Source organism: Silurus aristotelis (genome assembly GCF_946808225.1).
Source record: "Silurus aristotelis genome assembly, chromosome: 6".
NCBI lineage: Eukaryota > Metazoa > Chordata > Actinopteri > Siluriformes > Siluridae > Silurus > Silurus aristotelis.
Window position 1 is genome coordinate 92,501 of NC_139579.1, and position 60,000 is coordinate 152,500.

The window sequence follows — 60,000 nt, forward strand, 5'->3', positions numbered from 1 at the left end:
CACACACACACACACACACACACACACACACACACACACACACACTAACCAAGAGAACTCTGGGTTCTAGATCAGGTTCCTCCAATGTGACTGTTTCCATAAAGACATCACCATTAAATCTGCTGCATAAAATCTGTTTCTTTACATAATAAACCACAGATGAACCTCATTCCATCCACCACAACCTAGTAATAAACCTCCAACCTTCAGCATGGAAGCCTGGGTTGTGAGGTTTAATTAATACTGGAGAGAAAAATATGATGAAATTATTTTCCTCAGAATAAATCACTTGGAGTCATTAAGCTGCTAAATATCACATCATGGACTAAAGCAGTGCTGAAGTTTACCAAACACATAACTGAACACGTAGGAGACCTGCTCTCAGAGACGTGATACACTGATCCTGGTCATGTGTTACAGTCTAACACTGCCATCAGGTGGCCACACACACACACACACACACACACACACACACACACACACACACACACACACACACACACACAGGATAACTTTAGATAAATGTCCTACACTGACTAGCAGTAACGTCTTCCCAGACTTGGAAGATGTTTGGTGAGATCAGTAAAACCCAGTCAATTGCTGAAGCAGAAACTCTAATGTTGTTTTTTTCAGGCTTGTTTTTTTATCTTTATCAAAGTATCAGCTAAATCATTGAGAAGCATGACACATTCTTCCACAGAAACCGGCTCCTGATGGATGGAGTGGTGGAGATCGCTTGGTACTACCCAGCTGGGAAGAAAACTGATTATTTCACCGAGTGTGTTGCCTTCTGAATGCCATGTTTGGACTGCAGTTTGCTGTCAGTGCTGAAAGGTGCACCAGAAAAGCCTTCATGCAGCTGGTCAGAGTTTCAGAGGAGATGAAGGAAGAGCTGTTTGACTACTTACTAGTTGTTGGCACTGAAGGTCTTCGAGGTTTAGAGCTGGCTGAGAAGACCACAATACACCATGACAATGAACTGGCTACATTTGTTGTTGGTCTTGGAAACCTGACCTTGATCAACATCTTTGGAGAGAACCCTGCTGAGATGCAGGACATCCTTCAGATTGTTGTTCAGACTTTTCTGAGAATGAAGAAGGTCAGACTGAATCGCAGCTGTTTATTTGTCCAAAAGAATGTTGGAGACGTCACTGCTGGAGAGAAAAACATGGAGGGAGGAAGACGCTTACAGGAAAAACTGGATGGAATGACAAAGCTGGCATCTAAAGAAGAAGATGGTAATGCTCAGTGCTTTAGTGATATCATTGCATTTGATGTACAAGGTGATGTTAAGTACTTTGCACAGCTCTGGGAGAGAAGCCCACCCATGGCACCACCAAACCCATCATACTGTAAAAATATTGAGGAGCTAAGAAGAGATATCTTTTTAAATATTGTACTTTTTTTTATTTTAATTTTTAAAACTATACTTTCGCTGTTTAAATCCCACTTAAGCAATTTGTGGAACGCACTGCTGAATTCAAACTTTGTGTTTAGTTTTAAAAACACTTTAGAGATCGCAGTGGACAGAAAACTCGAGAATGAATATTGTAAATGGACCTGGAGCCTTCGCAGTGCCATGCTGGGAGCTGAGAACAAACTGCTGAACAGAGTCAACAATGAGAAATACCCAAATATTGATGAAAAGGAAATCGTGGCACATGTGAATGACACAAAGCTGGCTGTGTAAGGATTAATCAATAAGTTCTTCGATGAAGACAAATAATTTTTTATTCAATATTGAGAAAGATTTAAAAGAAAGATTTTGGATCTTAACAAAGATCTTATTAAAGGAACTAAGAGAAAGTTAGATAAAGTTGCATGTTTGAAAATTGCAAGAGAACAGATAAATCAGCGAAGATTCTGAGGGGAAATAAGCTTTAGACACAGAGCAAAGACCTACACTTTACTTTACTACACTCAAAACAGAATTTTAAAATGTCTGGGACAAGTGGGTCACTGAGGTGATGGAAGATGTAGCTTTAATTAACAGCAATGATATTAGGAGAGATGTAACACAGAGACTGTCAGAAAGTTATGAGCTAACTCTTGTCTGTGAGAGACGGAATAGCGAAGCATGCACAAGGTTTGAGTTTTTTGGAGATTATTCAGATTATATTTTTTACAACAAACAACAAGAGACTGTGACTGTAGATCATGAAGATCTACAGTCACAGGAACATGTGGAAGAAAAAGATACAAGCCCTGGTGCACTGGTTCATGGACAAACTCCATCAGAGGAGAACAGCAGAACCTTTACTCTGACTCTGAGGAAAACAACTCCATCCATGCACTGATTGGAAAAAATTATCAAAGACACTGAAGACGAAATGCAGAAGAAGCCCATCGCAGAACAGGGATACAGTCAGATCTACATCCCAGAAATGATAACTTCTGTCAAAAACCAAGAAAGAGAACACCAAACTCAGACCTCTAAATACACAATAAAGAAGGACTTCACAGTGGATCTCTATCTCTATATATATTTGAATAATCAGAAGCCTCATTACTTTAATATCTTCAAGAACTACTCCAATGGTGCCACCTCAGCTGCAGGGTTTGGTGAATTCTTTGTGGACAAACTTAAGCCGTCTATACTGCAGTCAGCGTTCGACCAAACTGCCATCGATGTAGGAGAGAAAATGAAACGTGACGTTCCAGCATTCAGTGGAAACAGGTCTAACCTGGAGAAACACATTCTGACATCACTAGCAGAAGAAAAAACTTTGAAAACTACACTAAATACCTTCACAAACCCAAAGAACATTTTAATAACTTTATTACCAAGGAAGTAGATAAATACCTACTCAAAGACAAGAGTCAAGAGGTTCTGAAAACGATCAAAGCTAACATAAAGTCCAAAGGAAAGCGTGTGATAGATGCGGTGAATAAATAAACAGAAGACGTCAATAAAATAAACGGAAACATCGACATGTGGCTGGAGTACTTCTCCAAGGAGCTGAAGGATGAGCTTTAGTTTAAAGAAGAATCATGTCTTGAGCAGAAAGCAGAATGTAGATGATCCTGCTGTCAGGGTTTTTCTCATTTCCAAAGCTGACTGCATTTCCCATCGCCTTTTGTCTTATCTTGTTCCTTTGCCTCTTTGTGGTTCTGTGTTTGCCGTAAAATAAAGAAATTCTGCAATGCATCTGCCTTCACCTCTGTTTCATACCATGTTGAAAGACATTGCATGGATGCAGCATATAAAGACCCCAAGAGAGAAGACCAGAAGAAACAGAGGTAGCTTGACCAGATCAGGGCAATCCTGTATCCACTCTTGTCTGGACCCCATGTTAAGCATCTTCTCAAGGCAGTTATTAGGGATATTACTCCTGCATCTTCCTATGGGTATCTCCCTCTTCTCCTTTCCTGATTGGTTGAGGGATGTTGCTTCTGTTTCTGGCCTTGTTGAGAACGAGCCTTGTTTTAATTCCTATATTCCATCTGAGACGTAATGCTACTGGAGGGAGTATGTTGCACCTCCTTCTGGCTCTGTAAAGGGCAGCACACACATGGGCCCATATCTAACTAGCATTATCTCTCAGACTGCATCAGCACGGTCCCCTGAATTCAGCACAGGGCTGTTTCCCATCAGCCACTGAGCTCCTCTGATTCCTGTTTTTGCTGCCTCTGTGCTCATGTGCTGTCTCACCTTATCCTCACAAGGGTTTTCTTATCACTGCTATGCAGATGACACTCAACTAATCTTTTCTTTCCCTCCACCAGATACCACAGCCTCCGCTCAGATCTCGGCATGCTTGACAGACATATCTTCATGGATAAGTGCTCACCAACTAAAACTCAACCCCAGCAAAACAGAACTGCTGGTCATCACAGGTGATTCATCTCCAGGTCAAGATCTCCAAATAACACTTCATGACTTCAGCCACTGCTCGTAACCTTGGGGTAACTATGGACAATGAACTGTCTTTTTCCCCACGTGTCGCTAATGTTGCTCGTTCCTGTTGATGTATTCTCTAAAAGATCCGAAGGATTCGACCATTTCTGTCCACACAGGCTGCCCAGGTGCTTGCTCAGTCTCTTGTGATTTTAAGACTGGACTACTGCAGCTCTCTGCTGGCAGGTCTTCCCCTGAACGCTATTTGTCCACTGCAAATGATCCAAAACGCAGCTGCACGACTTGTGTTCAATCAGCCCAAGTTTTCCCACACCACCCCACTTCTGCTCCTCCACTGGCTTCCAGTAGCTGCACGTATCAGATTCAAAACACTGATGATGCCTACAAGGCTAAAAATGGACCAGCACTATCTTACCTCAGAGACCTCATCACACCTCGCACTGCACCACGCTGTCTGAGATCCTCCAGCACTGCTCCACTGGTACCACCTTCTCTTTCAGAATGAGAGGTAAGTACACTTCAAGGCTCTTCTCTGTTCTGGCACCGAGGTGGTGGAATGAACTTCCCCTAGATGTCTGTACAGCAGAGTCCCTGATTATCTTCAAGCGACGACTGAAGACCTACCTCTTCCTGAAACACTTAAATTAGCACTTTCCAATTTTGTAGAATTTGAGTTATATTTATATTAAGTGTGTAATCTGGTGTACAGTGTAGATTTATTCATTACTAGAGACTCAAAGCACTTTTGTACGTCGCTCTGGATAAGGGCATCTGATAAATGCCGCAAATTTAAATGTAAATGTGTTTAATTAATAGAAATGCTGAGTTTTCACACTTTTCCAAACATCTGTGTTGAACCAGTTCTTTCTACAACGCTCTGAAAAAGTACCTGCAGGAAATGATGGGAAAGTAAAATGCACATCTTACGCACGTCTTCAGGAGGAGCAGCCGAGTCTTGTTATTGCATTAATCCTGAGCTCAAAACCTGATTTCACTTTGTCACATTATTACATCTGTTCTGAAATGATTTTAGCTCAGGATCAGGATCAGGATCAGGACCAGGACCAGGATCAGGACCAGGACCAGGATCAGGATCAGGCTCCTGGCAGAACTTGATGGAGAAACGAAGGGAAATCCACAGCGTGTGGTTGAAAATTTTATGATGAGTGTTTTAAAGAAATGAGGTTGAACAGAATGATGAAAAAAGCAGATCAGTGAAGGTTACAGCAGACGGTATTCAGTAGCGCCATCTACAGGTGACGTCATGCCTCTTCAGTAAAGCGTTCATGGGTAAATAAATAATTCTCACCAATCTTACATTCGTTTCTAAACTAAACTAAACTAAACTAAACTAAACTAAACTCAACTGAAAAGGGAAGTGTATACCCTATACAGTTGAATTCCATCAGGAATGGATTTAATATTTCGCTATATTTGAAAGTAGATTCGTTTTAGATCAGAAAAGCAGGTTATAAATCCTTCATCTGTTCACTATGTTTCTGTAGAGAATGTAAAATAAAACAGTCGTGTATAATATTTATATGGGGGGGGGGGGGGGGCGTCCTGGTGGGCGGTCACGTGATTTTAAAGAAGCGCTTCTCTCCTGGAAATAAAACTGTTTACTTTCGATTTTCAAGCTGAATCCGGAGAAACTTCACTACTCAGGTCTGAGTTCCTTTTATTCATGGTCATGTTCACCTTTTCCTGTTCTGGAAAGCGGAAGTTTGATAATAAATCCAGGTGAAGTTTAGAGCTGTGTTTGTGTTTGATAATAAAACTAATGGATCAGATGAATCATGTAAGTGTGATGAATCCACAGGAAGGCTTCATGCTTACAGTCACTTTCTCTTTCTGGAATCTTCCCACTGCTCAGGCTGGAAACGAGCTCCAGATAAAGAACTTCCAGCTGCACACTCACTTCCAGTCATCTGCTGTTGAAGCAGGACCAAAGTAGAAGTTAAAAATTGCTTAGGAGCCTGAAATCATGACGGATCAAGATCCAGAAGATGAAATGGCGATCCAGTCAGGCGCTGAGATCTTCTCTGACGCAGAAGTCGTAAGCAGTAAGTTCACAGTAGGAGCTTAGATCATAATAACAGCCGCAGTGTGAACTGTACAGTACATATATGTTCTATATAGTATAGAATGTTCCAGTGTCAGTCAGAACAGAGGAACAGGACTAAGACCAGTCATAATAAACTTTAGTGTAAAATTGTGTAGATCTCATTACTGTCCAAACAGAACCCGAATCAGTTCATGTGCTCCTGGTGCAGTAATTCTCTCCTGTTCAGTGTAGTGGGATGGAGTGAATGTAACGTTGTGAGACAGGATGGGAAGTGAGTCAGGAAAGTCAGCTTGGCTTTAGAAATGTATTTATTTGCTGGATAATAACAGAAGATCTGCCTCCTGCTCAGTGTGATAAAACACTGATCAATATTTTAATACTGCTCTTGTTAAACTTCTCTGGTATCCAACTATTAAGGAACTCAAAAAAAAACCTTCGCTGGAGACATCAAGTCGTTTCTGAAGTTTATAATTCAGCTGTGAAAAGACACTGCATCTAACAGAAGCAAAGAAAGATGATTTTTCAGAACAGCTACAACTTTTTATTGACACTCTGCAGGTAAACTTCCTGTTATTGGAGCTCTGGGCTGCGTTTCGAAAGGATAGTCATCACTCGAGTAGAAATATACAAAATAATTAATTCAATTAAAAATGTTCTACCATTAATAATAATAATAATAATAATATTAATAATGTACTCAGTACATGTAGAGAGTATCTGCTTTGTTTAGGACACATTAGTTCACTTGGACTGAAGTATGAAATGTTTGCATGTAAATATGGTCAGAGTCTCACTCACACACACACACACACACACACACACACACACACACACACACACACACCTACATCAGACTCATATTAGGCATATTTAAGCCCATTCATGTGGATCACATCAGCGTGTAGATTGTGTACACATTATATAGAAAATGTTTTTTTTTTTTCTTTAGTAAATTCCAAAACGTGTTCTGTAAAACATGTGACTTTCCAAATTCTCAGATAAACTAACATTACTTACTACTTAAAGTTTTATTCTTCAATAAAATGGATTAAATGCAACATTGACATTTCTGTCACAGTTAGATGATCTCCTGGACCATAGAGCTCTTCGGATAGAGTCTAAATGATCACTCCTGATAAATGGTTCCTCTTGAGAAAAGTTCTAACTGTAAACAAACATCTGCTTCTTGTGTTATATTAAGGTTTGAGTAGATGTGAACACACTGATGAGACCTTTACACGTGTGAAAACTCGAGTAACCTCAGGACACAACAAGGTGAGTACAGATGATGGAGAATTGCTCTCGTTGTTATTACAGACCGTATAATGTGGGAATGTAGTGAGAGAAAAGGAAGAAAAAGGATGATCTTCTATAAAGATCTGGTTAAAGCACATTACTGAGATTCATTGATGATTATAATTTATTTAGTTATTGATGATATCTGTGATAATAATCATTACTTTTGCTTAAGGATAACGAAGGCACTAAGAAAAACAAAGCAATAACCCAAGCCGGAATAACTAGTCCCACAACATCCAGATGTTCTCAAGCTGATGAGCAAGACAATTCCAAGCAGCTATTAGAAACAGACATAAAGAATAGGTTTGTGGTTCATGATCTGGAAATGTTCAGAAATTCTCCTGAACACAGCCAAGCTGATGGTAGTGTAGAAAATATAAACAGTGAAGCAATTCAAACAGCTGAAGCATCACAAGAAGGTGGAAATGATGAAATGCCTGAAGGAGGATCTGATTTCTCCAGTTTTACACTTGTGATGTTTGGAAACACCTCTGCAGTCCAGCTTGGAGATAAAAACCTACTATTTGGAGCAGAACCTGTTCCTCCAGATCAGGCCCACATCTCCAGAAAAGTTAAAGTGTCAGGATGTGAGTTGTCAGTGCTCAATATTCTGGACTTGCATGAGGGGGATCTGTACCTGGACCATGTGGACCACATCACTAGTCAGTTAGTCACTGAGAACAACATTCACTGCTTCATCTTTGTCCTGAAACTGGGACACTTTACAGATTACGATAAAATGGGACTGGAATGGCTGGAAAGAACATTTGGAGAACATGCTCTTTCCTTTGTGATGATTCTGTTCACGTATGAGAGAGAGGAGGAGTGTGACACCATCATAGACGACCTTAAGTACAACACTGTCCTAGAGCAACTGATGAAGAAGTGTGGAGACAGATACTGCACATGTAGCAAAAGCATGAACAACCAATCAGAAATCAGAACACTGCTGGAGAAGATCAAACATCTCGTCTCTGAGAACAATCAGTGCTGCTACACTGCTCAGATCAACAACCAACTACCATCTACTACCAACTTTAAACACCAGCAGGACATGGAGAGGAACACGCATGGTGAGCGAATCATTCCTTCAGTTTTATCTGATATTAAATCTAATGTACAATAGATTCTTTTCTACATGCAGTTTGATCTTCAACTCAAGTTTCTTCAGCGATGAAATTTTTAATGAATATCTGATTCTGTTATTTATAAATATTTATGAGTTCAGTTTTTATGATTTGCAGGTTGGTTTCTAAACAGGGTACAGCTCCACACATCACTTTTACATTACTAATGTGTGATTGAAACAGGTTATATATATATACACACACACACACACACACACACACACACACACACACACACACACACACACACACACACAAACGAGAAAGGCAGCTTCACATGGTCTGTGACTTCCTGACAGACTTCCAGTGTGTAGTGTGAGTGTATTAACTCTACTTCTCTCTCTACACACACCAGATATTTGTACAGTTTGTTCATGTTCTCAGCACTGTGTGTGGGAGGAGAACATACATGACCATACCTGTAATTAAACACCATTGTTAAAACCCAGATCATCATCATCATCATCATTAACAACAAGAATAAAAACAACATTCTCCATGTTGACCTTGTGCTCTTACAGGACCCCAGACTGAGTCATCAAATAATTCTATTGTAGTAAAATGATTAAATAATAAAATTAAGTCAATGTTCATATCGTTGTTTTTTTGGCACAAACACTGTAACAGAATCCTGGTATTATTAAACACCATAGCAGCAGAAGCTCAGTGTAATATTCCTGTGAGTATTTGATTGGGCAACATTTTTACTTTCATCATTATTGTATTTGTAGAATATAAGCGGCAGTTCCCAGGTGAGGATGAAGAAACTTTAGGCACCACAAAGGTAAGTGAAGTTATTTTAGCTGCTTCCTGTCACATGTAGAATCACATTCAAAACTCTGATCATCTTCTCAGTGTGATGAACTGCTGTTAGAAATGATCTACACACCACTGTTTAAAGGTCAAACCCTGAATCTAAATCAGAGCTTAAATCTCAGTGTGATGAAATCTTCCTGTGAATCTTCTGTTCTACCACAGAGGTGCTGTTGGATTCAGATACAGAAGTTCAGTGTCACCCAGTGTCATGTTCATGGCTTATAACACGCAGATAAAAATATATAATTTTATATATGTTAATAGAAATTCCAATATTATTTGTCACGTACACATAATACAGAATACATCATGCAGTCAAATGCTTTTTACGACTGTGCCACGTTTAAACATGAAAAAAGAAATCGAATATAAGAATAAAAAAATTAAGTAAATAAATAAAAAAAGTATAAAAAATTGAAAATTATATGTATATACATGAATGTTTGTGGCAGATATTGACAGTACAAAAGAAAGTGATTAAGTGTGAAGTGTCCATGTGCAGTATAGTGTGGTTACATCATCAGATCACCAACACTCGTGTAAACTGATGACACAGGGCAGGCATGGATTCATTCTGATTCATATATAGATGTGGAATTAAAGCCAAATTCCTCCATCTTCATCTCAGAGCAGAAATCAGACTCAGATTCAAGTTTTAACTGTCCAGTGGTACTGATTCTTTGCCCACACATATGGATGTCGAGTGTCCGGATATTTTTGGCTGCAATGTAAATGCAGTTCATTTAGAAAAATGGATACGATTTTATATTAAAATATACCCTAAGCATAACCGTTTACATTCCAGTATTCCTGAACGTTTTATTAACGTCAGTTTCTATCAACATAAACACATGATGTGGGTGTAGATGTGTTTATTTAGTGCTGATTATTGCAAAAATATTTTACGGTCTTTAAAAAAGACAGTGTCACACAGAAGAACATATTTATTGAATATTATTGACTTTGCAGGAACAAGCACTGGTGACTGGAGACGTGTCAAGAGAAGGACAAAATAAAAACAAGGGTGAATATCAGCTTGGAGATGAAAACATACGGCGGCTGTTCAGCAGACTCAATCTTAATCCACAACATACACTGAAGACTGAAGAATTTTTGGAGATCACGGCATCCTTACTGAACTGTCATGAGCCGTGTACTGAAAAGGATTTGGTTTATACTTTCCTGCACAGGCTGTTCATGATGGACTACACTGCAAGATATATCCCACTCAGACACGTCACTAAACCCAGCAGTTCACAAAAAGCCACAGCATCGAAAGATATATTTAGTGTCCTCTTTGACAGTAACTCGGTGGAGTGCAGTGCAGCCGAAGAGCAGTTCCAGGTTCACCCAATGGATATTCAGATGGCTGCTTTTCACCATGCAGACAACTTTCTTCAACAGTTAATGGTAACGAAGCTCTCTCAATGTCAGTATGCCGTACCTCTGCTTGTGCCCAGCCCCATCACAGGGCAAATTGAGTTTCCTCTCTGGACTTTTCGGCAAATAAAAAAAAGTTGGAAGTCTACTGATGATGATGGTAATAAAACAAGCAAATGCAAATCCATAGTTGGAGAAGAAATGCCAATGGTGGCCTTCCTTAGGTTGGGATCTGTGTCCTCATCCAAATCACAGCTGATGAACAACTTGATCAATGATCGATATCATACATTTTTTGACAGGAACTGCCCCCAGGACAGCAAAACTAGACTCCTGATGAATGGAGTTGTTGAAATTGCCTGGTATTGCCCCTCTGGTAAGAACTCTGATTGGCTTTCTGATTGTGTTGCCTTCTGTAATTTTCATGGAGATGCAGGAACCAACACAACCCAGCGTGAGATTGTGACACTAATGTCCACAGTAAATATTCTACTTCTGTCTTCACTTGGTAAAGATGAAAGTACCAGGACAATTATTGAGAAGCTCTACAATTCCACAAAGCCTCTAATTTTCCTTCTTACTGACAGTGACTCAGTTGCAGAGGAACTGTGTGAAGGCAAATACAGAATGGGTTTGAAAGAACGAAGTCAGTCTGATGTGACTGAGGAATTAAGGAGGACAATCAGAGAATGCTTAAAACACTCATCTACTTTCAAACTTGAGAATGTTGCCAACCAACTGAACATAATTGTAGATGAAGCGAAAGGAGAATGCCAAAGAGCAAAGGAAGCAGCAAACCAGCTCATGAAGCTGTTCAACAATGAAAATCTGCCAAGCATTAAAGAAAAATACTTGCCCTGTCAAGGAAAACTGTGGCATGACTGGTGTCATGAGAACAAAAAACTCTACCGCTTGACTGGACACCTAGAAAACCACAAAATGGCTATAAAACAGGAAATGAATAAAATACGCACTCGGCAGAGTGAGTTAGCGTTCAGCTGTCTTATAAAACGTTTTCTTGAGAGTTTAAATTCATTAAAAGGAAATGAAAGAGTTTATTTTCTCAAGTGGGTTGGGATGCTCCTGGACAGTCAAACTTCACAATGTCTCTCCTCACTTCATCATCAATTCGATGAACAATGGTCTAAGGTACTGGATTTGAAGAAGAAATCCAACATGTCACCATCATTCAGTGAGCAACAAGCAAAACTGGGCAGAATTTCCAGAGACCTAAATGCTGTCACCTTTGGAGTAGAACACATCCTTAGAGAAATGGGACAGGTTTTTGAAGCCTGGATGTCTGTACAAAGCACACAATTAACAAATAGGGCAAAAGTAAACATCTCCACTCTTCCTCTGATAGCTGCAGAAATTATAGTGACTGGATATCCACTGGAGATAATGGATGGAGATGCCAGTCATGTTCCTCTGATGTGGGTTTCAGCAGTTCTAGATGAACTTGTGAAGATACTGGGAGATCAGAGGGTGTTTGTTCTGTCAGTTTTGGGGATTCAGAGCTCTGGGAAATCCACCATGCTGAATGCAATGTTTGGACTGCAGTTTGCTGTCAGTGCTGGAAGGTGCACCAGAGGAGCATTAATGCAGCTGGTCAGAGTTTCAAAGGAGATGAAGGAAAAGCTGAAGTTTGACTACTTACTAGTTGTTGACACTGAAGGTCTTCGAGGTTTAGAGCTGGCTGAGAAGACCACAATACACCATGACAATGAACTGGCTACATTTGTTGTTGGTCTTGGAAACCTGACCTTGATCAACATCTTTGGAGAGAACCCTGCTGAGATGCAGGACATTCTTCAGATTGTTGTTCAGGCTTTTCTGAGAATGAAGAAGGTCAGACTGAATCCCAGCTGTTTGTTTGTCCACCAGAATGTTGGAGACGTCACTGCTGGAGAGAAAAACATGGAGGGAAGAAGACGCTTACAGGAAAAACTGGATGGAATGACCAAGCTGGCATCTAAAGAAGAAGATGGTGATGCTCAGTGCTTTAGTGATATCATTGCTTTTGATGTACAAGGTGATGTTAAGTACTTTGCACAGCTCTGGGAGGGAAGCCCACCCATGGCACCACCAAACCCATCATACAGTGAAAATATTGAGGAGCTAAGGAGAGATATTATGTCAAAGATATCCACAAACCGCGGTGTAACACTTTCTCAATTTAAATCCAGCATCAGTGATTTGTGGAATGCACTTCTAAATGAAAATTTTGTGTTCAGCTTCAGAAACACTCTGGAGATCACAGTGTACAGGAAACTAGAGCATGAATACACCAGATGGACCTGGAGCCTTCGCAGTGCCATGCTGGGAGCTGAGAACAAACTGCTGAACAGAGTCAACAATGAAAGATCTTTGAGGATTGAGGAAAAAGATCTTGTGGCACAAATTGCAGTGTTGAAAAAAAGTGTAGATAAGAAAGTAGTTGACTTTTTCAGGGATGACCGTGATAAAGATATTTTAATCCAGTGGCAGGAGAGGTTTGAAAGAAAAATTCTGGATCTTTACAATGAACTTGTGGAGGCAGCAAAAAGAAAATTAGATCATGTTTATCAACAGAAAATTGCAAGAGAAAAGGTTGATGAGGAAAAGACAAGGTATGAAAATAAACTATTTAAACTGAGTAAAGAACTTGCTTTCAATTTGAAAAACAAACAAACTGCGCTGACAAGCCATTTTGATGATGTTTGGTCCACTTGGCTCTCTGAACTGTCCCAGGATGCACCCATGGTTGGTGACATTGATGTTTTTGGAGATGTAACAAAGATTTTGTCTGAAACATTCGAGCTGTCGTTAGTCTGTGATCGACAGAACCTGGGCAGTTACAAAGACATTGATGCTTTTGGAGATTATTCCGATTATGTCATTTTCAAAAAGTCTCAAGTGTCCGTTCCACAAAAGGAGCATCCCACAGATGTAAACATGGAACAGTCTGGTCGATGTAGTCAGGCACGCAGCCTTATTACTACAGTTGGTTCAGTAATACATCTACCAATTACACAAAAAGAAAATAAGTCCACAACAAACATGTTATCATCAAAGGAAAATGATGAATTCAGGGCCATGATAAAAAATGTTTTCCAAAATAGTAAGAATGAAATTCAGAGAATGTCCAGTGCAGAGCTCGGCTATAATCACAGCTACATTCAACAAATAATTCAATTTGTCAAAACCAATATTAATGAACATCAACAGAAGACATATTTCTATACACTCAAGAAGGAATTCACAGTAGACCTCTGCCTTTTTATCTGTAAGTTTGCTGCTGAGCAATTTACTAAACTTCACATGGAATTTAAGGAAGTTAATGATGTCAGGCTCTACCTCAGTAATCAGAAGCCTCATTACTTCAATATCTTCAAGAACTACTCCAATGGTGCCACCTCAGCTGCAGTGTTTGGTGAATTCATTGTGGACAAACTTGAGCCGTCTATACTGCAGTCAGCGTTCGACCAAACTGCCATCGATGTAGGAGAGAAAATGAAACGTGACGTTCCAGCATTCAGTGGAAACAGGTCTAACCTGGAGAAACACATTCTGACATCACTAGCAGAAGAAGAAAACTTTGAGAACTACACTAAATACCTTCACAAACCCAAAGAACATTTTAATAACTTTATTACCAAGGAAGTAGATAAATACCTACTCGAAGACAAGAGTCAAGAGGTTCTGAAAACGATCAAAGCTAACATAAAGTCCAAAGGAAAGCGTGTGATGAACGCGGTGAATAAATCAACAGAAGATGTCAATAAAATAAACGGAAACATCAACATGTGGCTTGAGTACTTCTCCAAGGAGCTGAAGGATGAGCTTCAGTTTAAAGAAGAATCATGTCTTGAGCAGAAAGAGATTACAGACCTTGGGTTTCTTCAGGAGATCGTAAATAAGGGCCTGAATGACATGGTGACAAAGTTACAAAATACATTTAAAACTATTTCTGATGTTAAACAGGAAATGTTTAAAAACAAACCACACAAAGTTCTGCTGGATCACCTATGTCAGTGCTGCTGGGCTCAGTGTCCATTCTGTAACGCCATCTGCACCAACACGATGGAGGATCATGATGGAGATCACTGTGTCCGTTTTCATCGAAACTGTGGGATTAATGGATGGTCCTTCATGTTTTCAGAAAACCTTGGAGTTGATTTCTGTACCACGGCTGTATCAAGTAACGACTTGTTCTTTCGAACATCTGCTGGTGTGTTTTCTTTTAAAGAGTACAGAAAAGCAGGTGAAAAATACACCAGGTGGAACATCAGCCCTGACAACTCTGAGATGCCCTACTGGAAGTGGTTTGTGTGCAGGTTCCAGGAAGACCTGGAAAAGCACTACAAGAGGAAATTCACAGGGAACGGAGAGATTCCTCAAGAATGGCAGGAGATCACTAAAGACAGAGCCGTTGAAAGTTTAAGTGAGTTATAAAAGTTAGAATCAGTGATGTGACACTGAGATGTTTGAGTGGAAAACTGGAAAATCTACATACTGTGTGAGAGAATAATGATAATAACCCAAAAAACTTAAATCTCGCATGCAGAGTCACAATCTGACTCTAATACAACTCGGACTCTGTATCTTACAATATTTTCTTTCATTTTATAGACTTTCATATATTTGATCACTTTTTCCTTTTGATGTGTTTAATGGCAATTACTACTCTGTGCTGTGTGCATTAAGGTTCCAACATCCTGAACTGATGGATCAAAAATGAGACAGTGTTTAACTTGATGGCTTTTTCCACTTTTTCCACACAGTATAAATAATAAAAGAGTAAACCAATGTTTTCATTTTGTTCTAGGTGATTCTTTTCTTTTTGTAAACTTTATAAACATTACTTTTCCAACCATGTTTACAGGAGAATGTTTGTAAGTTTGTAAAGATAATACAATATTATAAATACATCACTTCTGTACCATAAGACACCTGACCATCATGCCCCTAACCATCACACCTCTGACCATCATGCCCCTAACCATCACACCTCTGACTATCATGCCCCTAACCATCACACCTCTGACTATCATGCCCCTGACCATCACACCTCTGACTATCACACCCCTGACCATCATGCCCCTGGCCATCACACCTCTGACTATCACACCCCTAACCATCATGCCACTGACCATCAAACCCCTAACCATCATGCCCCTGACCATCACACCTCTGACTATCAAACCCCTAACCATCATGCCCCTGACCATCACACCTCTGACTATCAAACCCCTAACCATCACGCCCCTGACCATCACACCTCTCACGCAGATCCCAGGGTGACCAGGAATCTTCTGACTTCTTTGTGGAGGATGGGCACCACCAAGGGATCTGATCCTTCCTTACTGCTGATTATTCAGACATTAACAATATTGCGCTCCCACACGGAGCTCTACTCTTATAACTACGATCAAGAACACAACAGTAAACATCAGACACCTAATGGTTGCTCCAGGATACTACATCCACATATTTTAATATTTTAGAATGTCCTATTTTTCTCGTTTCCCGCCTGTACAGAAACCCTGGTGTATGTTTACACTGATAAAGGTGAAAGCATGTCCTTGTTCTGTGTCTGGTTGTGGATATGAGCAGAAGGTAAAATGTCGGAGATGGCTTACATGTAATGCTCTGAGAAAAACACAACGACACCTAGAGGAAAAGACCGGGAATAACAATTCACTACATCCTGTAGATTTTCTGTTAAACATTTTTGGAAATAATCACAGAAAAAATATCGATCACATTTAAGTGAGTGATTAATCGAAAGCTGTGATTTGGTTAAGCTCTCTCGGGCTGGTGGAGGATTTTAGAATGAAATTAAAGTGATGGTACAATAAGTGAATTATTTCTATATATAACTGTTTGTGTGAAAAAGGTTGATTTGGGGAGATTCTGGTCTCTTCGATTCGGAAAAGTTCATCTAGTAAAACGCTATAAAGTTTATTCACTGGAGGAAATGAAACTCGGACAAATGATGCACGAAGAAATATAGTGCACTTATAGCCGAGTTACCATGACGACAAAAGATGTTTCCGGTGAGCCGCCGGAAGTGACGCAGTCAGCAAGTCCACATCACACAGAGAGATGGAACAGCTGGGAGTGTTTCAGATCCCTGGATTTACAAATAATCCGAATTAAACGCGTTCACTGCCGAAACGGGTATATCAGTTTCAGTCCGCCGTCACTTTCGGTTCAGAGGAGTACATCCGGTAAATGTATGTTTAGGTTGCGTTGCAGAGTAAAGACGTCGGAGCTTAAGCTAACAATGTAGTGTACAGTGTTGTGTGCAGTGTTGAATACAGTGCAGTGTGTTGTTGAGTGCAGTATTGTGTACAGTGTGGTGTAGTGTGGAGTACAGTGTGGTGATGAGTACAGTGGTGTGTGGAGTACAGTGTGGTGATGAGTACAGTGGTGTGTGGAGTACAGTGTGGTGGTGAGTACAGTGTAGTGTGGAGTACAGTGTGGTGGTGTGTATAGTGGTGTGTGGAGTACAGTGTGATGGTGAGTAAAGTGTTATGTGGAGACAGTGTTGTGTGGAGTACAGTGTGGTGGTGAGTACAGTGTAGTGTGGAGTAGAGTGGTGGTGACTACAGTTTAGTGTGGAGTACAGTGTTGTGTGGAGTACAGTGTGGTGATGAGTACAGTGGTGTGTGGAGTACAGTGTGGTGGTGTGTATAGTGGTGTGTGGAGTACAGTGTGATGGTGAGTTAAGTGTTATGTGGAGACAGTGTTGTGTGGAGTACAGTGTGGTGGTGAGTACAGTGTAGTGTGGAGTAGAGTGTGGTGGTGACTACAGTTTAGTGTGGAGTACAGTGTTGTGTGGAGTACAGTGTAGTGTGGAGTACTGTATGGTGGTGAGTACAGTGTAGTGTGGAGTAGAGAGTGGTGGTAAGTAAAGTGTTGTGTGGAGTACAGTGTAGTGTGGAGTACAGTGTGGTGGTGAGTACAGTGTAGTGTGGAGTACAGTGTGGTGGCAAATGAGTACAGTGTAGTGTGGAGTAGAGTGTAGTGTGGAGTACAGTGTGGTGGTGAGTATAGTGTTCTGTGGAGTACAGTGTGGTGGTAAGTACAGTGTAGTGTGGAGTAAAGTGTGGTGGTGAGTACAGTGTTGTGTGAAGTACAGTGTGATGGTGAGTACAGTTTAGTGTGGAGTACAGTGTGCTGGTGAGTACAGTGTTGTGTGGAGTACAGTGTGGTGGTGAGTATAGTATTGTGTGGAGTACAGTGTGGTGGTGAGTACAGTGTAGTGTGGAGTACTGTGTGGTGGTGAGTACAGTGTAGTGTGGAGTTCAGTGTGGTGGTGGTGAGTAAAGTGTTGTGTGGAGTACAGTGTAGTGGTGTGGTGGTGAGTACAGTGTAGTGTGAAGTACAGTGTGGTTGTGAGTACAGTGTGGTGGTGAGTACAGTGTTGTGTGGAGTACAGTGTGGTGGTAAATACAGTGTAGTGTGGAGTACGGTGTAGAGATAAATACAGTGTAGTGGGGAGTACAGTGTGGTGGTGAGTACAGTTTAGTGTGGAGTACTCTGTGGTGGTTAGTCCAGTTTAGTGTGGAGTACAGTGTGATGGTGAGTACAGTGTTGTATGGAGTACAGCGTGGTGGTGAGTACAGTGTAGTGTGGAGTACAGTGTGGTGTGGAGTACAGTGTAGTGTGGAGTACAGTGTGGTGTGGAGTACAGTGTGGTGGTGAGTACAGTTTTGTGTGGAGTACAGTGGTGGTGAGTACAGTGTAGTGTGGAGTTCAGTGTGGTGTGGAGTACAGTGTAGTGTGGAGTAGTGTGGTGGTGAGTATAGTTTTGTGTGGAGTACAGTGGTGGTGAGTACAGTGTAGTGTGGAGTACAGTGTGGTGTGAAGTACAGTGTGGTGTGGAGTACAGTGTTGTGTGGAGTTCAGTGTGGTGGTGAGTACAGTGTTTTGTGGAGTACAGTGTGGTGGTGAGTACAGTGTAGTGTGGAGTCCAGTGTAGTGGTGTGGTGGTGAGTACAGTGTAGTGTGGAGTACAGTGTGGTGGTGAGTACAATGTAGTGTGGAGTACTGTGTGGTGGTGAGTAGAGTAGTGTGGAGTACAGTGTAGTGTGGAGTACAGTGTAGTGTGGAGTACAGTGTGGTGGTGAGTACAGTGTTGTGTGGAGTATATTGTGTAAATATAGTGTTGTGTGGAGTACAGTGTGGTGGTGAGTACAGTGTAGTGTTGAGTACTGTGTGGTGGTGAGTACAGTGTAGTGTGGAATACTGTGTGGTGGTGAGTAAAGTGTTGTGTGGATTACAGTGTGGTTGTGAGTACAGTGTGGTGGTGAGTACAGTGTGGTGGTGAGTACAGTGTGGTGTGGAGTACAGTGTAGTGTGGAGTGCAGTGTGGTGGTGAGTACAGTGTTGTGTGGAGTACTGTGTGGTGGTGAGTACAGAGTAGTGTGGAGTACTGTGTGGTGGTGAGTACAGTGTAGTGTGGAGTACTGTGTGGTGGTGAGTACAGTGTTGTGTGGAGTACAGTGTTGTGTGGAGTACAGTGTTGTGTGGAGTACAGTGTTGTGTGGAGTACAGTGTGGTGGTGAGTACAGTGTGGTGGTGAGTACAATGTGGTGGTGAGTATAGTGTTGTGTGGAGTACATTGTAATGGTGAATACAGTGTAGTGTGAAGTACAGTGTGGTGGTGAGTACAGTGTTGTGTGGAGTACAGTGTAATGGTGAGTACAGTGTAGTGTGGAGTGCAGTGTGGTGGTGAGTACAGTGCAGTGTGAAGTACAGTGTGGTGGTGAGTACAGTTTTGTGTGGAGTACAGTGTAATGGTGAGTACAGTGTAGTGTGGAGTACAGTGTGGTGGTGAGTACAGTGTAGTGTGGAGTACAGTGTGGTGGTGAGTACAGTGTTGTGTGGAGTACAGTGTGGTCTCTTACTGACTATGTTTATGATGTGCTGATGCAGGTTTGGGACACGATTTTAAACCCTGGCATGTTTTCAGACATCATGGACTACGAGCTAGAAGAAGATAAGCTGTGAGTTAAGCTCACACACACACACACACACACACACACACACACACACACACACACACACACACACACACACACACACACACACACACACACACACACACCCACTTGCTTCTGTACTGATTAAGGTTATGTGCTTGATGAAGGTTGTGTGTTTGATGAAGGCTGAATTATATTCAAATTTGATTAACCTGACATGGTTTCTGAGAGAACGTTGCTATAGAGTTATGTTACTTCAGAGTTTTATCAGGTCTCAGAGACACGTTTACACCCAGTAACCCCCCCCCCCCCCCCTTTATTATCAGCTTTATCTATCAGCCCATTAATTACAAACTAATAACCACAGATGACCCCGCATTTCTCCCCGTGCTTACTGTGTGTGTGTGTGTGTGTGTGTGTGTGTGTGTGTGTGTGTGTGTTCAGTGGGATTCCCACAGTTCCTGGAACAGTGACACTAAAGAAGGATGCACAGAACCTGATTGGGATCAGTATAGGGGGCGGGGCTCAGTACTGCCCATGTCTCTACATTGTACAGGTCAGTTTCCACACAGACCCACCTGTCAGATTTACCGTCACAGAGTCGCAAATCGCTACGCCGTCACAGAGTCACGAGTTGCGTACACCGTCACAGAAAACATATAAAGAACATCTTATTTATTTTTATCACCACATTATCTGTGTAAAGCTGCTTTGAGTCAATGTTTATTATTAAAAGCTCAATACAAATAAACATAAAATGAATTACATTTTGAGAAAGCTGAAAATGATAGACAGGTGGAGCTTTTTGTGAAACAAGTATAAACTGTAAAGCTCTCTCTTTCTGTGTGTGTGTGTGTGTGCGTGTGCGTGTGCGTGTGCGTGTGTGTGTGCCTGTGCTAGGTGTTTGATAACACTCCAGCAGCACTGGATGGGACTTTGGCTGCAGGTGATGAGATCACAGGTGTAAACGGTAAAGCAGTAAAGGGCAAGACCAAAGTGGAAGTGGCCAAGATGATTCAGGCTGTACAGGTGTGTGTGTGTGTGTGTGTGTGTGTGTGTGTGTGTGTGTGTGTGTGTGTGTGTGTGTGTGTGTGTGTGTGTTTATCAGTATGTAAAACTGCAGTGTACACACTATTGTAAACCTTAATGTACATTATCAACACATTAAATTATTTTATGTGTGTGTGTGTGTGTGTGTGTGTGCAGGGTGAAGCAGTGATACACTATAATAAACTACAGGCTGACCCCAAACAGGGCAAATCCCTAGATATTGGTAACACACACACACACACACACACACACACACACACACACACACACACACACACACACACACACACACACAGAAACATGCTGTAACACTAATCACTTCAGGAGTAAAATACACATTAAGGTGGGTGGGGCTTAAACAATGCTGACCAATCATATAACTGGTGATATATATATATTATACACACAGTGGAACCTCGACACTCGCAACCTCAATAGTTGTCGACTGTTCATTTGTAACTCGCGAGGGGCTCAGAAGTTTAGAATAACATTTCAAAACAGAGTTCGTTTCAATAAATTACACAAAAATGTTTGAAAAACTACTTTATTATTGTATTATTAATTTACAGTAGTTAATAAAACATTTATGACAGTAATTCACTATATTTGTTGAGTTTACAGTACATGTACAATTTTCCTTGAAAAAGGAAACATCAAAAGGAGTCAAATCCTCACGACTTTGTTACTAATGAGGGTCATAGAACGAAACCCCTGCGAGTATTCAGGTTGCACTGTGTGTGTGTGTGTGTGTGTGTGTGTGTGTTTAGTGTTGAAGAAAGTGAAGCACCGGTTGGTGGAGAACATGAGCTCAGGAACAGCAGATGCACTCGGACTGAGCAGAGCCATCCTCTGCAACGGTAACACACAAACACAAAAACAAACAAACACACACACAGAGAGGCACCATTAAAATTTTATTTTGTTATTGATAACTTTGTAACCAAGTGTTTTTACAATAATTGTGTGTGTGTGTGTGTGTGTGTGTGTGTGTGTTTAGATGGACTTGTAAAGAAACTGGAGGAACTGGAGAAAACTGCAGAGCTGTACAAAGGTAACGATAATATTGAATTGTTTACTCTGTGCTACTGAGTGTTTCTCTTCAGGACATTTGAAAGAGTGCGTGTATGTGTGTGCGTGTGCGTGTGTGTGTGTTACAGGGCTGATGGAACACAGTAAACGGTTACTCAGGGCATTCTTTGATCTCTCACAGACACACAGAGGTGAGATGCTGCACAGTGGAATTATGGACTTATTAACTTTGTGTTTGTCTCAAACTGTTTCTGGTGAGGAGCCAAAAGTGTCCCCAATTATATGAGGGGAAAAAGTGATATGTTTCTGTGCCTCAGTGATAAAAATGAAAGCAATAATACTGTACACTGTACACCCCCCCCCCCCACACACACACACCTTTGGGCAGCATTTGGTGACGTGTTCTCTGTGATCGGGGTTCGGGAGCCTCAGGCTGCAGCCAGTGAGGCGTTTGTGAAATTTGCAGAAGCTCATCGTAACATTGAGAAATACGGAATCCAGCTGCTGAAAACCATCAAACCTGTGAGCAACACGCCTTCTCTAATTATAACCACATTAATTATTTATATCAGTGCCAACACTGTGTGTGTGTGTGTGTTTGTGTGTTTAGATGCTCCATGATTTGAACACGTACCTCCATAAGGCGATCCCAGACACCAAACTGACAATCCGCAAATACCTGGACGTCAAGTTTGAGTACCTGGTGAGGAACACATCTGGACCAATCACAAGCTAACAAGCTAACACACAACTGACCTGAAACCCGCACGCACGCACGCACACACAACTGTGTGTTACTGAACTGCTACAAACCCTCAAACTCAAACCCACACTCAATACTTTAATTTACACACATCCATATCTACAGCACCCCCCCCATATTATAATCATATTATAACTGTTACATGCTGTTCTGCACAATTTTGTGTTTATGTTTACATGTACACTCTTGTTTACACATTGTACTGTAAAACACATTATACAGCAGGTTTACTGGCAGCACTATTTAGTGTTTTGTGTATCTGTCCTACACTCTGGTGCACACAATGCACTTTATGTGGCTCAGACAACTTTAGTCATTAACTCTGTGTTCCATTCTGTGTTCTGTATGGAGCTCTGTGTTGTGTGATGGAGCTCTGTGTTGTGTGATGGAGCTCTGTGTTGTGTGATGGAGCTCTGTGTTGTGTGATGGAGCTCTGTGTTGTGTGATGGAGCTCTGTGTTGTGTAATGGAGCTCTGTGTTGTGTGATGGAGCTCTGTGTTGTGTGATGGGGCTCTGTGTTGTGTGATGGAGCTCTGTGTGGTCTGATGAAGCTCTGTGTTCTGTATGGAGCTCTGTGTTGTGTGATGGAGCTCTGTGTTGTGTGATGGAGCTCTGTGTTGTGTGATGGAGCTCTGTGTTGTGTGATGGAGCTCTGTGTTGTGTGATGGAGCTCTGTGTTGTGTGATGAGCTCTGTGTTGTGTGATGGAGCTCTATGTTGTGTGATGGAGCTCTGTGTTGTGTGATGGAGCTCTGTGTTGTGTGATGGAGCTCTTATGTGTGATGGAGCTCTGTGTTGTGTGATGGAGCTCTGTGTGGTGTGATGGAGCTCTGTGTTGTGTGATGGAGCTCTGTGTTGTGTGATGGAGCTCTATGTTGTGTGATGGAGCTCTGTGTTGTGTGATGGAGCTCTATGTTGTGTGATGGAGCTCTGTGTTGTGTGATGGAGCTCTGTGATGTGTGATGGAGCTCTGTGTGGTCTGATGAAGCTCTGTGTTCTGTATGGAGCTCTGTGTTGTGTGATGGAGCTCTGTGTTGTGTGATGGAGCTCTGTGTTGTGTGATGGAGCTCTGTGTTGTGTGATGGGGCTCTGTGTTGTGTGATGGAGCTCTGTGTGGTCTGATGAAGCTCTGTGTGGTCTGATGAAGCTCTGTGTTCTGTATGGAGCTCTGTGTTGTGTGATGGAGCTCTGTGTTGTGTGATGGAGCTCTATGTGGTGTGATGGAGCTCTGTGATGTGTGATGGAGCTCTATGTGGTGTGGTGGAGCTCTGTGTTCTGTATGGAGCTCTGTGTTGTGTGATGGAGCTCTATGTGGTGTGATGGAGCTCTGTGTTGTGTGATGGAGCTCTGTGAGGTGTGATGAAGCTCTATGTGGTGTGATGGAGCTCTGTGTGGTGTGATGGAGCTCTATGTAGTGTGATGGAGCTCTGTGTTGTTTTATGTAGCACCAGGGTCCTGGAGAAACATTGTCTCATGCCACTGTGTACTGTGTCAGCTATATATGGGTAAAATAACAATAAAAGCTTCTTAAGCTGTAGTTGTAAAGTATGAAGCTTCAGATAAAGCCTGAGTGACTCTTTTGTCTTCTGCAGTTTGTATGGAGCAGAATGATAACTCCACCCAGCCTTGGGTTACACTTTCTAATGGTTGAATCAACGTTTCGTCTCATTTCCTCATGAATGTTATATCAGGTTTCCTTCCTGTTGGATTTTACCCGAAACATTTGCACGCTGTCGTGTGTTTAGCAGTTTAGCTCACGTCTGCTCCATTTAGCAGAAGCTTCACAGAAACCGAGTGTGGGCGGGGCCTGGGAACGGGCCCAGTATAGAACTCTGAGTGAAATATGCGATTAAAGATGTACACTAATACATAGCATATAATGCAGACGTGTAATTGTGTGTGTGTGTGTGTGTGTGTGTTGCAGTCATACTGTTTGAAGGTGAAAGAGATGGACGATGAGGAGTACAGCTGCATTGTGAGTTCTTCTTTTCCACACGGTTCCAATCCCTAAATTATCATGTCTTTATAGACTTTTCCTTATGACTCCTCTGTGTGTGTGTGTGTGTGTGTGTGTGCGCAGGCACTGGGAGAGCCGCTGTACCGCGTCAGCACGGGGAACTACGAGTACCGTCTGATTCTGCGATGTCGACAGGAAGCTCGCACTCGATTCGCTAAAATGCGTAAAGATGTTCTGGAGAAGATCGAGCTGCTTGACCAGAAACATGGTGAGATCCACCACATGACCGTGCTACTGTTGTAGATTGTGGGTGTGGAATTTTGTAGTAGTTCCAGTAAGAACCAGGGTGTGTGTGTATAACATTTAACTACAGGACACACACTCACTAAATGAAGTTACATCACAGGGTTATGTGTATTTCTTGTGGCCGTGGCCTGTTCTGCTGTTCTGACAAGTGATAGCCTGTGTGTGTGTGTGTGTGTGTGTGTGTGTGTGTGTGTGTGTGTGTGTGTGTGTGCAGTTCAGGACATTGTGTTCCAGCTGCAGAGGTTCGTCTCGGGGATGTCGCGTTACTATGACGAGTGTTACGCTGTGCTGAAGGAGGCTGACGTCTTTCCTATCGAGGTGGACCTCTCACGTACCACCCTCAACTACACCGGCCCAAACTACGAGGATGAGGAAGAGGAGCAAGAGGAGGAGAAAAGAGAGCAGACTGAGAATGGAGCAGAGAAACTGATTGATGATGACTGAATGATGGCGTGAAGGAGAACAGACTCTCACTCACTCACTATCTCACTCTCTCCCAATATCTCATACTCACTCACTATCTCACTCTCGCCCACTATCTCATACTCACTCACTATCTCACTCTCTCCCAATATCTCATACTCACTCACTATCTCACTCTCTCCCACTATCTCATACTCACTCACTATCTCACACTCTCCTACTATCTCATACTTACTATCTCACTCTCTCCCACTATCTCATACTTACTCACTATCTCACTCCCTCCCACTACCTCATACTCACTCACTATCTCACTTTCTCCTACTATCTCATACTTACTCACTATCTCACTCTCTCCCACTATTTTATACTCACTCACTATCTCACTCTCTCCCACTCTCTCATTCTTCTTCACAATCTGATCCTCCCCTGACACTAACCACTAAGTAAAGGTGTTTAATCTGTATCTGGGTTCAGCAGCTGTATCATGGAGGCTTCTGCACTACTCCACTCCACCAGCCTCCATTCTGTGTTCCATGTATACAGTAGTCAGTCCTCTGAAAGGACACACCTCTCTCACCCTGTCCCTGGGGTTTCTCTCAGTGTACAGATGATTACACTGGATTATGTATTTGGAAGAAAGAGTTTGAGGTTTACTTCATGTGTGTTTATTCGGTTTAAAAAGAAGTTAATTTTCTTTGATGTTCTGATTCCTGTCACCACGTGTGCTTCATGAACTCCTTATTCTTTCTTATCTCCGCCTCTGTATCTGGATGTTACTGAAATGGAAAACATGTACTACTGATGAATGAACCCTTGCTAATGTATAAGAAATTAAGAAATTAAAAATATTTGTGGCAAATTGTTTGTTTGTGAAGAATAATGACCTGATTGAGAACACAGGCCAGGAAATGGAGCATGGGAGCTCTGTGTCCAGGTCGCATAAGCAGTCCTCATGTGTTCGTGATGGTTTGGGGATTAGTGACTGGACACTGGAGAAAAAATCACACAAACATGAACATCACTGATCACATCTAATCATTGTTGTCATTTATTCCCACTGATCAACACACCGACTACAGGTACTGCTGTTATTATTACTAATAGTTTTACACACACACACGTACACAGTGTGTGTGTGTATACAGTGTTGGGCAGTAACGCGTTACTGTAATGCAGTTACTTTTGACATTAACTAATACTGTAACGCGTTACCGTATGGTTCGTTACCCGTTACTTTTTTAAATGAATGAATTTGGGCTGAAGTGTAGACTACAGTCTGACCTGCTTACAGCAGAGACACATTGTAGGATTGGTGGATTACCGGATTACCCTCTGTAAACAGGAAGAAGACGCGCTGTGGGCGTGTCTCCGTTTAGTAATGGCGAGTCGAGGCGAGAGCAAGACGAGTTTCTCAAAGTGGAAATATGATCATTATTTCACTTTAGTTTTTGGTTGTGAATATATAATTCAATATATAATATATCATTTGTATACACCATACATGGGCGTAAATCACGGGGGGGACATGTAAAAGAAATTATTAAAAAAATGTCGCACTCTCTATTGTAAAAAATATATGTATGTATACCAAAATAATTGTGTAAGTAGAAAAAAAAAATCCCTGCATTTAAAAACAGTTGAGTCCCCCCCCCCCCCCTCCTCACAGTGGTTTGACCCACTGCCTGCTTTCCCAGTTCGTCTCACCTACTCTACACACACACGAGTCAGGTGTGCGTTCATCTCACCTTCTCTACACACACGAGTCAGGTGTGCGTTCATCTCACCTACTCTACACACACGAGTCAGGTGTGCGTTCATCTCACCTACTCTACACACACGAGTCAGGTGTGCGTTCATCTTACCTACTCTACACACACGAGTCAGGTGTGCGTTCATCTCACCTACTCTACACACACGAGTCAGGTGTGCGTTCATCTCACCTACTCTACACACACGAGTCAGGTGTGCGTTCATCTCATCTACTCTACACACACGAGTCAGGTGTGCGTTCATCTCACCTACTCTACACACACGAGTCAGGTGTGCGTTCATCTCACCTACTCTACACACACGAGTCAGGTGTGCGTTCATCTCATCTACTCTACACACACGAGTCAGGTGTGCGTTCGTCTCATCTACTCTACACACACGAGTCAGGTGTGCGTTCATCTCACCTACTCTACACACACGAGTCAGGTGTGCGTTCATCTCACCTACTCTACACACACGAGTCAGGTGTGCGTTCATCTCATCTACTCTACACACACGAGTCAGGTGTGCGTTCATCTCATCTACTCTACACACACGAGTCAGGTGTGCGTTCATCTCACCTACTCTACACACACGAGTCAGGTGTGCGTTCATCTCATCTTCTCTACACACACGAGTCAGGTGTGCGTTCATCTCATCTACTCTACACACACGAGTCAGGTGTGTGTTCATCTCACCTTCTCTACACACACGAGTCAGGTGTGCGTTCGTCTCACCTACTCTACACACACGAGTCAGGTGTGCGTTCATCTCACCTACTCTACACACACACGAGTCAGGTGTGCGTTCATCTCACCTACTCTACACACACACGAGTCAGGTGTGCGTTCGTCTCACCTACTCTACACACACGAGTCAGGTGTGCGTTCGTCTCACCTGCTCTACACACACGAGTCAGGTGTGCGTTCGTCTCACCTTCTCTACACACACGAGTCAGGTGTGCGTTCATCTCACCTACTCTACACACACGAGTCAGGTGTGCGTTCATCTCACCTTCTCTACACACACGAGTCAGGTGTGCGTTCATCTCACCTACTCTACACACACGAGTCAGGTGTGCGTTCATCTCACCTACTCTACACACACGAGTCAGGTGTGTGTCTGCGGCCCAATTAATGCTCAACTCCATTAACTAGGGTATTTTACTGCAGCTAACACTGCAACTAATGTACTAGAGCACTGACACTAACATGCCAAAGCCGTTTCCCATGCAGTGTTTTATTCGGGACGACTTGGTATAATTTTAATTTAACATTAACACACAATTAGCATATTGTTTATCTGTGCATTTACTAAATGAGCACTGTGCTACATCTGAACTGACCCCAGTGTATTTTTAATAATACATTTCTATTCTGTTATTAAGTGTCTTAATTAATTTTAAATAGAAATTTTTAATCTTTTTATTTAATTCCTTGTTTTGCTTTGTCATTGAACCTGAGAAAAACTTACCATAAAATAACCATAATGATGCCATAAAGTCTCCATGCTACAATAATACTGATAAAAGCATAGTTTTTCCACTGTGGGGACACTGTGTCTTTATGAGTCAAATTTAACTGTATGATTTGTGTCCCCTTCAAAAATTGCTCATGAGAAATTTTATATTTATTGTCCCCCCCCTACTGTTAAATGAAATTTACGCCCATGACACCGTAACGCATAAAAGGGCAATAATGGGAACATTAAAGAACGTTCTTTAAAAAAGTAACTAAAAAGTTACTTTTAACAGTAACACATTACTTTTAATTTACATTACGTGTAAATAATCAACAAAGTAATGAATTTTTGAATGAAGTAACGAGTAACTGTAACTAGTAACTATTTCTTAGTAACTAGCACAACACTGTATATATATATGTGTGTGTGTGTGTGTGTGTGTGTGTGTGAGAGAGAGAGAGAGAGAGCGAGCGAGAGAGAGAGAGCGAGAGTAGGTAGTTTCTTTCGGCTTCTCCCGTTAGGGGGCGCCACAGCGGATCCTTCGCACGTTTGATTTGGCATATGTTTTACGCTGGATGCCCTTCCTAACGCAACCCTCCCCAATTTATCCGGGCTTGGGACCGACACTGAGAGTGGCTGGGGATGGTTCCCTGACCGGGAATCGAACCCGGGTCGCAGCGGTGAGAGCGCTGCATCTTAACCACTAGACCACCAGGGGACCTCGAGAGAGAGAGAGAGTAATTGGTGTTTTTCCACAGAGTCAATTCTTTAACACTCCGAGTTTGGCGCAACATGTAAACCACGCCTCTAAACAGGAGGACACACACACACACACACACACACACACACACACACACACACACACACACACACACACACACACACACACACACACACACACACACACACACACACACACACACACACACACACACACACACACACACACACACACGACAAAGATTTTCCCTGCAAGAGTTTCAGTTGTGTGACTCTCCTGCTCCTGTGAAACAGCAATGTTGGAGATGAGTGTGTGTGTGAGTTTCCTGCTGTTTTCTGTAACTGCACTGACAACTGACTGTAAGTTTAACTACGTTTTTACTTTATTACACCTTTATTTTATTTTGGTTTTCGTCTGTAGTAACTCCGGTATGTGTGTGTGTGTGTGTGTTTGTTTCACGCCCAGTGTGTGATATTGCTTCTTTAATCCTTATCCGACTGCCGATTACAACTCCAACACAGCTGTAGCAAATCCACGCTTACCTACAAACCACACACACACACACACACACACACACACGCTCCGATAGAGAGAGAGAAAAAAAAGGAAATTTTTTTTTTTTTTATATATATAAAATATAAAACAGTAGAACTTTAAAATGGTGTGTGTGTGTGTGTGTGTGTGTGTGTGTGTGTGTTGTAGTAGATGCTTGTTGAGATTTTGAGAGATGAAAGCAGAAGCTTCTTGGTGTGAAAAAGAGGAAATTAGAAACTTGGCTTTTAGAAACTTTATCGACTTCCTAAAATGTTGGTTAAAAAGCAGAATTTCTTCTTCCCTGACTCAGTGTCTGATCTTTCACCGTCTCTCTCCATCCAATCATCCAACCATGATCTTCTCTTTCCTCCTACAGCTCTACATAAAGCTACAGTGTACTGGGACCCTGACACTAAGACGGTTCTGTTGAAGGACGGGGTTCTGGATGACAAAGGAGATGCTTATGGTTTCTATAACGACTCGTTTTTAGAGACAGGATGGGGCGTGCTGGAGCTTCGGGCAGGGTATGGATCAACACCTAGGGGTGATGATAAAACCTTCTTCCTGGCTGGATATCTGGAGGGATTCCTGACTGCACGGTGAGGGCCATCATCACCCTGTAACCCCCTGTCCATGCTGAGACAGAATCAGTGTAGAATTATAACTTATAGATGAGCTGATTTGAATTTGAAATTGATCTGAATGCTCACAATAAGGTCACATGTCATGTTCATGAAAATCAACACAGTATATTTAAAGAATATTTTGCTTATATTATATATATATATTCACATGGAGTACTAAGGACTTGTTGAAGATGAAGGCGTCCCTATCAGGTATAAAGTCCTGATGGCTGTTAACAATTAACATGGTGTATAAACATCAACCTGCTAAATCAGGTATAATAATGGATAATAATGGATAGTGAGAAGTCACTGCAGAAGGTGTGGAAGTCTTTCTGGATAAAGTTCTGCTGAACAACAAGAATAAAATGGTTTCGAGACTGCATATGTTTAATCTTGATTAGTTCCTTTGCAAAACATTTGAACATGTCCTAAGTGTAACTAGTCTGGACTTGATCAGAGTAACTGCAGGCTGTAAGACAGAGACATCTAGTGTCCAATGCTGGTATTACATTGTAACGACCTGTGATGGTGAGTATTGGTGGTGATGATTGCGTTTTATGAAGCACTGCCACTGTACACTCCTTTTATTTGTGTCCACTGTATAATGAAGTGTTCACCATACACACCCCTGTGAAGAAGCTGTTACTATAGTAACAAGTGTATTAATTTACTGCACTGTCAGAGCTGCAGTTATAGTGAATTAATCACCCAATTCTGACCAATCACAGTGAAGAATTCAGCAGCTGTGTGGTGTAGTATGGTGATGAACACAGGAGAGAGAGCGAGCGAGCGAGCGAGCGAGTGTGTGTGTGTGTGTGTGTGTGTGTGTGTGTGTGTGTGTGTGTGTGTGTTATTGATTAGACAGCTGTTATTTGTTCTGCAGGCTGATGATCGATCACTACACTAACATGTATCCTCAGCTTATTACCAGACCTGATGTCCTGCAGGCCGTCAAGACCTTCATGTCGTAAGAGAACCTTTTACAAATAGTCTGTTCTGTGATGTAAAGTATCTGTGCTGAGGAGCCTTCATTGTTCTTCTTCTTTTAGTTTTTCCATATGGAATCTGATATGTACTGATGGTGACTAAATGTACACGCTTTTTTGTGTGCATGCGTGTGTATGCGTATGTGTATGCATGTGTGTACACATGCATGTCAGTAAGCAGTGCTCCTGGTCTCGGCAGCAGGTGAAGCTGCATGAAACCACTGATCCTCTGTGGGCTCATACCGGCTTCGTCCTGGCTCAGCTGGACGGACTGCAGGCCGGTGCGGCCGAATGGGCCAAGCGTTCAGGGAGAAAGGTGTGAGAAAGGAAAATAGAGACGAGCTCTGACATCACAACATCTGGCCAGTTTATATAATCAGTTAAAGTTTGACTCTACACTGAATCACAGCATTATTATATAAAACTGTAGCAAGATTATATACAGAACTTGTACATAGATCATGCGGTGTGTGTGTGTGTGTGTGTGTGTGTGTGTGTGTGTGTGTGTGTGTGTGTGTGTGTGTGTGTGTGTGTGTGTGTGTGTGTGTGTGTAGGCCCTGATGCTGTTTGAGGTGCAGTTCCTGAATGCAGTTGGAGATCTGTTGGATTTGTTACAGATGTTGGATCCTGAGGCCAAACCTTCACTGAGACAATTAAAAGAGCCCCCAATGGGTCACTGCTCTGCCCTCATCAAGGTACACAATGGAAATCACAAGCACTTCCCCCTAACACAGTTAAAATAACATTAAAGCCACTATACCTGTCGCCTAGCATTGTGTGTGTGTGTGTGTGTGTGTGTGTGTGTGTGTGTGTAGGTGTTACCAGGCTATGAGAACGTGTTGTTCGCTCACTCCAGCTGGTATGTTTATGCTGCCACAATGCGCATCTTTAAACACTGGGACTTTAAAGTGCAGGAAACACACACTGCTACGGGGAAACTTTCCTTCAGCAGCTACCCTGGTTTGTGTAGATATGTGTATATACACACACACACATATATGTGTATATATATATATATATATGTTCTGTTCAGGTAGTTTAATTCAATTTAATTCATGTTTATTTGTATTGAGCTTTTAACAATGAAAAATTGTCTCAGAGCAGCTTTACACAGATAATGTGGTGATAAAATGTGAAGATGTTCTTTATAAGTTTAAGTTTGTCTGATGAACAAACCGGTGGCGACTGTGGTGAAGGAAAAACTCTCTTAGATAGCATAAGGAAGAAACCTTGAGAGGAACCAGACTCAAGAGGGAACCTCATCCTCATCTGGGTTGCACTGAATGTCCATTTATTACAGATAAACAATGTTGATGTGCAGTGATGGAGATCAGAGCAAACTGTAGTCCTGAGTCAGTGTAGCAGACTGTTGATATTAACCACAGTCCAAATCCATTCTCAAAGCTCCTGTTCTTACTCCATAATTTCATGGAACCACCCAAGGTGTTAATGAGAAACATCTCCAGCTGCACAGAGTCGCCTCCAGTAGAAGAGAACACTATCCAGAGGCAGCCCTGGACGAAGTGGGAAGATCCACGGAGGGAAGAGAAGAAGGATATGGATTATTATGTGTCTTTATTGGTGTATGAAAGTTAAGTCACTGTGCAGTTTGGACTCTGGTAAGATTCACTCTGGCAGCAGAACTAAAAGGGAGAAGCAGAAGGAAACACAGACATGAGGATCTCTGGGATAAGAGACGACCCACCACACCACCATCAACAAACCTGAGTGAACGTGTGAGAGTGAGGAGACGACAGCATCCAAATATCCCAGTTCACAAAACACTCCATATCCATGATCCCTCCAGATCTGCTCCTTTACCTCACAAACACCTACTGACTAAAGACTCCACTAAATAAATATGTGTTCAGCCTCGACTTGAACACTGAGACTGTGTCTGAGTCCCGAACACTGATTGGAAGGTTGTTCCATAACTGTGGGGCTTTATAAGAAAAACTTCTGCCCCCTGCTGGAGTCTTAATTATTTGAGGTACCAACAAATAGCCTGCACCTTTTGATCTAAGTAGGCGTGGAGGATCATACTGGTACAGAAGTTCACTCAGATACTGCGGCGTGAGAGCGTTAAGTGCTTTATACGTCAGTAGTAGTATTTTATAATCAGTGTGAGATGTAATTGGGAGCAGTGTAGATGATTAAAACGGGGCTGATGTGATCATATTTTCTAGATCTAGTGAGGACTCTTGCTGCTGCATTCTGAACTAACTGAAGCTTATTTCTGCACTTACTCCAACACCCAGACAGTAAAGCGTCTAAGTAGTCTAATCTAGATGTTACAAAAGCATAGTTTAGATGTTAGAAAAACTAGTTTTTCTGCATCCTGTAACGACATCATATTTCTAATTTTAGCAATATTTCTAAGGTGAAAGAAGGAGATCCTGGTGATAATATTCACGTGAGACTCAAAGGAAAGACTCGGGTCAATAATCACACCGAGGTCTTTGACTGCTGTACACACTGAGACAGAAACACCATCCAGAGATGCTACGGAATCAGAAAGTTTGCCTCTAGCTGCATGTGGTCCAAGTAAAAGTACTTCTGTATCAAGTTGTCTCCAGTCAAGGTGGAGGAAGATCTCAGTAATGATCAGTAAGGAAAAACGGGAGGCACCTGAGCTCATTTTCAAGTAATGTTCAAACTGTCTGAATTCTTATAGATGTAATAATTCAGATATATATATATATATATTGTACAGAGATTTATAGAACTCTTCGCTTTGTCATTATGGGGAACTGAGTGTTGAAAGTGCTGTGAAATAAATGTGCTGTTTGTAGTATCATATCACACCATCACTTTCATGTACTGTGTCTATGTCTATATAATAAAATGTAAGTATACAACACACTCTTCTTCTGTAGACATCTCTGTATGCTTTGTGTATTTCTGATGTGCTTCAGGTTTCCTGGTGTCTCTGGATGATTTCTACCTGTTGGGCAGTGGGCTGATGATGACCCAGACCACCAACAATGTTTTTAACCAGTCGCTGCACGAGTTGGTCACGCCGTCCTCCTTGTTCGCCTGGCAGAGAGTCCGGCTAGCCAACGCCCTCGCACATAATGGCCAAGAGTGGGCGGAGATATTTTCCCGCTACAACTCTGGTCAGAAAACACACACACACTGCCAGACTGCTCTATTTCTCTCTGTACTATGATGTTTGACTGTCCTGTCACTCACTGTCTCCTCAGGGACGTACAATAATCAGTACATGGTACTGGATGTGAGTAAAGTATCCCTGGGCTTGAGACTTGATAATGGGGCTCTGACCATAGTGGAGCAGATCCCAGGACTAGTGGAATATTCAGATCAGACGGAGGTTCTGCGCTTCGGTGAGGTTCCACTTAACGTTACTCATAAGGAGAACACTGGGCATACAGTTCACTATCACTTCAACACTCCTAATACACACTCTGGTTGAGAAAGTCCATCAAGAGTAGGGATGCTTCAGCAAGAGGGGTACAGGATGTAAACATGTTGGAAGATGTTGACATGAGTTTTTTTTGGGATGCCTGAGTAAATAAGATTACAGGAAAGAGGTTGGGGAAAACTAAAACTAGTTCAATGTTTGGAAGTAAAAGCAGTGTGTTTGTTTTCCAGTGTGTGGAAAAAGCAATGTTCTGTCACTGATGTTGATGTTCTGCAGGTTACTGGCCTTCCTACAACATACCATTCCACCAGAGGATCTATACCCTGAGTGGGTATGGGGAGATGTGGATAGAGTATGGAGAGGATTACTCCTATGAACTCTGTCCTCGAGCCAAGATCTTCCGCCGTGACCAGGCATCTGTCACTGATCTCTCATCACTCAAACACATCATGAGATACAATGGTACACTTTCTGACTGTGTTCCCGCACCCTCTCTCTCTCTCTCTCTCTCTCTCTCTCTCTCTCTCTCTCTCTCTCTCTCTCTCTCTCTCTCTCTCTCTCTCTCTCTCTCTCTGTCTTTGATTCTCTTCAGTTTTCTGCAGTTAAGTCTGTCTTTCTTTCTGTCTGTTTCAGCATCTGTGTTTGTCAGTATATGTACACAGAAGGCTGAGGACTTTCTGTTGATGTGTCTCATGCAGCGTTTCAGCCTTGAGCAGCTGTGTGTCATCAAAACATCCTGTTTTTGCACTAAAACATAAAAAATATTTAATTAGTAACATATTATTATTATTTTAATCCACTCTTTCTTGTGATGCATATTCCTGTACTTTAGCACTGACAGAACCCTCATGTGTATACACATCCCATAATAATACCCTCTGTAAGCAGATGTGCTTGACTTCCTGTTTTGGTAGATAAACAAGGATTATGTGTTATTAGACTATCAGAAAGATCCATACTCGAAGGGTGACCCCTGTAAATCCATCTGCTGTCGTGGTGATCTGCGGAAGTCGAACCCTACGCCTCAGGGATGTTACGACACCAAGGTTAGTGTATATAAATATTTCAATAAATAAATAATTAAGAATATGATGGCCTGAAGTGGTTTCCTGCAATTGTGTTGGATCTGGGACAGAAATACATTAGCATGCATGTAACGGTGCCATCTGGTGAAGGGTTATGGGCACTTTTTTGTTTACTGGTACATGTACACACTGATTATTCCAAATTTCTCTCAGTTCAGTCTCTTACTATTATTCTTTCGGTCCCTTTGTGCCCCACTCTTGCCCCCTCCCCCTTTCCAGGTGACTGACCTGCATATGGCTCAGCAGTTTGTGTCCGAGGCTCTGAATGGGCCGAGCACAGAGGGGGATCTTCCTCCTTTCAGTTGGGATGCATTTAACAGTACGATGCACCGAGGCTTGCCACGTCTCTACAACTACACGTTTGTTAGCATGCATCCGGTGCTGTTTACTCCCTGAGCCGCCTGTGTAGGGCAGGAAGTGAGCAAAAAGCAGGCGCTTAGGAACACTTCTTTACTTTTTGTACCATGTGATCTGTGTATTATCCTGATGCACTTCTGAAATGTGTGTGTGTGTGTGTGTGTGTGTAAGAGAGAGTGAGAGATTTTTCCCCAGCTGCAATTCTGACCAAAGTGAACTTGTTTGTAGTGAAATGGTTTATTAAAGGCTCAGTGTTTAAATCCACATGTTTTTAATTCCATTTTCAAAAGAAAAGTCAGCAGAGAATTGAAACACAACTGAAACATTGTGAGATTTGTTGTTAGAAATAATGGGATTTGATGAAATTTGACTTTATAATTTTCTATTCATCCTATTTAGAGTTGAGGTTAGTTTTAGTAGAATGTTTCAGGATGACAGGTGTTAGGAAAAAGCATTTTATAGAAATATTGCTAAAATTAGAAATATGATGTCGTTACAGGATGCAGAAAAACTAGTAGATGTTTTTGTAACATCTAGATTAGACTACTGTAACGCTTTACTGTCTGGGTGTTGGAGTAAGTGCAGAAATAAGCTTCAGTTAGTTCAGAATGCAGCAGCAAGAGTCCTCACTAGATCTAGAAAATATGATCCCATCAGCCCTGTTTTAATCATCTACACTGCTCCCAATTACATCTCACACTGATTATAAAATATTACTACTGACGTATAAAGCACTTAAGGTCCCACTTTATCCAGACCTGCCTCTGGATAGTATCCTCTTTGTTCGGAGGTGACTCTGTGCAGCTGGAGATGTTTCTCTTCAACGCCTTGGGAGTAAGAACAGCAGCTCTGAGGATTTGTATTTGGACTGTGATTAATATCAGTCTGCTACACTGACTCAGGACTACTACTGCTTCTGATCTCCATCACTGCACATCAACATTGTTTATCTGTAATAAATGGACATTCAGTGCAACCCAGATTAGGATGAGGTTCCCTCTTGAGTCTGGTTCCTCTCACGGTTTCTTCCTTCACCACAGTCTCCACCGGCTAATTCATCAAGGAAAAACGTACACTTATAAAGAACATCTTATTTATTTTTATCACCACATTATCTGTGTAAAGCTGCTCTGAGACAATGTTCATTATTAAAAGCTCAATACAAATAAACATGAATTAAATTGAATTATGAAGAGATCATCGGTGTTATTCATTTCACCACTCATAAAGTTATGGCTGTGTATACAGTGCAAAACCTCAATAATATCAAGGTGACAAAGAAACCAGAATCGAAAAAGTAAAGATGGACCCAATGTCTATACAAAAATATATACACAAAAATATGCACAATATTTATAGAACACTATGGTGAAATGAGGCAGCATAGTTTTCTTTTACTTTTAGTTTTCATAACTGAAGGAACTGAATGTTACGTTGCATGAAATCTCATTCTGTTCTAACGAACACGGCCACTCAATCAGTGATCATTTATGGTGTAAAAAAAAAAAAGGATTTTTAAGGGTGTTATTATTTTCACACTTTGAAATATTTTCTAGTTTGTAGTAATCCCTGCTATATTTCTATATCATTTTAGTTCAATTTAGTCCAGTTTATTTTTATTTGTAGAGCGCACACTGAGAACTGGGGCACCTCAGGGCTGTGTGCTCAGCCCACCGCTGTTCACTCTGCTGACTCACGACTGTGTAGCAATGCACAACTCGAATCACATCATCAAGTTTGCAGATGACACGACCGTGGTGGGTCTTCTCAGCAAGAACGATGTGTCAGCATACAGAGAGAAGGTTAGGGTTAGCCTGGTGTGGAGCGAACAACCTGTCTCTGAACGTCGACAAAACTAAAGAGATTGTTGTGGACTTCAGGAGCACACAGAGCGCCCATTCTCCACTGATCATCGATGGATCCTCCGTGTAGATCGTCAAGAGCACCAAATTCCTTGGTGTTTATTTGCCAGATAACCTCACCTGGTCACTCAACACCAGCTCCACCACCAAGAGCCCAGCAGCGTCTCTACTTCCTGAGAAGGCTGAGGAAAGCTCATCTCCCTCCCATCCTGACCATGTTCTTCAGAGGGACTATTGAGAGCATATTGAGCAGCTACATCACTGCCTGGTTTGGGAACTGCACTGTCTCGGATCGCAAGACCCTACAGAGGATAGTGAGGACAGCTGAGAAGATCATCAGAGTCTCTCTCCACTCTCTCATGCACATTTACACCACACGCTACATCATTTACACCACACGCTACATCATTTACACCACACGCTACATCATGAACATTTTATATATATATTTTTTTCATGGTTATAAATTAATTATAACATAATTCATTGTTAATCCTCCTGACAACATACTGTTTTTAATTTTTTTATTTAATTATTATTTTGACTTTGAATTAAAAAGCTACATTACATTCTGCAAATCTTTGTTTTGAATGTATGTTTTGACTTTTTTTATTCTGGATTTTGATTGTTTGTGGGTCTTTATTAAAAAAATTATCTTTAAAAAAAATGTATGATATGTTTTGCTTATTGTTTATTTTCAGTGTGCATTGTACACGTGATATAAAACGTTAAACCCTTGAGAATGGTTCTGAATTTGTTCTTTTCCCTTTCTCTGCTGCTGTCAAATATCTTCCTTCCTTTACCACCCTCTGTAGCGCCTCTATTCCTCTTTTGTCTCTGTCTCACACGCGCACGCACACATGCACACACAAGCGCATGCACACACACACGTGAACACACACAGAGAAGATAATACACACAGACGTGATTTGAGGAATCAAACAGGGTATAACATGGAGAGAAAAGGAGAAGAAGATCAGTGAAAGGAGAAGGACAGAGAATAAGAAATAGGGAGAGAAAAGAGGAGAGAAAAGGGAGAGAATGAGGTGATTGGGAAGACAAAAACACTGATGAGAGTAAGGGGAGGTGTCTGGGACAAAAGGAGGAGAGGCAGAGAGAGTGAGGTGTGCTCATTTGCTCATGATAAAAAGAGAGGGAGGGAGAAGAGGAGTGCATGTACCAGTGCCGTCATTCGTCTCTGAGCACTGAACAAGAACACAGCGGAATCGACTCATGAGGGAGAAGGAGAAATAAAGCACGAGCGCAAGGTCAACAGAGAAAACACATACCTATAACGATATATCTATAACCCAGTATACATATATCAATATACAGTATGCTTGTTTTCCACAAGCACAAGCGGTAAGAGTGCGTGTGTGTGTGTGTGTGTGTGTGTGTGTGTGTGTGTGTGTGTGTGTGTGTGTGTGAGAGAGAGAGAGAGAGAGAGAGAGAGAGAGAGAGAGAGAAAATCTGTAGCTACCTATCAACAATGAGCCACAACACACACGCAGACACACACACACACACACACACACACACACACACACACACACACACACACACACACACACACCCACCCCGCATAAAAATAGACACTCGCTATATGAGCACTGATTGTGTAGCCTAATGTGCTTATATATATCTTATATCATATATATATATATATATATATATATATATATATATATATATATATATATATATATATATATATATATATATATATATATATATATGATATAAGAGCATTTGGTGTGTGTGTCAGGGCGTGTGTGTGTGTGTGTGTGTGTGTGTGTGTGTGTGTGTGTGTGTGTAAACACAAACCTTTCTTATTCTGCATGTACAATGTATGTGTGCATGTGTGTGTAGAAGTGAAACATAGATTAATTAGCTAAAATATAATTTACAGAACACACACACACACACACACACACACACACACACACACACACACACACACACACACACACACACACACACACAGAAGAAGATGTGATAAAACTGTAATCAACACATACACCAAATATTCACACACATTTTTGAGTGTAAGAAAATTCAGATTTTTCTTTACTTGTAGAATATTTACACACACACACACACACACACACACACACACACACACACACACACACACACACACACACACACACACACACACACACACACACACACGATTATTTGTAATGTGTATTTGTTTCAATGTTATTTATATAAAAATTCCTTCTGTCTTTGTGTTACAGCTAAAGCATGTGATGTAAATGCCATCTGGACATTTCTTCTTTGCTACCACACATCTCTCAGATGTCTCAAGTTCTCAAACAGACTTTGGCATCAGCACAATAATTTCTGCTTATTTAGAAAGTCAGTGAGGCAATGGTTACATTCTGGTAATATAATGGCCTGTTGGTCTCTGCACATCTGCAGGTAAAAAAACCCATAAGCAATCTTATGTCATCATCATCATCATATATAGTTATGCAATTTATCTATGTCTGTATTCTGTAGTGTGTATTGCTAGGTCCAAAAGTGGCAGTACAGACTAATTCTTCATCTGTATGTACTATATATTTTATATATATATATATATATATATATATATATAAAATTTTTATTTATTTTATAAGTATATTCAAACTGAGGGCAGATGTTCAACCACCAGATACTAATAGCATCTTGGATTTATTTTACAGTGGGAGGTTTGCTGTGTCATTTCTTTGCCTTGTTGGTAGCTTTGCATTTAAGCCACTGGACTTTTGTCTAGATGGACATTAGATCATATCCTAGCACTGCTAATCTGCCACTGGCAATGCTGTAAATGTGAGTCTCTAAGGAATCAGCTTATTGTTTTTAATTGAATAGTTTCTGTCCATCTTTTGAAATCAATGGGCCTATAAACTGGAGAGTAGATACTACCTAGATGTGTTAAGGAAAACTTTTGTGACATTGGAGTCTACTATCCTTTGATAACCAAAGCCTTCTTTATCCATTATTCTTCATCTAAGTCCACTTTTTCACCAATCATGTTTTCCCCTACTTATAACAATTGCTAAATTCAAATGTTAATCATTAAAATATACAGAGACTGAAAAAGGTTTACAGCCTAGACATAAAGTAACACTTATCCATAACTGGAACAAAGAGTCATTATTCCTCTTACTAATAAATCTCCCACTCTCTCTGTCTCTGTTTCTCTCTAGTGTTGACCCTTGGATTTAAGTTTTCACTTACCTGCAGTAGCTTCTGTGTACTGGCTCTATCACTTTTTGTGGGTGTCTAATTTCCTGGTCTTCCTGTTCTTTAGCATTACTGCTTGATCATGTAATGAATAAGAAGACATTCTTTCTGATGTGATTGAGACATTTGAAATAACTATTTTCCGCTACTAAGTCTGCCCACTTATGATTCAGTTCATTTTTTTCTGAAAAGATGAAGATGACATTCTACATTATTTTAAATCTCATCCTGCTCCAAACCCTCACGTCATCTTCTGATTCAGCCAATCAGACTGAAATGACTATCACAAAAGAAGAGGAAGCGGTGGAGTCATCGGGCAGCCGTTGTTGGGGTTACTATGATGTGATGGGCCAATGGGACCCACCCTTTAACTGCAACGTTGGTATGTACATTTTTTGCTGTGGCTCATGTTATTATCGCTTCTGCTGCCAGTTCAAAGGTCACAGTCTTGAACAGACTAGCTGCTCCAATTATGACACACCTGCCTGGGCCAATACAGGGAAACCTGCCAGTGGCAATGATGCCAGCAATGCTAATGCCAAAACAAATGCTAACACTAACAATGTACCCAAGCCAGACCAGATGCACATGATTGTATATGTGATCTGCGGCGTAGTGGCCATCATGATGCTCGGAGGAATCGGTGCCAAACTGGTTCTGGAGAGGAGCCGCAGAGGAACTGGGGATACCAGCAACACAAGGTATGTTTGTTTGTGTGGGCCAGTTGAGCTTGTTGTGCATACATTGAGTGTGAATTTTCTTTTTGGTTTCTCAACATTCTTGTTGTGATATACTGAGTGTCTTGCAAATATAATGTAAGTATATCTGCCTTTCTGCTCAGAGATCTTCTGTGTGTACAAATTGGATTTGTTGAAAGACAGGAAGAATTTTGTAGTTAGAAATTAAGAATACACTTGCTAACATAACTGGATTTTGTAAATACTACCAATGGACACACACTACTACTACTACTACTGCAAAGTGGCTGTACACAGTAGTTTCATAAAGTTTAGACATTGACAAGTTATAGCTATTTTATCTTTCTACCACAAAATGATAGAATTATTGAAATGTCCAAACTAAGTAAAAGTGTAAAATTTGGATATTTTTATATGCACTCTGAAAAAGTAAGATAAACTTTCAAAGACATTTGCAAGACATGAAGAACCAATAAACATGAGGAAGGTTCACCAAAACAATTTCACGGCTGTTAATCTTTTCATGAACCATATATCCTTTATCATTTTCTTTTCTGAAAAATTTGCCTTAATTTTAAATCCCCATGAAAACTGTAATGCATGGAGACAATGTACAGAAACACAGGAACCCCGGGGTGATGTGATGAGGTGAATATTGATGCTTCTGCTAGAGATGTGGTGTGTGTGTGTGTGTGTATGTGTGTGTGTGTGTGTGTGTGTGTGTGTGTGTGTGTGTGTGTGCGTGAGTGAGTGTGTGATGAGGTTAACATTGATGCTTCTGTTAGAGATGATGTATGTGTGTGTGTGTGTGTGTGTGTGTGTGTGTGTGCGTGTGTGTGTGTGCGTGCGTGCGTGTGCGTGCGTGTGTGTGTGTGTGTGTGTGTGTGTGTGTGTGTGTGTGTGTGATCAGGTGAATATCAGTGCTTCTGTTAGAAATTATGTATTTGGAGGTGCAGTTGTGGCTCCAGTGAAAGGAGACGTGTTGAATTGTGATCATTGGGTTTCTTGCTTTAGTGATGATGTTCATTTTCTCTGTATTAGATCCTGTGTCTGATGCAGCGCTCTGTTCTACTGTATGTCCCTATAATAGTTTAGATTAGATTTAAGTTTGTTATTGCACATGTTACGGTACAAGTCAATGAAGTGCAGCTTGCATCTAACCAGAAGAGCATTGGTAGCAGCGTAACAGTTTTACATATGCACAGGTTGGTAAGGCTTTGATATATGATAGATATAAATAAATAATGACAAATGAATAAATAATATAAATAAATCATAAACAAAAAGGGGGTATATACAGTGAGTACAATGGTCATGGATAGTGCAGTGAAGGAGATTGTATACATGTTTATGTAAAGGTTATATACATAGGCAAAATTATATGGAGAGTGCAAAAAAAGGAGACTATTATAAACAGCATTTGCAATGGTTACAATAGTGCAATTTTGAGTATTACAGTGTGTATAAAGTGTATTATGAGCAGTGCAACATAGAGTAAGGTTACACAGTGTATGGTATTTAGGTTAGTGTGTATGTCTGGGTTGTGGGGGTGGTAGTGACGGTTGGAGGGTAGGTGGTTCTACCAGGGTGTGGAGTATAGCATAGAAACAGCTGTCGGTAAACAGCTGTTCCTTAACCTATTTGTTTTGGTCCTGAGGCTCTTAAGGACAGGAGGGCAAACAGTCTATGGGCAGGGTGAGAGAAGTCCTTTGTGATTATGTATGCTTTCCTGAGGCAGCGCTTCCTGTAAATGTCATCAGTCTTTGGGAGTAAAATTCCCACGATGCGTTGGGTGGTTTCCACCACCCTCTACAGCACTTCCCAGTCCGATAAAGAGCAGTTTCCATACTAGACTGTAATACAGCTGGTCAGGATGCTCAATGGTGCATCTGTAGTAGTTTGCCAGGATATCTGAAGAGAGATGGTTATTTTCAGAGCGCTGACAAAAGGCACTGACAAGCCTTCTTGAGCTGTTTTTTGTCCAGGAAGAGGTACTCAGAGATGTGAATCCCTAAGAATTTGAAGCTGGTGACACAATCTACCACTGTTCCATTGTTATGGATTGGTGTGTGCTGCCTTTCTTCTTTCTGAAGTCTAGGATGAGCTCCTTAGTCTTCTTTCTTTCTTCTTTGTAGGCTGACTCACTGTTGTCCTTGATACGTTTTTTTTACCGTGGTGTCAATTTCAAAGTTAATAATGATGGCGCAGAGCTTTGTGCTAATGCCCAGGTCTCCAAGTTTGTTGATTAACTTAGAGGGGATAACAATGTTAAACTAATGTCAAGGAAGAGCATTCAGACGTAAGTGTCTTTATTGTCCAGGTGAGAAAGGTCAAAGTGTAGTGCTGTGCAAACTGTGTCCTCAATGCTCCTGTTCTTACTGTAGGCAAATTGGTGTGGGTCCAGGGTGGTGGGAAGACAGGTTTCGAGGTGTGCCAGGATCACCCGCTCAAAACATTTGGTAGTGATGGGTGAGAGCTTCACTGGACAGTAATCATTAAGGCATGTTGCGTTATATTGGTAGTGCTCCTCAATGAGAAGTTTATGTGAATGCTTGGCTTTTTTAATGCCCCTTTTCAGGTTTGCCCAGGCTCTGTTGTTCACCTCTGCATCATTGGATTTGAGAGTAGCATCTCTTGATGAATGACCACTAGTTCAAAAGCTGCCAATGTGAGTTTAATGACTAAGACCACTGGTGATTATCTTCGCCCTTACCTGAGGGAAAGTTGCACCAAAGCAATGGATTCTATCAGCATTGAAAGTCTCGTGTAATGGAGAGTCACAACTTGTAACTGCACTGGGTGACCACCCAGTGGGGTGACCATGAAGCCTTTACATGTAGCATTGCAGGATCTTTCTGGCTGTGTCACTAGTCAGTCTCCTCCAACCTTTCAGAAACTCACTCTAAATGCTGGGGTAGGCACAACTCTAATTCTCAGAAGGGACGAGATCCATTGGATACCCTCAAATGGTTAAGCCTGTATGCCAAAATGGTGTGCCAGAGACATGCCTACTGTGCATGCTCCAGCTTGCTCAGGACCAAAAACTAGGTCACTAATCATTCAGTTAAAAAGAAAGGTAATCTCCATATAGTAGTCATAAGCCATGGTACTGGAAATGGTTGAAACAAAGAAGACCCCATTTTGGATATAGAATGGTATGAAGATTTTGTAATAATGGGAGTATAATGAGATGAAAGCTGGGTTAAAATTTGCTACCATTAGCCATTGCATCTTTCTTTATTGCTGTACTGTCAAAGCAGATTCTCCCCTCTCCACACTAAGTCGCTACAACAACTGCACCACTAAAAACCTATCAATGAAGCTCCACAAATAACACTTTTATAGGCCTGAAATACAACAAAAATACTTTACATATTTACATAGACATTAAAATGAACATTTGGAAACCTGCTGTACTTTAACATCATAGGAAATAATTATTTGTTTCTGGGAAAATCCCCACTACAACAACTAACCCTAACCCAAATTTCTCCAGGGAGTGAAATATTTAATCCTGTAGAATATGTGACTCTGAAGATTGAATTAAATAAGCTACTCACATTTATCTAGCCCACACGTTATTCAGTGCACTTTTAAAAAATCAACCAAAACAAAATGTTAAACAGAAACTGGTCAATTCAAGACTTGTATTTTTTGTGTAGTCAAGTGTAGTCAAAGGGTGGAGGTCAAGTTTTGATAATCCCATTCTATTTGCATTGAAAGATACTAACCTGTTATCTGTAAAATGGCAAAATGTAGTCCCTACAGGGGACCTCATCGAGTCCATGGCAATTTAGTAGAGTCCCATGTGATCAATTAACATTATTCCACCCTTTTCAAATACCCTTGTTTTAGAGCTACGATTGACATTTTTTATTAGAACGTCCATATATGTATTTTCATTATTGACATTTAAAAGGCCCACACACCAGACTTAAATCATGCTAATTTTCTTTGGACCTGCAGTGAAGCTGGGTGACAACTAGACGTGACATGATGAGCCAGTGTTCAAATATACCATTTGTTCCTGTATGCAGGAAAAAATTGCAAACATTGCAAACCAGTTTTTGATACAGCAAAATGTCTTTGCTTTGAGTTTACAATTTCAGATCTCCATTCATATGCAAATGAATGGAAGAATATGAAGTGAAAAGTCTACAGTAGTGTAACTGCCCCTTGAAGGAAATCTTGTGGAGATCTTTAATACTACTAATAAAAGGGCTTAAGGCACTAATCACAATTCTGCACAACATTAAAGTTACTCATTGAACTAATGTACAAATCATGTTTTTAAGCATTTGATCAGACAATCTGAACAGCGCATTTGTCCACAGAAGTTAAATGTTGATTTTTTTTTACTAATAATGAATTAACAGTTTGTAAAATATCTGTTACATGAACACAGTGCCCTGCAGTTGGAATCCTGAAAGAGAGGATCCTCCTTACTCTCCAAGTTGTTATATTGCCTGGATGCCTGGCTTCCAGATATCACATTGTTTATTCCACCAGAACACAAAGCAATATCTTTTTGAATACATATCTAATGGCCTGTCAAGGTCCATAAAAATTATTTGAAAGGGAACCTCAATAGCAGGTGATAGTTGCAATGGCATTTTGGGGGTTGGTCAGCATTTTTGCCAGGCAGCACTTGCAATATACAGCAAACTCTCTGCAAATATTGTTGTGAATGCTTGACCAATAGAAATGAGTCATTAAATTGTTAAGTGCTTTATCCTGGCCTCAATGCACATCCATGGCATTAGGACGATCCTCATAAAACAGAAGTTTTTAAACTTAGTTCTTATATTGAATGACTCAGAACAAGAGTCCTGAGGCAATATAACCTATACTTAATTAAAAAGTAAGAGTGGGGGAGTGCAACATTAGGCTTAATTGGTTGACCATCATTTACCTTCACTCAAATCCATGCCTCAAGGTCTTGTCCTGCTACTACTATCTCTGCATCTCCTGAAAATGCCTTGCACATTAAACACCATACCCTGCAGAAACCATCCAAACATTTTCTGCTACTAATGGATGGGTAACGTAAGACCTAATCAACCTCCAATTCCTGCCACTGCAATTTAATTATGAATGGCATCAGTAGATATTTGTATACATCTCTCATTGCAAATCTCTTCTTCAACAACCATGCATTTGCTAGAACCTCACACTTAATAAGGCTTTGATAGAGTGTGATCTGGTTACGGCTTGCTATATCTTCACTTGTATACTCCAGTTTTACCCGTGTAAAGAAGCATTGGGCTACAGAAGACATCAGAGGAGAAGAGAGATCCAAAACAAGGAGGTTGTGGTATTTGTTAAGTACAGTTCAGCTGGTGATTTCCTCCAAGTTTATCACCAAGATGGAGGAACAAGGATCAGCCCAAATCTATGATGTTGACTCTCACCTTCCTGACAGGCATGCTGCAAGAAGTAGAAGTGTGTGTCTGTGTCTGTGTGTGGGGTGGAGATAAGAAAAACATGGATAATTATGTGGGAATATTGTAAAATATATGTCTCAACACGATGCATAAAAAATAGTTTATGCTTTTGTTATTTCTAGATTTGATTATTGTAATGCCTTTCTGTCTGAATGTTCTAGTAAATGCTTAAGCTAGCTCTGAGGTGTAAGGTATCTGTTAGTAGTGATATACTGTTATAGTGATAAGGTAACAGCCGGGGGACCAGGGTTTCTTTAACAAACCTCTAAAGAACTTCCATTGTTTATTTATTTTTTTTCTGTGTTTTATTTTTTTCATTTTAAACTGTAGATCTGGGGATTTGTTGGTATACAGCATTTTGGTAAATTTTGATCATTCAAATAAAAGTACAATTTTACTTTAATGGTTCTTTAAAGCTTCTTTAATGATTGTTCATGAAAGCTTTTTTACAACCCAATTCCGAAAACACTGGGACACTGCATAAAATGAAAATAAAAAAAGAATCTCATATAAAATTGCAAATCTCATATGCTATATTTTATTCAAAATAGAACATAGAACACGAATGAAATGTTGAAACTGAGGAAAATTTATGGCAACATTTTACAGCTGTTTTGGAATTAGGGTTATGTTTTATGCTTCTCTTGCTCATTTTGGATTGTCCTTAACACTGTGCATGACAAGAAAATTAAATTGTCCTTAAATATGCCGACTATAATGTCCATTTACCTCTACTACACCTTCTATTTTCAATAACTTTATTGTTGTAGTATAACATTAAAAATAAAATGAAAATGTATCCTGTCAATTTTAGTTGTAAAATAAATAAAATAATCAGTAATGTGTATATTACCAATTATTGTCATAAATCTTATCTTTCCAGAACCTTGACAGATAGGCTGAAGCTGCCAGGTGAGGCAGAATGCATGGTCAGAGGGGCAGGGCATCACCCAGTCAGAACTAATGGAATGCCTGGGCACCAGAGGACTAATAATGGTGAGACAAATGACACACTTAAAATAACTGCAGACAAACATGAACATAAAAAAGCCACTAGCAGCAAGTCTTATTACCACAAATTTAGAATTCAATCCTAGAAATGTTTCTAAATTGAACCCTAATTTTGGGGTTCCTTTAAATGGACCATACGGATTTTCAGCTTATTGTCCTTAAAAATTTTTCATTTTTATTTATTGAACAGATTTCATTGTTCAATGTTTTAAGCAGTGGCAGGCCGAGCATTTGGTACCTGGGACTTCAGTGGTGACTTATTAATCCAACTCTTAATACCACCACTATCACATTGCAATTATAGAAACCATCAATACAATACAAAAACACAATATATCATCATGTGGCATTACAGAGAGACATTTCACATCTGGAGGTGAAAACCATTTTACTAAACCAACAAACCCAGTTAAGACTCCAAACCTCTACACTACAAGCACAACTGTGCACCTAACATCTGGAGCAGTTCACAATCAATATTTGTCTAATAACATGACAAAAACATAAAAAATGTAAATAAAATAAAAAACTAGTCTGGAAGTGGTGAACAAACTCTTTCTCGGGCTGAGACACGCTAGCTAGCTTCAGGGTTGGCCAACCTCCCCACCATGTCTAGCTTTTCTGGAAAATTTATTTTTAAGTTTGTCCGAGACCATTCCGTAGGCATTAAAAAAGTCTAACTCAGATGTATTAATGTGCAGAGCTACACGTGTGTTTTACCAGTCAAACTATAACAGTTTCCCTCTGACCAACCAATCAGAGGACGAAAAAATGCTGCCGCTATTCTTAGCCAGCTAGCTGCCCTGTGAAGCGAATTCTTATTCTTATTCTTATTCTTATTCTTATTATTATAATATGTGCCTGCCTTCAAATGTACCGAAGCTTTAAAAATTATATATAATAGCAAAAATAATATATTTTGCCTCATAAGTTTTGAGCAATTTTATCATTTGTCCTTCAGTCAATGTTATGTTTATAATGTAAAGTCATTAATCAATATATATTTAGAAATTGAGATTCAGCTTCTAACATAGATATAAAACACACTTCCTAGCATGGCTCTGCCCCCCTCTAATCTTATGTAATCAGGGAGACCCACATCTGAATCAATTATTTGTTCATTGATTTTTCAATCAGTGTCTCATTCACTAAGAGGCATATTCCTTCAGTAGATCATAACCAATGACAAGCTCCTTCACAGCCACCAAAGCAGTTTTGTATGAGCAGATTAAAGTAAACAAAGACATTTGACACATGGCAAATGTGAATGTCACTTAAACAATTTGTTTAAAAACACATTATTAAAACATTACTAAGTTACATTCTAACGGTAAGTAACTGTATTCTATGTGACACTCAGGGCATGTCTCGGTCTTTGTAGTGTTGTGATGCTTCACATTCATGTAGCAGCAGTGGTGTTGAGAGAACATGCTCAAGAAACAATTTAGCGATTAGAAATCAATTAATATAGAAAATAAAATTATTTATTTATTTAAATGTGAATTGCCTGAATGTGTGTAAAATATATATATTTATATATTTTAACTTGCGAAATGAATGATGAATGATGACAAAATTAAACAACATAGTGGTCTTTTCGTGTAACCCTATGTGTAAATTATTTGACTCCACAGTTCTGTGCATAACGCCTCAGTTTATTGTATTTGGGACTGAACACAGAGTCAGAATTTGAAACATATGCTTTTATTAAGTTTATTGTAGGAAAATGACTAACATGTGATACTTAAGGTTATTACCTCTGTCACCTTTTGACCTTTAGCCAGAAATTAATTTAAAATTCATTCATTCAGGATATGAGAAAATCCCTGCAGCACCATGCTGATTTAGAGGAAGTGGTTTACTCAAATATAATTAACAAAAAACAAAGCCAAAACCTACTGAGAACTCACAGTATGGCAGTATCTCAACAACATGCACATGCAAAAGTACTCCAAGGAAGGAACAGAACCGGTGACAGGGTCGTAGGGGACAAAGATCATTGATGCACGCAGGGAGCGAAGGCTGGTCCGTGTGGTCCGATCCAACAGCTCAACCTGCTGAAGAAGTTCATCTATCTATCTATCTATCTATCTATCTATCTATCTATCTATCTATCTATCTATCTATCTATCTATCTATCTATCTATCTATCTATCTATCTATCTATCTATCTATCTATCTATCTCTCTCTCTCTCTATATATATATATATACAGTGAGGAAAATAAGTATTTGAACACTGCTATTTTGCAAGTTCTCCCACTTAGAAATCATGGAGGGTCTGAAATTGTCATCGTAGGTGGATGTCCACTGTGAGAGACATAATCTAAAAAAAAAAATCCAGAAATCACAATGTATGATTTTTTACCTATTTATTTGTATGATACAGCTGCAAATAAGTATTTAAACACCTGTCTATCAGCTAGAATTCTGACCCTCAAAGACCTGTTAGTCTGCCTTTAAATTGTTCACCTCCACTACATTTATTATCCTAAATTAGATGCACGTTAGCTGCATAAAGACTTGCAACATAGCAGGGTGTTCAAATACTTATGTTCCTCACTGTATATATATATATATATGTGTGTGTGTGTGTGTGTGTGTGTGTGTGTGTGTGTGTGTGTGTGCCTAAGGCATGCCAATTAATGTGTAATTTATGTATCTGTAGCAAGCAAGAGAAAAGGTCTATATGTCTCTCTTTCACACACACGTCTATCTTTTGTGACTTCTCCATACACATTTAATTCTGATGTAGTCAAAGACATTTTGCTGAGTAACAGACGTTCATTAAAATTGAGATTACATAGTGATGAATAAGCCATTTACTGTCAGATGTTTGGATTAGTCAGACTCTTACACATATATTTATGGCCTCTTAAAATGCCAAACCACATAGCAGCTAATATTAAAGGCAAATCAATGAAAAGTGAGTAAAAGACTTTATACAGATGTTTGCATGAGTGAATGAGCAGTAATTGTGTGCTTCTTTTGTCATTGTTTATTTTAATTTTGAAATGGTTCTACTTCTTTATTCATATAGATGTGATGTTCTCTGTTCTATATTCTTGTGTGGGAGATTAATTTTACGCATGCAGGGTGTGAATGCTTTATCTTGTAGCCATCAAAATGATTACTGAATCTTTTTAAGTTTAGATTTTCATCGTTTTTTGTTCAAACTGAATTTGTCTAATCTTAAAAATCTGTCCAATCTCATGCCTTTAAAAACATTTCCTTACAGACAGTACAACAGCCAGAGACTACTATAGGAGTTTCCCACTGATGGACCGCACAAACCGCCAATCATCACCTACGACTTTCTACCCTATTGCTTTTCAGTCCAATGAAAAGCCTTACCTCCTTCCACCAGAGATCCACATTCCTGTCACTAACAACATGACACCCTCCCAGAAGTCTAAGATCTCCAACACCCATCCCCTGACCTCCATCTCAGCCTTTCCTGCCTGGGAACCCAGTAAGAGTACTGCTAGTACTACTACCCAGAGTACTGCTCAGTATGTCTCTCTCACTGTTCAACCACAGCGATCAATGTCCCAGCCCAACAGTCATGGCCAGACCTACTTAAACAAGCTCCAGTTTAGAACAGAGACCCTGCCAGAAGCATTCTATCCACCACTGGGGTACGGACGTTCCCCTCAGGTTCTTCCCAAACACAAAGGACTTTACACAAACAGCAAGACAGAAGTGACCGTGTGAAAAACAGAGTGAGGGACAGAGGAAAAAGATTAGAGGAATGTGAAAGAGTAAGAGAAATGACAAACTAAGCTTTGTATAATAGCTTGAAAAAGAGTTTCATAAGATGCAATACATTAACTATTTTTCTTTAATGCAAAATAAGCAGAGGAAATATTTTGGTATTTTTTGCTATTTCTTGTTTGTTATGAAGAGCATTAAAAGAAGAAGTATAGTCTTTATTTGTCACATATACATTACAGCAGAGTGAAATTCTTTACTTCGCATATCCTAAATTGTTAGGAAGCTGGGGTCAGCCATGATACCGTACCCCTGGAGCACAGAGGATTAAGGGTCTTGATAAAAGGAACCCTAAAAGGAAGACTCTTGGGCCCTTGCTCTCAAGGGCCCAAGAGTGGCAGCTTGGCGATACCGGGCTTCAACCGCCAACCTTCTGATCAGTAACCCAGCACCTTAAACTCTGAGCTACCACTCCCCCGATTAGAATACAAATAGGATGAATCATGCACAGAGAAAGTTTATTCTTGGTCACATCTGGGCATTCTTTCTTAATTTATTTTTACATTTCCACCATGTCAATCACTTGACCGATCCAGTAAATGAAAGAATTCTGAGCATAGTGGAAAGGCAGTGCAATGTCAGACATTTCCACAGAAATATGCATGGAACTGTGCTGCCAACTCTAATTAACTTCCAGCTAACACTCATATGAGCAGATCTGGAGTGATATTAAACAGTAAACACTTACACATGTCATTTTAGCGCAGACATAGATGGAGTTCAACTGCGGATAAACTACACATTGTCAGTGGTGAACTGGATTTGGAGTGTGAACAGCAACTAAAATTAGAAAACAGTCTCTTCTGGAGTTTAGGACTGAGTGGGATAAAGTATTGACTGGATAATATTTGTCCACAGAAAGTATTTGAATTCAGACTGCTGCTGCAAATTTTTTTTATCTTAAACAGGTATTTTATAAAAAATAAACCAGAACATTTACCGCACTCAGTACTAACAAAGAAAAGAATCTAGAAGTGTAATTAACCCTAGCCTTAGTTACATAATTTTTTTTTAGTACATTTGGATTCTGACCATTTTCTCAATAGGTCTCAGGTGTAACATGGTGTGAACCTTACTCAAGCTGTTCCTTTTATCAAAATGTTTAGGACAAAACATGATCACCTGTGAAAGTCACAGGTAATAAAAGGTCATGATATCATATGTTTAAGAATCATTAGTAACAGCTGTCACCAGAGAACAGCATCAGAAGAGGTCAGGATAGAAAACATTGTCTCAAATTCTTTGTTACTGATATAGATTCAGTACCGCTAGATCTTGGGTTAGGGTTAGCAACAATCCTCCAATTGCAAAAATGAAGAATAGACTCATTCCACTGCCACTCTGACCAGTCTAAAATGCTTACTGAAGATGAATGAATAATGTATATTTTGTTTGACTTCAGCATGATATACATTTGTTGCCTGAAAAATAGTTGTCTAAGTTAAAATAATGTTGAAAGACTCAGAATCAGGAAATGGTGAAAAAACCTTTCTAAGGTATTTCCTCTTCTTAATGAAATTGCTACATAAGTATTGCAGGCAGGGTGAGAGAGAATTTGGAAAAATACACCAGTGAAAGAACATACTTTAGATATTTTCTTGGGATAATGTATAATAATTTGCTCTGTATCTCACTCTGCCACTCGCTCTGCCTCTTACTCTCCTGTTCTATTTTAAGAAACAGTTCATTTCCACTGCAGAATCAGCTGCCAGGATGGATTTGCTGAAATGCCATCATGAGTTTTCCCTCGACGAGAAGCCGATTGTTCAGCTCTCTGACTGACGTGGGATAACGCAATAACTCATGGGTCTGTTCCAAGTTTGGCCATGTGACTTAATTACCTCTACCCAGTTTGATCTGGTCTCTCCATTGAGACATACCCCTGTGGAGGTTTTTGCCTTGCGTGAGTCTATAGGATCTAAGCAAGGATATACATTGATGTAGGTCATTTTTTTTTATCTCTTAAATTAGCCAATCGGGACACGTTTCTCACATGCTTCAGAAGTTTCGAAGTAAAAATTATTTGTGAAGATAAACTTTCGACTAAAATTTGTGTTTAAAATGTTTTTCTACAAAATATTGTGTCCATTGTTTACCAGATTCAACATGAAAGCCAGGTACTATATTATGAAGTTGTCAGGCATGAAATCTGTAAAAATCTGCGAGGCATGAAAAAATAACATTATCTAAGGATACAAGCTTTTTGACTCTGATGTGTCCTGAACACATCATGTAAATATGAAATATATAAAAAGAATTTGCCTCCATTTCAGTGACTGTTGGTTTTAGATTTTCTTAAAAATGGCTTTAGCAATACAGGTCCTGAATGAAATGTGCTTCCAGAATTTGTTTTGTATTTTTGACTTGATGGCTTTTTCACATTTTGAAGATGTCTTGTCATATTTGAATCTTGTGCTGCATGTAGAAAATTATATTTTACATTTAACAACTTTTAATAATTTTCTGTAGGGGTTCTTTTGCAGTGTAAATTTGACTGCAGTTGTAATATGTAACATTTTACCCTTTATCTGTAGATAATTTTATATAATAAGGGCTTATTAATGTGGAATAATCTGATTTGTGACCAGCATGAAATAAATCTGCAAAAAGCTATGATGATGTATACAGAACAGACAGCATGCTAAAGAACTAAAAGTATTATTTTTATCTATAAATAAATCATGAATAATACAATGCATAATGCATAACCTCTGTTTTACAGAAACAGCATAAAATCTGCTAATAATTATGTTTGAGTTAAAATTTCTGTATGAATATCTATATGCATGTGCGATTATTTAGATTTCCTAAGGTGCAGATAAAAAAATTATATATATATATATATTTTTTTCTCACACTCTTTCCAGACTAATATATATATGTATATGTATATGTATATGTAAATATATATATGTATATATATATATATATATATATATATATATATATATATATATATATATATATATATATATATATATATATATATATATATATATATATATATATCTGGAAAGAGGTAAATATAATAATATGCACCTTGGGAAATCTTTTGAGTGACCTTATTAGCAGTCTGGGAAGGTGTCAATACTTTGATTAAATCAGCAGTTTATCATTACTGGCTGCTTATTCCCTATCAATCAGTATTAATGTTATAGACATAGGCTCACATTGTTGAAGCTGAAACAATACCACTGCCACCACAACAACCTCAATTCCAAAAATGTTGGGACACTGTGTAAGATTGAAATAAAAAACAGATTAGATCTTCAGAACAGTAAAATATAAACAGTAAACTATAATAAAAATAAAACAGAACAGGATTTTCTCCCTGGAAAAGTTCTCTGGATGGAAGCATTTGTTGTGCTAAAACCTGTATATAGTATTCAGCATTGAACGTACCTTTCTAAATGTGCAAGCTGCCCATTCCACAGGCACTAATGCTCTCCCATACCATCAGAGCTGTTTAAACTGAGCTCTGATAAAAAGTCAGATGGTCCCTCTCCTCTTTAGCCTGAAAACTAAAATGTTCTGCTTTGCCTCGGTATGTTTTAAATGAGCTTTCGCCCAGAGAGGATGGTAGCGTTTCTGGATCTTGTTCCAAGCATTCCTTCTTATATGCATGATAGAGATTTAACCTGCATTTGTGGATGATATGCAAACTGTGTTCACAGACAATGATTTCTGGAGGTGTTAATGAGCCTGTGCAGTGATTTCTATTACAGAATCATAACTGTTTTAAATAAAGTGGCCTCTGAGGGCCCAAAGATCACAGCCATCCAATATTAATTTTTACCCTTGTTCCTTGTGCACATAGATTTCTTCAGAGTCTTTGAAACTTGATGATATGTTCTGCAAATGATGAGATATTACTCTGTCTTGCAATTTGATGTTGAGGAACATTATTCTGAAATTGTTCCACAGTTTGTAGCCGCAGTCTTTCATAGATTGGTGAAGCTCCGCTCCACAGAGATTGTGCCTCTGTAAGATACACTACTTATACCCAATTATATTACTGACCTGCTGCCAAATAACCTTATTATTTGCTAAAAGTTTCTCCAACTGTTTAATTTAAATAAAACATACTTTTCCCAGACCTATGTTGTCTGTCCAAACTTTTTTGAGTCCTGTTGCAGCCATCAAATTTAAAATGACTTTATTTTTTCCTTAGAATTGTATATTTCCTCAGTTTTAACACTTCATGTGTTTTATCTGTGACAATATGGGTACATGAGATCTGCAGATCATTGCATTCTGTTTTTATTTACATTTTACACAGTGTCCCAACTTTTTTGGAACTGGGGTTGTAATAATAAAAGTAATATTAATAATAAGGATAAAAAAATCAGCACATAATCTCCATATTGGAATCCAAAGCGGTATCTAACCTTCTCTATTGTTCACTCTTAGTCTCCTCCTCAGTCTGTGTCTGTCTGTCTCTCAGTTTCTGTTTATTATGAATAAAAGGACAATTTGAATTTAGCATTAACTAATGTAGAATAATTTCTATAATCTTTATATATCCAGCAATGTTTCTGTGCACACATTTTAATATAAAAATAAAATGTAGGCAAAGAAAAACAAAATGTCTGACTTTTTTGGTTTCCTGTGTGTTTCAATAAATTTCACTGTAAGATGCAGAAATAAACTTCATGACAAGTGATGTAAGTGCTATTGGTCAATATTCATTTTAGAAAACAATGAATCCTATAGGCCTTGGATTATTGTTAAGTTTTTCATAAGACAGGGTCGGTACCATAATTATAAGATGCTGTATGATTATTTGTAAACACTGGCACTAACTGGATAGGACAATATTTTATAACATTTCCACATATCTGGGCCTGAAAATTTTTTGAGATTACGATTACGAGGTTACGTTTTCAAAAAATCTGCCTTTCAAATCTGCGTCTTTCAAACCAACTACCTGCATGTCTTCCCTCACCACATTCATAAACCTCCTTCTTGGTCTTCCTCTTTTCCTCCTTCCTGGTGGCTCCATCCTCAGCATTCTCCTACTGGTATACCCCATGTCCCTCCTCTGCACATGTCCAAACTATCTCAATCTCACCTCCGTGACCTTGTGTCCAAAACGTCCTACATGCGCTGTCACTCTAATAAACTCATTTCTAATCTTGTCCATTCTCGTCACTCCCCAACGAAAACCATAACATCTTCAGCTCTGCTACCTCCAGCTCCACCTCCTGTCTTTTACTTAATGCCACTGTCTCTAAACCATACAACATCACAGGTCTCTCCACAGTCCTATAAACTTTCCCTTTCACTCAAAAAAAGATACTCTTCTATCACAAATCACTCCTGCTATCACTCTTCTCCACCCACTCCACCCTGCCTGCACTCTTTTCTTCACTTCTCTAACACACTCTCCATTACTTTGCACTGTTGTTCCCAGGTGCCTGAACTCCTCCACCTTCTCCCTGCAACCACCCCTCTTCACTGCCCTCCCTCTCATTCACACACGTACTCTGTCTTATTCGTAACAACTTTCATTTCCCTTCTCTCCAGCATGTACCTTTACCTCTCCAGGCTCTTCTCCACCTGTTTCCTACTCTCACCATAATTCACAAAATCATCCACAAACATCATAGTCCATGGAGACTCCTGACCTCGTCCGTCAACCTGTCCATCACCACTGCAAACAGGAAAGAGCTCAGAGCTGATCCTTGATGCAGTCCAACCTCCACCTTGAACAGTCTGTCATTCCTACTGCACACTTCACTGCTGTCACACTGTCCTCATACATGTCCTGCACCACCCTCACATACTTCTCTGACACACCAGACTTCCTCATATAATACCACAACTTCTCTCTTGGCACCCTGTCGTACGCTTTCTCTAAATCCATAAACACACACTGCAACTTCTTCTGACCTTCTCCATACTTCTCCATCAACACTCTCAAAGTAAATAATGCGTCTGTGGTGCTCTTCCTCGGCATGAAACCATACTGTTGCTCAAAGATGGTCACCTCTTCTCTCAGCCTGGCTTCATCTACTCTTTCCCATAACTTCATGGTGTGACGGATCAACTTAATTCCCCTGTAGTTACTGCAGGTCTGCACATATCCCTTATTCTTAAAGATCGGTACCAGCAAACTCCTTCTCCATTCCTCAGACATCCTCTCACCTTCCAAAATCCTGTTAAACAATCTTGTTAAAAATTCCACTGCATCTCTCCTAAACATCTCCATGCTTCATCCTCTTAATCGCTGCTCTCACTTCCTCCTTCCTAATCTTATCCACTTCCTGCATTACCATCTCCACATTATCCAACCTTCTCGCCCTCTTATTTTCTTTATTCATCAGCTGCTAAAAATATTTCCGCCACTTTCTCAACACACTCTCCTCACTAGTTAACACATTTCCAACTCCATCCTTTATTGCTCTAACTTGCCTGGCCAATCACTACAAATCCTTTGCTCCTTTCTCAGTGTCCAACTTCTCATATAGATCCTCATATGCCTTTTCATTGGCTTTTTCCACATCCCTCTTTACCTGCTGCTGCATCTCCTTGTACTCCTGCTCACTTTTCTCATCTCTCTGACGATTCCAATTCTCTTTCTCCAACCTCTTTCTCCTTATGCTTTTCTGCAATTTCTCCTTCCACCACCACGTCTCTTTGTCTTTCTTTCTATTTCCAGACGTCACACCAAATACCTTTCTAGCTTTCTCCCTTATCACTTCTTTAATAGTTGCCCAAAAATGCACAATCACGCCCACCGTTTGGGAAATTGGACCATGCCGCCATCTTCCTCATGCCTGTATAAAAACAAAGTCTAAAACAGGAGGCTCAGTTTCAGAGGGAGGTTGCGCGCTGGACTGACCAATCTATGGCCACTCTGCATGACGCTTTAGATGACTGAATAAGCACCTGGGCAGCCTGTGTGGACAGAAATGGTTGAATCTTTCGGATGTCATATAGAAGAAATCGACAGGGTATAGAAGAAATCGACAGGATCTAGTACTTAGCATCTCTTTCCACCTCATTTACTTCACTGTACAATTATTTCTGCACATCTTTGCACTATTATATGACCTTAACTCTGGACTATCACTCAACTTTGCAATCTGAACTTGCACATGTAACCCAGAGTGATTATAAATAAATAAATAGTAAATCAGCTAGGGATAGTAAATAAGCAGGAAGGAGAAAATTGATGATTGAATTCGGGGGAAAAAAAACATTATAATTGAATAATTATGTATTTTAATCTCATGTTCTGAATGTAAGAAATGCATTTGTTTGTTATTGAATGTTGTGTCTCCTTTAAGAGAGTGTGAGATATTGACCAATCAGGTGAGAGAACTCATTACCGAGGAATGACAGACACAGCGCGAGAAAGAAGAGAAGAGAGGAATACTAAGGATTGGTGGAGATTTCGGAAAAAAACTAACCAAAAGAAAACCACGCGTTTGAGAATTAAAAATCTATAGGGAAATTCTAGTGAAATATTGGTTTACTTTTAAGTGAATGTTTTTTTATTTTATTTAATTGGTTATGCTGTGGAGGTTTTGAGAGTTTTGATGTTGGGTTTGGGAACGACACGGAATAAATTGTTACCACATGGAACACGATGGCGAGCCACCCAACAGACCTGGATTAAAACAATTTCTGCGAATTTCAGTGGATATATTTCTTTGTTTTCCTGGTTTGGAGAAATAGAATAAAAAAGTAAAAAAAGTCTTCTGTTGTTTTTACTTAATGGTTTGTGGACTATTCTCGCTGGTCAGCAGAACTGAAGGCCTGAACTGTTCCTCTAACATCACTCCGGTAAGGACGAACTGTTTTGAATCGAACGGCTTTGAATCGAGTGACTGGTATTCGAAAGGAAAGAAATCTATCGAATTTATGCATCACAATTGTTTCATTTATTGATTGTTGAATTATGTTGCATTATTGTTCATTCCACTTGATTGCTCAGTACAGTTTAAGGTTAAGGGTCATTGTGATTATTGACGTTTTTTTTTATGTGTCTTCCATTTTTAATGTATACTTTGGTAAAATGAGTCTT

The 60,000-nt window shown here is 40.2% G+C and overlaps 4 protein-coding genes, 1 long non-coding RNA gene and 1 pseudogene across 20 annotated transcripts; 5 read left to right on the forward strand and 1 right to left on the reverse strand.

Moving 5' to 3' along the window:
* The first annotated feature begins 566 nt into the window (after positions 1–566).
* On the forward strand, positions 567–3,022 carry LOC310727728 (interferon-induced very large GTPase 1-like; annotated as a pseudogene). The gene is made up of 3 exons: positions 567–573; positions 780–1,686; positions 2,063–3,022. The product of its transcript is annotated as an interferon-induced very large GTPase 1-like (transcript).
* A 2,397-nt stretch (positions 3,023–5,419) lies between these two features.
* On the forward strand, positions 5,420–15,328 carry LOC310728026 (interferon-induced very large GTPase 1-like). 4 transcript variants are annotated; one of them, XM_083545057.1, is made up of 6 exons: positions 5,420–5,524; positions 5,733–5,922; positions 7,126–7,199; positions 7,396–8,296; positions 9,082–9,134; positions 10,136–15,328. In XM_083545057.1, exons 2-6 carry the CDS (start codon positions 5,844–5,846, stop codon positions 14,978–14,980), a joined length of 5,952 nt encoding a protein of 1,983 aa, XP_083401183.1. In that variant the 5' UTR covers positions 5,420–5,524; positions 5,733–5,843; the 3' UTR covers positions 14,981–15,328. The 4 variants fall into 4 exon arrangements, with proteins under 4 accessions (XP_083401183.1, XP_083401182.1, XP_083401184.1 ...); XM_083545056.1 differs by having other exon boundaries at positions 5,446–5,599; XM_083545058.1 differs by having other exon boundaries at positions 5,448–5,546.
* A 1,219-nt stretch (positions 15,329–16,547) lies between these two features.
* pick1 (protein interacting with prkca 1) lies at positions 16,548–25,442 on the forward strand. 3 transcript variants are annotated; one of them, XM_083545077.1, is made up of 13 exons: positions 16,548–16,764; positions 19,509–19,542; positions 19,963–20,074; positions 20,419–20,547; positions 20,725–20,791; positions 21,336–21,425; positions 21,566–21,619; positions 21,726–21,788; positions 21,986–22,119; positions 22,208–22,300; positions 24,284–24,334; positions 24,440–24,584; positions 24,837–25,442. In XM_083545077.1, the coding sequence occupies exons 1-13, from the start codon at positions 16,563–16,565 to the stop codon at positions 25,064–25,066; spliced, it is 1,404 nt and encodes a 467-aa protein (XP_083401203.1). In that variant the 5' UTR covers positions 16,548–16,562; the 3' UTR covers positions 25,067–25,442. The 3 variants fall into 3 exon arrangements, with proteins under 3 accessions (XP_083401203.1, XP_083401205.1, XP_083401204.1); XM_083545079.1 differs by having other exon boundaries at positions 16,574–16,758; positions 19,472–19,542; XM_083545078.1 differs by having other exon boundaries at positions 16,627–16,764; positions 19,472–19,542.
* LOC310728064 lies at positions 16,641–17,242 on the reverse strand. Its single transcript, XR_014534172.1, has 2 exons — positions 17,141–17,242; positions 16,641–16,808 (listed from the first exon to the last, which is right to left on the reverse strand). It is a non-coding gene; the product is annotated as an uncharacterized lncRNA (long non-coding RNA).
* Positions 25,443–29,168: 3,726 nt separating the features above from the next.
* plbd1a (phospholipase B domain containing 1a) lies at positions 29,169–36,213 on the forward strand. Of its 2 annotated transcripts, none has more exons than XM_083545066.1 (11): positions 29,169–29,338; positions 29,890–30,112; positions 31,023–31,106; positions 31,300–31,441; positions 31,680–31,820; positions 31,941–32,085; positions 34,041–34,241; positions 34,329–34,469; positions 34,784–34,969; positions 35,447–35,553; positions 35,812–36,213. In XM_083545066.1, the coding sequence occupies exons 1-11, from the start codon at positions 29,275–29,277 to the stop codon at positions 35,986–35,988; spliced, it is 1,611 nt and encodes a 536-aa protein (XP_083401192.1). In that variant the 5' UTR covers positions 29,169–29,274; the 3' UTR covers positions 35,989–36,213. The 2 variants fall into 2 exon arrangements, with proteins under 2 accessions (XP_083401192.1, XP_083401191.1); XM_083545065.1 differs by lacking the exon at positions 29,169–29,338 and adding an exon at positions 29,650–29,785.
* Positions 36,214–38,776: 2,563 nt separating this feature from the next.
* On the forward strand, positions 38,777–54,604 carry LOC310728041 (uncharacterized protein). Of its 9 annotated transcripts, XM_083545095.1 has the most exons (6): positions 38,790–39,173; positions 40,052–40,235; positions 41,009–41,427; positions 41,662–41,746; positions 48,071–48,183; positions 51,436–54,604. In XM_083545095.1, exons 3-6 carry the CDS (start codon positions 41,238–41,240, stop codon positions 51,909–51,911), a joined length of 864 nt encoding a protein of 287 aa, XP_083401221.1. In that variant the 5' UTR covers positions 38,790–39,173; positions 40,052–40,235; positions 41,009–41,237; the 3' UTR covers positions 51,912–54,604. The 9 variants fall into 9 exon arrangements, with proteins under 9 accessions (XP_083401214.1, XP_083401221.1, XP_083401216.1 ...); XM_083545088.1 differs by having other exon boundaries at positions 38,777–39,173; positions 41,009–41,746; XM_083545090.1 differs by having other exon boundaries at positions 39,002–39,079; positions 41,009–41,746.
* Positions 54,605–60,000: the final 5,396 nt, after the last annotated feature.

Bases quoted from the DNA above. Each gene is read 5' to 3' on its own strand.
- LOC310728026 (XM_083545057.1), top strand. From the start codon at position 5,844: ATGACGGATCAAGATCCAGAAGATGAAATGGCGATCCAGTCAGGCGCT. The intron at 7,200-7,395 runs GTGAGTACAGAT...CTTTTGCTTAAG, and splicing joins TAACCTCAGGACACAACAAG to GATAACGAAGGCACTAAGAA. The intron at 9,135-10,135 runs GTAAGTGAAGTT...TTGACTTTGCAG, and splicing joins AAACTTTAGGCACCACAAAG to GAACAAGCACTGGTGACTGG.
- pick1 (XM_083545077.1), top strand. From the start codon at position 16,563: ATGACGACAAAAGATGTTTCCGGTGAGCCGCCGGAAGTGACGCAGTCA. The intron at 21,620-21,725 runs GTAACGATAATA...TGTGTGTTACAG, and splicing joins AACTGCAGAGCTGTACAAAG to GGCTGATGGAACACAGTAAA. The intron at 22,120-22,207 runs GTGAGCAACACG...TTGTGTGTTTAG, and splicing joins TGCTGAAAACCATCAAACCT to ATGCTCCATGATTTGAACAC.
- plbd1a (XM_083545065.1), top strand. From the start codon at position 29,707: ATGAAAGCAGAAGCTTCTTGGTGTGAAAAAGAGGAAATTAGAAACTTG. The intron at 31,821-31,940 runs GTACACAATGGA...GTGTGTGTGTAG, and splicing joins ACTGCTCTGCCCTCATCAAG to GTGTTACCAGGCTATGAGAA. The intron at 34,242-34,328 runs GTCAGAAAACAC...CTGTCTCCTCAG, and splicing joins ATTTTCCCGCTACAACTCTG to GGACGTACAATAATCAGTAC.
- LOC310728041 (XM_083545088.1), top strand. From the start codon at position 41,238: ATGAAGATGACATTCTACATTATTTTAAATCTCATCCTGCTCCAAACC. The intron at 41,747-48,070 runs GTATGTTTGTTT...TTATCTTTCCAG, and splicing joins GGGGATACCAGCAACACAAG to AACCTTGACAGATAGGCTGA. The intron at 48,184-51,435 runs GTGAGACAAATG...ATTTCCTTACAG, and splicing joins GCACCAGAGGACTAATAATG to ACAGTACAACAGCCAGAGAC.